The 72,089-nt window shown below is 29.7% G+C and overlaps 1 protein-coding gene across 1 annotated transcript; it reads left to right on the top strand.

The window, feature by feature from the left end:
- The first annotated feature begins 15,218 nt into the window (after nt 1–15,218).
- LOC122506384 lies at nt 15,219–21,152 on the top strand. The gene is made up of 3 exons (XM_043618521.1): nt 15,219–15,223; nt 15,307–16,871; nt 20,983–21,152. The coding sequence occupies exons 1-3, from the start codon at nt 15,219–15,221 to the stop codon at nt 21,150–21,152; spliced, it is 1,740 nt and encodes a 579-aa protein (XP_043474456.1).
- Nucleotides 21,153–72,089: the final 50,937 nt, after the last annotated feature.

Genomic DNA, 72,089 nt, shown 5'->3' with positions numbered 1-72,089 from the left:
TTTTCATTTCGACAATTACACAATTACACCTCCATTTTTAAAATAAGGATTTTTTTTGCAAATGACCGACAAAATGGGCCCTTTTCATTTTTTTAAAGAACCAATGAAATCTATCAGTTTAATTATCGATAAATTAATGAAAACCGCAAATTCCTGGTAATGAGAAAAGTATGAAAAACATGTTTCCCGACATGAATTTTTAGGGAAATAAGAATTTAATATAAGTGAAAAAAATTTTAATTTACTTAAAATAAAAAAACCTTTTCATTTTTACAACTCTTTTTAGTTCATTTATTTTATATTTTGACTGACTCGATTATAAGATTGCAAACTTTTTTTTATATAAAGATACTAGTGCACCAATAGAACCTTTTGCGACAACGTCATCGAATTACGAAAAAAGTAGCCATGGTTCCTCGAAACGTCCAGAAAAGAAGAAAGAAAACGTGCAAGAAAACTTGATATCTGCATTGCAAGTCTTAACTACCAAGACAGAAAATCTGGTATTTCAATAATTATAGAAAAAATTACTATTTACATGAAGAGAATAATTTAAGAAGGGAACCAGTCAAATTTTAACTTATTGAAATTATTACTGTTTGCCCCATACGCTCATTTTGAGTATAAATGTTAGTTTTAAAATAAGGTATACTACACATGGTTGTTTTGAAATTCTAAACAACAGTTTTGACAATCTCGCCATTTCGGAGATATTGACATCTGGACGGTTTGTCCCACTCTCCCCAAATATTATAATATTATTTTAATGATTAACCCATTAACGCCTAAAATAAGAAAATTCTTTGCGCAAATTCAACCTATACTTTTATGAATAAAACAGATTATATTTTATACCGCAAGTATGTTTCTTATAGGTATTGAGTGTGCTCTTTTCGATTCCGGGGTAAAAAAAAAGAATTTCGTTTAAAACAAAAATTAAATATAGCGGTTTTATCTTTAAAAACAGAAAAGAAATTTCATTTTTTCAAGTTTGGTTATTTTTTTACCCATTTACCCATCCAAATATTTGGATTCAGTAACCTCAAAAACATAAAATATAATGATATCTGGCATTAAAAGAAGTAAAAAAATTTAGCAAAGTTGTGACACGAAAACTTTATTTTGACTACTCTGCTAAGGAGTTAAACGTACGTGAATAATATTCAATTCTCATCCATAGAGGCACAAAAATTGTATACTTTTAAAAAAAGTAAATTAGAATGTAAAATTTAAAGATGACGGACCAAATATTGCCTAAAATATGAAGGGAACTTTGAAAGGGGTGGTGACTATTTTTCAAAATACTAAAATGTAATTAAATTCGCCTAAGTTTTCCTACTCGAAGGCTTTTGGGGTCGCTGATTACTAATTTAATGTTATTTTTAAGAAATTCAAGATAGCGGATTTAATTATTAGAACAAAATTTTTTAAAATTTATGCAATAAACCTTAATTTTGTCACTCGGGAATTTTTGTGGTTGCTGATTACGAATTCAATTTTAGTTTCCCATAAATCAAAATGGCGGATCTAATATGGAACAGAATGTTTACTTTATGCAATTAATCTTAATTTTGTCACTCGGTGGTTTTTAGGGTCGCTGATTACGAATGCGATGTTTGTTTTCAAAATTTCAAATGACTAATATAATATGGGAAAGAGAAATTAAAAAAAATTTTCTATACACGCTCGCTGGTCGTGAATCGACGCAAGTGCTAAAATAATTGTCAGTGAGCGCTCCTATGACATTTACAGCTAACTGACTGGTATTAGAACTCTCGAGTAACAAAATTAAGGTCAATTGCATAAATCTAAAAGAAAATTCTGACATATTGAATACACCATTTTAAATTTATGAAAACTTACATCAAATTCGTAATCAGCGTCCCTAAAAACCACCGAGTGACAAAATTAAGGTCCATTGCATAAAGTAAAAATTTGTGTTCCATATTGGATGGGGGGAGGGTCAAAAATTAATAAAAAATTGTCCTCGTGGTTTATGGACGGCTTATACCTCGACTTATATCATGACTATTAATAAATCTCGGTGTCAATGTTTTGACAAAGAAGGAAGAATACTTCAATAAAATAATTCTTCTGATGTATAATTAATATATATAAAGTTTTTCTATCGCTTGACTGAACTAATCAAAACATAAACCATTATTTTGTAATTTGACTTGCTTGGTACTTTGAAACGTCTGGCAACACAGCATTTCTTTAGTCGTGTTGCAAATGCTTGGTATGACTTGTTTACATTTAGTTTTGAGTAGAAAATTGTGTGCAATGTTTCCAGATGTTCAAACAGCTGTCCAATATACTGTATAAAACATGAAATTTTTTTACAAATTAATTTATTGCAACTCTCACAGGTACCTAATGACACTTTTTAAACAGATATTTAACCATTATATATCTGTCTCGTATTAAAAAATGTTTTAATAATTTCTTAATTTTAAGTACTTTGTGGTGAGTAAATATGTTTGAAAATGTACTCAATTCCCACAAAACTCAATGTTAAAAGTTAAAAACAAAGACGCTTATAACTTTTTTCACAAGTCCCCACAGGTCTAAAAAATTTAACTACATTTTTTAAAAACTTTTATCTAACAGTGGTACAAATTTCAACAAATTGGTAATGTTAATTCTATTTGCGAAAAAACCTTTCTATTATCTTGAAAAAATCTGTAATTACCTTAACGTTTTATAAACATTTTACAATATAGCTCAGTGTGTTAAATTTAATTTTTAATTTCGTGTTTTATGTTTTTTAGTTCTTCAAAAAAAATTGTAATCTTTTTCCAATATTTTAGAAAAAGAAGAAAACGGATCATAAGGTCTTACATTTTTATATACACACAATAAAATAAGGTCTTGAGTATTAAAAGACAGAAACAGAAATATCGCGCGCGCGTAGCTCTGCTAGTTATAGAATAAACTGTGTCGCTTTCCAATTTGCAAAATCGTTTAAATCGAATATTTTACGTTGGAACTCATCTGGAACATTTGTTAGGTTTTCGAGAAGTTTTGATGCCGGGAAAATTCCGTCGCCGGTGTAAAAACGGTATCAAGTAGTGGTACCGGCCCGGTGCTGGGCCGGTACTAATTTTGATGCCGGCAAAGCTACGTTTCCGGCGTAAAAACTGTATCGAATGCCGGAACCGGGCCGGTACTAATTTTGATTCCGGGAAAACTCCGTCGCCGGTGTAAAAAACGGAATCAAGTAGTGGTACCGGCCCGGTGCTGGGCCGATACTAATTTTGATGCCGGCATAACTACGTTTCCGGTGTAAAAACGGTATCTAATGCCGGAACCGGGCCGGTACTAATTTCGATGCCGGCATAACTACGTTTCCGGTGTAAAAACGGTATCTAATGCCGGAACCGGGCCGGTACTAATTTTGATGCCGGCAAAGCTACGTTTCCGGCGTAAAAACTGTATCGAATGCCGGAACCGGGCCGGTACTAATTTTGATGCCGGCATAACTACGTTTCCGGTGTAAAAACGGTATTAAAAAGTAGTACCGGGCCGGTGCCGGGCCGGTTGTCTTTTATTAACCGGCCCGGTACCACAGTGCCGGTACCGGTTATTGTTCGACGTTACTACCGGGCTGGTTGTCTTTTAGGAACCGGCCCGGTACCACAGTGCCGGTACCGGTTATTGTCCGACTTTACCACCGGGCCGGTGTCGAGCCGGTCGTAGGCATCGGCACACCACCGACTTTTCTGCCTGGGGTAGTGTATGGAAAAACTATCTAAGCAACCTACAGAAAACCCTTCCGGTGCATCCCTTGCACGATTTTTGCAGCCATTGGAGTAATAACATTTTTAATTCTTGCGGGAAGTGACTTGGAATTTAATCTTGTAATATAATTTGTAATATAATTTTAACAAATTTTTTTATTCATTTTTTAACTTTTGAAAAAAATCGATTTTTGTATTTTGTGTATTGAAACTCTATCTTATCAATTTGAAATAATAATTCTATGATAAAAAATTAGGCTCTGGTATATATAAAGTTTTAATTTCAATAATTATTATAATGAGGAACCTAAATGGTCATGGAATGAACAACTTGTAATTAAATATTATAAACTTAGTTTTTTAATAAATTGTCAAACACTTGTAAATTTCTTCAAACGTTATTGAAATAAATTTTATATTTTGGAGAATTTTATTTCAATTTTTTAAAAATCATTTTGCCTGAATTTTCTTCTTATTTTTCTTGTGATATTTCGTCTAAAATTATTGATTCATTCAAATTTATAAAAAATACAAATTTTTCAATTAATAAAAATAATTGAATTTTTCCGATGAATTTTATTATTTATGGAAATATGTAATTGAATTCTTGCGAAGAATTTTACTATTTACCTATTTATAAAAAAAACCGCTGCCAAGTTGTACATTTTTATAATTTTGGTGTTCATTTCATGAACACTTTGCTTCCTCATAGAAATAATAATAATTGAAATATAAGAATTACTTTTTATAAAAGGGTTAAAAATCATTAAATCTTGGTCTAAAAAATGTGTTTTTATATATTCTATAAGATGGTAATAATAGTTTAATAATTACACATAAATTCATAAACAAGAATGTTGAAAAAATGATATTTTCCACAATTTTTGATTTTTCAAATACCAATAATTTCATAATTTCTGCCCGAATCAGGTTTAAAAATAGGTCAATCGAAGCGTTTTTAATGCTCTTCAAGTTGGTAATAATTTTTTGAAGTTACTTTCACATAATTTAAAAAAATTTTTATAAAAGTCTTATTTTTCAAAATTTTACATTTTTAAAAGTTTAATAACTTCGGTTAGTATGGACGAAAAATGTTTAATTGGGGCTCAAAAGATGCATCTGAAAAATCTCTACAAAACTAAATACAAAACAAAACTAAACTTCTACATTTTTTAACAAAATTTTTAAAAAAGTCTTATTTTCCAAAATTTTTGATTTTTAAAAGTTTAATATCTCCGGTTAATATGGACGAAAAATGTTCAATTAGGGCTCAAAAGATGCGTGTGAAAAAACTCTACAAAACTAAAGAAAAAGATTTATAAGTGTCCTAACATTTTTTTAAGTTATGTCCAAAAAACGTTTTTTTACTAAATGAAAAATGCAAAAAAAAATAGTTAAACTTTATGAATCGGGCTGAAAATACTCTCATTTTATGTCCCCCGGGGAGACCTACAATTTAAAAAAAAATTGAGGCCTTTAGCTCTTTTTCGTTCTGAGATATTGAGGCAAATGTAATGTTACCCGTGTGGAAAAATTTTAGGGCGCTGACCAAGCGCTTAAGGATTGTCACAGCTGTGGTGAGGGGCAAAGGGATTGTTCCCATTACTCCCATGTAGAATCTTGCATGTTTGCAACCTCAAAAAAAAATTTCAGTTTCATAATTTTAATCAAAAATCCTATAAATTTATTTTATTTAAAGAAAAAAAAACATTCAAAAAAGATGTAAAAATTAATGATAAAATTTTTTCAAGACTAACATATTAAAAAATGTATTTAATTAATTTTTTGAAAAAGTGCTAAAAACCATTACACAACATAGTCGACATATGGTTGGTACGACTGGAATATAGTATATTGTCAGAGGTTAACCTCAAATTTTTTAGTGTTGAGAACACGAAAATTACAATAAACAAATGTAAAATATAATTATGATGCAAAAGAAACATGAAAGTTATTAACTTATGTTTAAGGAATATTATTAATTTCAAATGTACAGATCAAATTTGTATTTTTTTGAGGTTGTGTGTTGTTGCGATGTTGCCACATTTTCATGTGTTTTTGTGTTTGATACTTATACAATTATTACTGTTCTGAAAACTAAAACTTTAATAATTATTTATTCATTAAATCTGTGGTAAACTTTTTCTAAAATCTTCCAGTTTAAACTTTTTGACATTGTCTATCCATATACAAAACCACAGATTTTTCTCTCATTTCCTTCACACTTTTTTCTAAGATTTATCTGAGCTCCCATAAGAGCCTATGTTAAATTGCAAATTTATTTTATTTTTTTAAGAAAAAACTATGTGGTAAAAAATTATGAAAAAAATCATATGTTTCTAAAATAATATAAAGATTAAACTGTCAAATTTTTATAATTTTCTCTCATTTCCTTATATTGCCGGTGACAATCCTTAATAGACTGTCTAACGTCTTTCTAGACCCAGGGCAGACGGTCTTGTCGAGCGGCTGTTCAGAATTGAAACGAAACTTCCACGCTATCGTCTAGAATAGACCAGCGTTTCTGGTCTGATCAGCAGTGCTAGTAAATTCTAATCTACGTCTATTCAAAATTTCTCATTATATGTTATGACAACTATTCTTAGAATGATAAAACTTAATTATATTTGAAATAATTTTGATGACTTTTTTTTACATAAAAAGGATAAAAAAATATTTTAATTTTCTGTATTTTTCACTTCAACTTTCTTTAAGCGTAAGGCTTTGTGTCTCTCCCAATCTTTGGCATTGGAGATATAGTAGTCTTTTTGTAAAATAAAATTTACTGCAAATCAAAACAGCCGGATGAAACTAGCAGTCGTACTCAGCACCAATCTTTTAAATACTCGATGGTTTTTTAAATCATTAAGTATTACTAAATTTGAAGGAGAGGCATATTGGTAGATGACGCCTAAACATTTATGCTGAGTACGACTGATAGCTTCAGCCGACTAGTCAAAACACATAGAAACACATCAAAATCTATTTTTTTCAGTGCACATTTAAAATTAAATTATACAGAAAACAGCAACAACATAGCACATTATTATTCACATAAAACAGAAACCACAACGAATACTAAAATTCGCAAAGAAAATGCACCATACGCTGACTGATCTAACGACGCCAAACGACGCGACGCCATTAGGCGCCATGTTACTTAACAGCTGGGCATACATCGACGCATGCGCATATAACATCCTAGACCAAATCTAGACGGTCTTAATAACACCGTACTAGACGGACATATTTGACTTAGATTTTTTCTAATAAGCCCATCTGTTAAGTCACTGATTCGGGACTTGATGGACCGTCTAGAATTAGACGGACTTGATGATTGCTAATCGGGAAATCATTGGACTCTAGACTGCCACAATATTTTTCCACACGGGTAGTACACACACACACACACACACACACATCGGGACAAATTTTTAAAATCCGTTTTTGGGACTTCGGAGGTCAAAATACGTCGAAATTTTTTTTTATTTATTTAGAACATTTATACGGGGAGTTCCTGTGCATATATAAAGTACTAAAGTATTAGGCATAATAAAAAAAAATTTATGGGACATTTCACGTCAACCGGATCAGTAGAATGTCCAAAATTCTATGGGACCGATTTCAAAAGTTAAGGTCTTAAAATAATCGTGTGAATGTCCTCTATCAAAAGCAATCTGGTTTTTTGAATAAAACAATATGGCGGAACAAATATGGCGCCTAAAGTGATTAAAAATAAAATTTTCGTTTGAAAATCTTCTGATTTCATAAAACAAAACATTGAAAAAAGTAAGTAACACTGTGTGCCTTTGTTTTTGAGGTAGCTGATTACGAATCTGAAGTCAGATTTAAAAAATTCAAGATGGCGGATTCAATATGGCGGTCGAATTAAAAAAAATTAATTCGATTTACCTGATAATTGTTACTCGGGGGTTTTCAGGGTCGCTGATTACGAATCTGAAGTCAGATTTTAAAAATTCAAAATGGCGGATCCAATATGGCGGTCGAATTTAAAAAAATTAATTCGATTTACCTGATAATTGTTACTCGGGGGTTTTCAGGGTCGCTGATTACGAATCTGAAGTCAGATTTTAAAAATTCAAAATGTCGGATCCAATATGGCGGTCGAATTTAAAAAAATTAATTCGATTTACCTGATAATTGTTACTCGGGGGTTTTCAGGGTCGCTGATTACGAATCTGAAGTCAGATTTTAAAAATTCTAAATATCGGGAACAGCGGATCAAATAAATGACAATTGCTGATTAAAGACAATGCTATTATTGGAGCCCTGAAAAGGGCTGATTGCAAATCATTCTATTTAACTTGGGTTTGAAAATTCAATACTGAACTATAGAAAGATTATCTACTGCACCAGAGTATCGTTTTACTGCCAACTGATTATTACCAACAGGAATAAATGCATGCCCACTTTGGATTTTAGTGACGCTTGGTGCCTTTGAAAATCTTTTCGCAAGTTTCTTTTGAATCTTGCAGTGCATTTGCTTGCTGTAATAAAGAATTTTAATGTTAACAAATTTATTTTGTGCCCATTTGTATAAATCTGGCGAATTTACAATTGCTTTTGATGGTTCAGCTTGTAGGCTAGCACGTGTAGCTTCTCTTTTCAAAATAGAACCAACGCCATCACAAGCACCTTTGCCATGGGCAGTTGCATGACAAAACCATTCTGCTTCAAGGCTAAAGTCCTGTGCATGATGCATTAAATTCATCATTTGAAATTTATTTTTATAATGTTGCTTAGCACCATCAGTAGCATAAATAATTTTTTTTACTTTTGGGCACAATTTCTTTATTTCAGGCACTACCATTTCTTGCATGATGTACACAGCACTTGTATCGTGGGTTGTAGAGTCAGATAAAAGTACAAAACTAAAGTGCTTAATTTCATTCTCAGATCTATAGTAGACTACTACAGGATGTACTGTGCATTGGTCATTATTATAGTGGAATGCTTGAGCAGCATTTTGTACAATATATGCATAATTTTCAGAAAAATCGCACTGTACTAAAACCTCATCATCACTTAGATTCTCCTTTCGCTGGAATAAAAATTCTGATTGGTTCTTAGCAATAAAATGATGGGTTAATAATTTTTGCAACTGATCAGATAATTCATCAACGAAATCTTCAGCAGAAAGACATTCTTTATTAAGCGTACACCTGTCAGTAGACTGCCATTTGCTATAAATGACTTGAGATATTTGGTTTTCTTTTAGAACTTTCATTATGTAATCAGAAAAGATTTCAATTTTCGGACAGTTCTTGCATTCATTTAAGTAACAAAGTGGTGACGCGTTCTGACAAGTAATGAAGTTCAAGCAATCAGTATAATTTAGTAGGGGGCTCTCTTAATTATTTGTCAAACTTTTGAAATCAAGAGCGTCAAACATTAATTTAAAATTCTCGTGAATAACACATACACATACGCTATGTGTCCCACTTGCACCAGCAAGTACACACCATTTTGGTCTCAAATATGCAAATTTACTTAATCCAATATGGATTTCAGGATTCTCTTCTCTGAATTGACTATGGAGTACTTTTATATCAGAAAGTAACAATCGTTTCTGTACACACTGTTTTTGGCCATCAATTCTTACGCTTACGACATCTTTTTTATTCGCCATAATCCTGCTATTTACTTCACTCTCATAGAATTTCTTAACTGCTACTACAGTACTTTCAAGTAAACTTTTACCCTTTTTTGGAGGTGGTGTACCTAAAACTCCTGCAGCCTTTTTTAATTCCTTGGATTGTTGTGCCATTCTATAAGAAGTATTAAATTCTTCTCCAATTTTACGAATTGACCAACAATTAGGAGCAATTGTGAGAATAGATAATCTTAAAGGGTCATTTTCCGGTAAACTAGAAAATTTTTCTTTGAGTCCTGTCAAGAGTTCTTCTAACTCATTTTCTCTAGACAAACATTTTTTTTCTTCGGATTTCCTTCTTCCGGTGTGTCTAAATTGTTCGATTTTTCAGATAAAGTTACATCTTTCGCACTAGAGTGGATTTTTTCAGCGCACATAGTTCTACAAGTCTTACATATTTTTGCTTTATCTGGCAAATCAGGAAAATTTTCTAACAATATTTTCGAAATTTTTCTTAAAGATTTACCAACATGACCATCAACATTTAATGGATTCACGCATCTATCGGTATTTTGATTTTGAATTTTTAAAATCTGACTTCAGATTCGTAATCAGCGACCCTGAAAACCCCCGAGTAACAATTATCAGGTAAATCGAATTAATTTTTTTAAATTCGACCGCCATATTGAATCCGCCATTTTGAATTTTTAAAATCTGACTTCAGATTCGTAATCAGCGACCTCAAAAACAAAGGCACACAGTGTTACTTACTTTTTTCAATGTTTTGTTTTATGAAATCAGAAGATTTTCAAACGAAAATTTTATTTTTAATCACTTTAGGCGCCATATTTGTTCCGCCATATTTTATTATTCAAAAAACCAGATTGCTTTTGATAGAGGACATTCACACGATTATTTTAAGACCTTAACTTTTGAAATCGGTCCCATAGAATTTTGGACATTCTACTGATCCGGTTGACGTGGAATGTCCCTTATAAATATGTCAAAAAATGACAATACAAAATTTTGCTAATACAAAGCTTCCTTTATGAGGAAGCAATCAGGGACGTAACTATCACACAGCAAAACCCCGCATTGCAGGGGGGCCTCTGGTTACAGGGGGCCTCGGCAACAAAAATTTTTTGAAAATTTTAGACTGAATAATAAAATTATATAAATTTTGTAAAAAAAATATTATATTTAAAAATATTTTTTTAAGCAGTCTAACTTTTTATTATTAATATTTTTATCACATTTTATTCTATAGTTCTGAATTGCTGATTATTTTATTCTCCTTAAAAAATCACCAAATACGTTAAGAAACTTCAAAACTCTCGTAATTACTTTTATATTTTCAGTGCATTGAATTAAATATTATTGAAAATATTTCAAAAATTACGTTTAATTTTTTCATTAATAATTGTAAATTTGAAATGTTAGTCGCCTTAAGAGGGCCTCAAGAGGAATGTTGCGGGGGGGCCTATTCGTTCCTTGTTACTTTTTTTTTTTTTTTTTTTTTAATTTATTGTATTAAGATATTAAATCTATTACAAGAGTCCATCTGAAACAGCTATAATAAATATCAGTAATCATCCTCTAACAAAAGTGAACGTCGTTTTAGACTATTCGTAATAAAATGAACTAAATTTTTACAATGTAATACTGAATCAGTAAAAATAACCTTACAAAAAGGATCACAAATTAAATACTTTTCTCTCAAATCCGCGTACTTAGGACACTCCCACATAAAATGTTCTAATGATTCAGGTACATATTCATCACAAAGCGTACACATTGCTTCCGTTGAGAACCGATAAACTATTTTGTTTAATTTAAATCTTACTTCATTAAAATTTGAGAGTCTTAATTGAGACATAATTCGTGTAAAATGAATAGGGACTTGAAAGGTTAAATATTTTTCACATTTAAGCTCATTTAAATTAACAAGAAACTTATAAATTGGGCTATATCTAGAATCACTCACACGTTGAATGTCACTGTTAAAAGAAAGTTCTTTCATATTCTCACGTAATTGTTTCCAGTTGAGAGATGTAGGATCTTGATTTAGCCATATTTCTTCAATTCCGAGTCTGATGAACTGTTGTCTCATTAAGGATGCCCAGTTGTATTTTACAATGTTTCCTTTTTTATTGTCCTGAGCCAAAAGATTATTTAGGCATATTTTTGGAAATCTATAATCTTCCATGTTAAAAATTCTAGACCACAGTTTAATTGCCCTAATCATTGCACTGTCACTTAATCTTGATACTCCAACCTCAATTCTAAGCATATAGCCTGGCGTAGTTCTAGGAAGTTCTAACAAATTGCGGAAATAAGCAGCTTGCAGTGAATTGATATCATCAAAATGCCTGAGTCCCCAAACTCCAGCACTGTATAAAAGAGTAGAAACACCCACTGCATCAAACAAACGATTTCTCGAGTCCCACGACGATACCTTTGCAGCCATAAAAGTTGACCAAATGGTTCCCAATGCCACCCTAGCTCTTGCTACCATGCTCTTGGCAGCCAAATTAAATAATCCTGATGTGGTTATTGGTATTCCTAGGTAAACGTAGCTTTTAACTCTTTCCAATGGCTCTTCTCTATATTTGACAGCACGATATTTTTTTGGTTTTCCGCCCTTTGAACAGACTAGTAGTTTCGTCTTCGATGTATTTACTTCTAAAGAGTTAATCCTACAATACTCTGACAATGTATCCAACATCTCTTGCATTTCGATAATGGAAGTAGTATTGAATACTAAATCGTCTGCAAAAAGTATTAATTTAATTTTCTTTGCTATGTCTGTGTGTCCCCTGCTTTCGAAGAATTCTACCATATCATACAAAAAGATCCCAAATAGTAGAGGACTTAACGAGTCACCCTGGAGGATTCCCTCTGTAATATCAATTTCCTCTGTTTTTTCAGCACAACCAATCTTTACTCGCATTTTGGCCTTTGAATAAAAATCCTGCATGACACGAATAATTGTTGCACTAACACCCACCTCATACAGCTTCTTCCAGAGAATCCTGTGGACAACCGAGGGGAAGGCTCTGCGAAAGTCGACAAAGACAAGAAACAATTTACCCTTGGGTTTCTGCAATTCGAGTTGGATTTTTGACGAAAGAATAAATATATTATCTTCACAAGATCTTTTCTTCCTAAATCCGCTTTGAGCCTCTGGCAATATATGGCACTCCTCTGCCCAAGTATTCAATCTTCCAGCGAAAATAGAGGTGAAGATTTTTTCTATTGAATTCATTAATGAGATTCCTCTATAATTCAACGGGTCCTTCGCATCACCCTTCTTGTACAGTAACATTACATCCGATTGACTATGAGGGATTTCACCATCATTAAGAACTTTTTCGAACAAAGTAATCATCAATTTCAGCCACTTCACAGGTAGACACTTAAAGAAATTATTGTTTATTCCATCAGGGCCTGGCGACTTGTTAAGTTTTAGTTTACCAATTACTTTAATCACTTCTTCCATACTTATTTCCCTATTAAGAAAAGGATGTTTACAGTCGTAATAAATTTCATTGGGCGATACAGCAGTGTCGTAGATTTCCTTATAGAAGCTTGTCCATTCCTCTTTCGAAATTATATTATTTTGGTATTTTTTCTTTTTGAAAAATTTCACTGCTTTCCAGAATTCTTTTGGATTTTTTGTATTACATATTGCTTCTTTATGCTTTTTTATATAATCATTTTTGGTGGTTCTCAATAATATAATGTGATCCTTTCTTGCCCTTGTGTAATTGTCTCGATCAATTGTATTTTTTGACTTAAACCATAGTCTACGATACCGATTCAAAATCACTTTTGAAGCCTTACAAGCACTATTAAACCAGGGCTTATTACTGCTTTCCATTGATTGCATTTTTATCGTTTGTTGCATCCCCGATTCAATTGCTGCCTTTTTAATATTTTCAATCAATAGATCATTCATTGTATCAATATCGTGTGGAATTTCATTTGATAATTCGTTTCCAAGGTCTGTAAGCAAATTCAAATACTCTTCTTCCCTTTCATCCTTCCAAACAAATTTCGAAACAGTAGTGTTAATTGGGATTAATGCAGTAGTGAAATCCTCTGGAGTTTTTATTTGTAAAGCAGCACGAATCGGCAAATGGTCTGAGAGTCCGAAATCCCTAACCTCGAAATCTTGAATCACATACAGTCCATTCAGGTTAGTCCAAATATGGTCGATAGTACTAGCACCTTATGCACTCACGTATGTAAAATTTCCTTGACTATCCGATACAGATCTTCCATTTAGGACAACGAATCCAAGGTTCTCCAGTATCTCATGAAGAAGATAACCTTTTCTGTCAGTAACTTCATCTTTTGATCTTCTTATTTCAGAGAATGCACTATCTTCGAACAATTCCTTTTCAAACTGATTTAACGCACCAATTCTAGCATTCACGTCGCCTCCCAATATACACAAACAGTCGCTGGTCCCAACAAAATTAAACAAGGATGATTGGAGTACCTCTACGTTTTCCGAGTAACTCGAGCCTCTCAAATACACGTTGATAATTATATATTTTTTACACTCTATGTAACAACTAAAAATCAGCCAACTTTCCTTAGATTCCAGTACTTTAACTTCTTTCACGATTCTAGAGTCATAGATGGTAAGTAGGCCTCCGCTAGCCCTGCCTCGAGCCTTATCTTTAACTGCTGGTTCTATTAGTGTTTTGTAGTGTGTCCCAAGGAAGGTAGGTAAACTGATTGAATCACTGATAAGCCAAGTTTCACACAAACATATTATCGCGTCACTTTTTAAGTATTTCTCGAAGTCGTCATTATCTAAACTGAAAAAATTATTTATACCGTGAATATTCCAAAAGGTTATACCAACACAATTTTCCGATAAATCAGACAAAATGTCTCTCTGAGAGAAGGAAGAACAAAAAGGGTCCCTGTCAACGTTTTGTTTAGAAATTTGACTTGCCTGACAGCTATTCACAAGATCGTCGAAATGTCTGGGAAGCCGTTCTACTCTGTGTCGCTTGTTCTAGGCTATCACTGTTCCTCACTTCCACTAATCCTTGATTATCCCTCCAAATAAAATTCTTGTCCTCGATTGTCAATTTCCGATATCCAACTTTCACTTGATTGCCGGATTGCTTTTCCTTTACAGCTCTCATTCGTATGCTTCTCTGAATTTCACGCTCCTGCCATGTCAAGTCATCATTTATATACGTTTTCGTTCCCTCTAACTTCTTTTTGTTTTTCATAATCATAACTTTATCTTTCACGCTATCCAATTTCACTTTAATCATCTGTTGCTTACTATTTGAAATGTTACGCACTTCTGCAATATTTGCTTCAACATTCAGTGATTCTTTCAAGAATTCGGCGACTTCTATCTTCGCATTCAAGGAGGTTACGAATCCACTAATGACAACATTATTTTTCTTGTCCGCACGATCCCTGATTTCCTCTCTTCTTTCTAGAAAACTAATTCTTTCCAAAAGAGAGGTTTTCTCTTTATCCCACTCTAAAACATGTCTGTCAAAATCTTTACGCAGTGCGTTCAACTCGTCTACCACTCTCGCAATGTTCTGTATTTGCTTTCGCGTTTCTTGATTTTTCTTATCCATCTCTTCAAGCTTCGCCAAAATAACATTTTCACTTGATTCATTCTTTTTCGACGAAAAACTAGTAATCTGAGGTTGTTTAGTGGTATCTCTTCTGGGGGGAGCCATTTTCGTTTTTCTAACAATTACGTGTTTACACGAGGCACACCTAACCTCAAAAATAGGCTGTACACAATTATGTTCTGAAACGTCACTTTAAGACCAATTACACAAAAAACAATAGTCACAACAATGCGCTAACTGAGTATGATGTAATTTGCTTGGCAGAAACTTGGAGCGTATCAGAAAAGATCATTTTACCTAAACCTTTTAATGAATTTTTATTATTTGTGAGTCCTGCTACCAAAGATAAGAGTAAAGGTCGTGCGAGTGGTGGTCTGATCACATTGGTTAGACGGGATTTTTTCTCTGAAGTAACATTAGTCGATGCATGTAATTTGTGGATCTTTGTATCAATAAAATATGAAAATAAAGCATATAATATCGGAAATGTATATTGGCCTCCAAAAGTGGATGACAGTTATTGTGTGGGATCTTTGGATGATTTTCTTACAAGTTTGGAGGACTCAGAGTTTCGAAGTGCGGGAACAATTGTTATGGGCTATTTTAATGCGAGACTGGGATGTTTGAATAGTTTTGTTGACGAAATTTTCGATGAAACAGAGCTGATTGGATTAAGAAATTCAATGGATAATAAAGTGACAAAACGAGGTAAGCAACTCACTCTTGCTATGGAGTCGACCGGGTTTATTTTGTGCAATGGTCGCTCGCCTTCTGACAATCCTGCCAACTATACTTATGTTTCAAAAACGGGTTGCAGTGTAACAGATTTTGTTTGGCTTAATATAAGTTTGATTAAATTATTCTGCGATTTGACTGTATTAAATTTTTCTGATAGTTCAGATCATTTTGGGGTTTGTATAGAACTAGATGTCTCAACGCAGTCTAGATTGGTTCAGACGGCTGTAGGTTTTCCTGTGGAAAATATAAAATGGGATGAAACAAAAATTGATGATTACTTGTATAACCTGTCAGGTTCAACACTATTGTATTTTAATAGCGAAGACACTGATTGCCTCTTCAATAATTTTAAAATAGCAATCCTAGATAGTGCTAGAAAGACTGGAATGTTGACTGTGAAAAAATCATCTGAAAGAGTGAATAGCTTTATGGCAAAAAAACCCTGGTTTGATTGTAAGTGCAATGTGGCTAAACGCAAAGTAAATAAAGACTATAAAAAGTTTAAAAGTAATAAACAGAGTTTGGAACTATTAGAAAATTATATTTCTGCTCGAGACCAATATAAGAAAATCGTTGCGCAGGCCAAAACAGAATATAATGGTCAAATTCAGGTTAAATTAAGTAATTTAAGTAGCAGCAAAGAGTTTTGGAATACGGTTAAACTGTTTAATACTAAGGACTATCGATCCAACGGTGTGGAATTGGATGCATGGGTAGAATTTTATAAGGATGTTTATCCCGGAAGGTGTATAAATGATAGAATTTTTGTAACTGTTTTGCATCCTTATTTGGATTCTGAATTTAGTTTAGATGAACTAAATAAGGTTTTATCTAAATGTAGTAACAATAAGTCACCTGGTCCCGATAAAATTGTTAACGAATTTCTAAAAAATTTGCCGTCGGAATGGTCTCATTATTTTCTCAATATGATTAATAGAATTTTTGAAAGTGAAAACGTGCCGAGATCGTTTGCAGAGGTGAATATGTCTATGTTATATAAGAAGGGGGATCACACCGATCCAATGAATTATAGAGGCATTGCCTTGTTAAATTCTGTCACAAAGGTTTTTACCTCTCTCCTTGCAAAGAGGCTTGGGGGATGGGCGGAGTCTTGCCGTCTAATTCCTGAGGAACAAGCGGGCTTTCGAGCAAAGAGAAGTTGTGTCGAACAGTTATTCACTCTCTCCTGTTTAATTAATACAAATCTAGAAACTAAAAAAGATTATGTTTTTGCAGTATTCGTGGACTTTAAAAGGGCCTTCGACTCCGTCCAGCATAATAAATTATGGTCTAAGCTATTTGAATTGGGGATTTCAGGAAAATTTTTAAGAATTTTAAAAAATTTATATGATGGGGCAAATTTTAGAATTAAACTCGGTTATCGGAAATCTGCTACTATTGATGTAACTGAAGGGGTCTTACAGGGCGACTCTCTTAGCCCTCTGTTGTTTATTTTATTTCTCGCTGATATAATTCAATTCTTTAAGGAGAGGGGAGTACAGGGTTTAAAGTTAGATTCATACAAGGAGGTAGTGATGCTTTTGTTTGCAGATGATATTGTCCTATTGGGACGCTCATGGCATGATACACAGTTAAAGCTCAAAATACTTAAGGAATACTGTGATCTTAACGGCTTGATTTTAAATGTATCAAAAACTAAAATAGTACGTTTTAGAAAATCTGGAAGGTGTAAGAAGTTAAAGCCTCTATTTTGGGGAAGTGAAAAAATTGAGTATGTAAAATCTTATATTTATCTGGGGGTTCCTTTTTCTTCTTCTGGTAAATTTAAATTAGCAAAGGATTCTTTTTTGGCTAAGGGACTTACGGCGGCAGCTAATGTTCGCAGTATTCTATATAGAAGTAAAAACAAATCCTGGTATACTATTGTGAGTCTTTTAAGCAGTGTAATTAATGCCACAGCTTTCTACGGAGGTGAGGTGTGGTCCCTATCTTACTTGAATGATTTAGATTGCGTGCAAACTCGTTTTTTTAAAAATATTTTAGGTTTAGCAAAAAATACTCCCAATCATTTTGTGCGCCTGGAATCTGGTATTCCATTTCCTAATGTAATTTTATTTCGACGTATTCTGAATTGGTGGATAAAATTGCTTGAGATGCCGGATGATAGACTGGCAAAGTGTTGTTTTATAAGAATGTATGAGTTGGATCGTATTGATGGCTCTTTTCCAGTTGGTTCTAATTGGGCTTCGCGGCTTAGAATGCTGTTGGATTCGCTGGGGGCTGGATATTTGTGGGAACACCAATTTCAAAACGTAAATTTTATAAAAAATGAAAAGAAAAATATAATAGAAAAATGGTGTAACAATGAGATTAGTTTGGCAATAGATAGAGTGATAAATTCTAATTATAATCCTAATTATAGATTTTTTAGTCAATTAAACTCAACAGAAGAATATTTAAAATATAATATGTCCATAGGAAAAATTAGAATAGTAAGTCAGTTACGGTTAGCAAATTTAAACAGATTAAAATTAACATATAAACAAAATATATATACATGGAACGCAAATGTCACATGCTCCTTGTGTAATTCCAACGAATGGGAAAATGTTCAGCATTTTTTGCTGCGTTGCCCGATATACGAGCCTCTGCGAACAAGGCATCTTTCTTGTTATATATACACTGAAAAATCAGATAATGAAAACCTCAACAACTTGTTAGTTATTAAATGTCCAAAACAAGTTAACGATTTATTTTATTTTGTTGTAAACGCGCTTCTCTTGAGATCTTTTATTATAAATGAGTAATGTGTGTTCTGTATTGTTTTGTACGCCGAGTTTAATATCTTATGTTTAAGTTTGTTATTCTTTTTATACATTTGTAAACAATTTCAAAAAATTTTATTACAAATAAACTAAACTAAACCAATAGTCACAACAACTCCACCAACATCAATATCACCTCACAACAACAATTTTCAATTGATACGAGCCCAAAGAAAGAAATTATCAATATTTTTGTACTTAGCGAAAATGAACACGGTGCTCACACAATGCGCCACCTATCGGGACTCAAAAGTTCCTTGTTACGTCCCTGGAAGCAATAATTGAATTTTACAAAAAAAATTTATTAAAATTTTAGAATATAATTGAATTTTTCCGACGAACTTTGTTATTTGTGGAAATAATTGCATTCTTGTGAAGAGTTTTACTATTTATTTATAAAAATAACACAGGCCTACAAAATTTAGAATTTTGTCAGACCCAGAAACGGGATAAGTCATTTCCGATGTAATTTGTCACCCTGAATCCAAAACTGTCAGCGAAATTGCTCTATCACGTCAGGATTCTGAGATATTCTAACCTAAAAGAGTAAAAAAGGACATTTTTTGCAACATTTGACTCTCCATAAAATCTACAAAAAATTTTTTGTATCATTGGAACGAATTTTAAAAAAAGGACAATTATTCACCTTTCAAAATATTCTACACCCGATCCGATCCGACTTTTTTTTACTAAGATACAACAATTTAAAGTTTAGGTTACACGACCTAAAAACTGAAAAAAGAAAGAAAAGAATAATTGGAAAGTACTTTAACTTAAGCATCTGATTCTTAATATTTTGGGATCGTTGATTAGAAAACCGATGTCGGATTTTCAAAATTCAAAATGGCGGATCCAATATGGCGGCTGTCAAAATAAAAAATTGATCGGATTCGCTTGAAACTTTTTACTCGGGGGTTTTTGAGGTCGCTAATTACGAATCCGATGTCAGATTTTCGAAATTCAAAATGGCGGATGTAATGTGGCGACATATTTTTAAAAAATTTAACGGATTGGCTTGAAACTCCTTACTCGGGTGTTTTCGAGGTCGCTTATTAAGAATCTAGTGTCACATTTTTGAAATTTAAAATTATTGTGGATCTAATATGGTATTATATGTTAGTAAAATCGAAGAACGTAAAATTCGAACATTTAGGGTATTATTTATACACTCTTTTAGTAAATAAAATTTAAAGTTTTATTTTTCTTTATGAACCTTTACACATTTTTCTACAAAGGATCTTCGTATAGTTGGTTTCGTTTTTAGAGTATAATACAAAATCAGTCCTTTGATTATATCTGGACCTGTAAATACATCTTTTTTCAATTTAGATATCTATAGGTGTGGAAATCTTTTTTTCAAGTACTCAAAAGACTTCGAATTTTACGTTTTTCGATTTTACTAACATATAATACCATATTCGATCCACAATAATTGAGCCTCCCAATTCAAGAACTCGCCCGACGCGGCTCTTTTATCCCAGCGTCGGGCGAGTTCTTGAATTGGGAGGCTCAATTTTAAATTTCGAAAATGTGACACCAGATTCTTAATAAGCGACCTCAAAAACACCCGAGTGAAGAGTTTTAAGCGAATCCGTTAAATTTTTTAAAAATATGTCGCCATATTACATCCGCCATTTTGAATTTCGAAAATCTGACATCGGATTCGTAATTAGCGACCTCAAAAACCCCCGAGTAAAAAGTTTCAAGCGAATCTGACCAATTTTTTATTTTGACAGCCGCCATATTGGATCCGCCATTTTGAGTTTTGAAAATTCGACATCGGTTTTCTAATCAACGATCCCAAAATATTAAGAATCAGATGCTTAAGTTAAAGTACTTTCCAATTATTCTTTTCTTCCTTTTTTCAATTTTTAGGTCGTGTAACCTAAACTTTAAATTGTTGTATCTTAGTAAAAAAAAGTCGGATCGGATCGGGTGTAGAATATTTTGAAAGGTGAATAATTGTACTTTTTTTTAAATTCGTTCCAATAATACAAAAAATTTTTTGTAGATTTTATGGAGAGTCGAATGTTGCCAAAAATGGCCTTTTTTACTCTTTTAGGTTAGAATATCTCAGAATCCTGACGTGATAGAGCAATTTCGCTGCCAGTTTTGGATTCAGGGTGACAAATTACATCGGAAATGACTTATCCCGTTTGTGGGTCTGAAATTTGTAGGCCTGTGATAATTGTTTTGTTATTTATGAAAATAATTTAATTCTCCCGAAAAGTTTTATTACTTCTGAAAATAATTGAATTTTTGCAAAGATTTTATTAAAATTTTTGAAAATTATAATTAGTTTTGCACTGAATAAGTGAATTTTTAAATTTTGAATCTGAAAGTGTTAAAAAATTAAAATTAATATTTGAAAATAAAAAATGTTGTAAGTTTCATAATAAAAAATTGAATACCACGTTTTACGCGTAAAATTTGCAATAATAAGAATTGAAAAACAATGTTTTCTTTTTTCATATGAACCAAAGTGGGAAACATCAAGGGCGGAAAGAGTGTGCGTCTTGATACGATTATTTGGCCAGATGGTGGAATTGTGCCCGCTTATGTTGAGCAAGGTGGTGAGAAAATTGGAATGCCCTTGTATCAAATAGTAACTGCACTCGCACCACCATTCACGATGGTCATCAGGGTGAAATAACAAAATGCCAAAGAATTGGAAGGACGGACATTTTGGAAGAAAACTTGGACGCGATGGTACATGGAATGGCGTGATCGGCTCAATTAGCTTTTGCCCCATTGAGCGTTTCTAAGCGACGTGTCGAGGTGGTCGATTTTACAACTCCGTATTTTTACAGCGGAGTCAGTTTTTTATCCGTACCGAAACATAACTATGGATAGCCGTATTTACCTCGTTACATATTACAGCCTTCAGCGTTGGAATCTTCTAATGGTACAGTCCCTTTGGATTAAACCCATAGGGGCCTCCTTTGCAGTCACTTTGTGGCATTTAAAGCTCCGAAATCATGGCTTAATAAATTCTTGCTCGCTGGACTCTTTTTCATTCGTCCGTCACGACGCATCGAAAATTCTAAAATTCCTAGAATTTTATATTTTTATTAATAATCCAAAAAAACATAAAACAAAAATTCTAACTGTAAATTTGCAATGTTTCATTATTAAAAAACTAATTTCAGATCACAATTTTGATATAAATAATGAATTAATAATAGTATTTATATAAATAATAATAATAAAACATATTCCATTGAAATTTTCAAAAAATATTTCTCGAAAATGTTTTTCTAAAAACTATTCTTGAAACAAAAAATAAAACAAATAAATTTATTTTTGGCTTGAATCTACATTTTCCTTTTTTGGAAATTATTTTTGAATTCAAATGGAATTTTACGAATAAAAAAATGATATTTCTAATTGAAAAAACACTCATATGTGTATAAAAATGCATTTTTGGCTAATTTATAATAATTATTTAACGCCAGAAAAAGTTGGTCAATAAATCTACCGTTGTATCCCTTTAAAACGTCGTTTGCACGCGTTTCCTTGTAAAATTCATCCATTTTCGCGTGCTTTGTCATTTAAAATCTCTGCGAAATTATGTTATCATATACACACCAGATAACTAAGTACTCAAAAACAAAAAAAAATAATAAAAAAATGGTTGAAACCACAAATTTCGTAGTTGATAAATTTTGTTAATTACAAAGTCCGAATTTCTAAAAAAGTTTTTTTAAAAAAAAGAAATTTAAATTTACTAAATTTAAAATTTAATACAAGAAATAAAAAAAAATGAATTCAAAATTAATTACGTAAGTAAAAAATTACTTTTTTCCTTCCGTATTACAACTTCTGAAAATTTACCTTTGTCTATACAATTTCTTTTTGACTTTGAAAAACAAGTTGTAAATCCAGATGTTCATTACATGAACATTTTGCTTCCTCTTTACGATCAGCAAAAAAATTTGATTTCTCGTAGAGGAAGCATTAACGACAAGTATATTTAATTTTTAAATCATTTTTAATATAATTTAACATTAATAAAGTTCAATAAAGTTCATTCGTCTTAATAGAAAGAATAAAATTTTCTTATACAGTAATATGAATCTAAATAAACAAAAAAATTTTTAGTAAAAAAGTGAATTTTTCAATTTTAATTGTAATTAATTCTATAATTTTTAATATAATATATACTTTATATATGTCGTAGCCACATTGTGAAAAACCGCACTTCATGAAATGCCTAGACGTTTCATGAAGTGCAGGCACATTGTGAAAAAAATATTTACTTCACCATGTGTCCAATATTTTTGGACATTTCATGAAGTGCAACAGCCAATTATGCATTTTGTGAAACTAAATAAAATTTCACAATATGTCCAAATATAAAATGCATTTCATGAAATGCCCAAGTCGTATTTCTACGGTAAGTATAATCTCAAATTAAAATCTGATTCCCCACCTTAACCGATTAATTAGTCTTTCATTTACAAATCAATGTCATTATCTGTCTATTAATGTAGTGTTGTTAGTACATTTGAAAAAGAAAGACTGATTATCTAATTTATATTTTTAAAAAAATGGAAAACGAATCTGTGACGCGCGTGGTAGTGAAATAGTCTCGACAAAGAATAAACTGTAAGTAATCTGTAAAACCATAATTTAAATATAAATAAAAGAAATTTAATTTTTTATAATTAAGAAAATTGAAATAAATTAAAAAAAATTTATATTAGATAATCAGTCTTTCTTTTTCAAATGTACTAACAACACTACATTAATAGACAGATAATGACATTGATTTGTAAATGAATGACTAATTAATCGGTTAAGGTGGGGAATCAGATTTTAATTTGAGATTATACTTACCGTAGAAATAATACTAAGAAAGTTCATACAATTTCTTCATTATCGGCATTCAACGACTTGGGCATTTCATGAAATGCATTTTATATTTGGACGTATTGTGAAATTTTATTTAGTTTCACAAAATGCATAATTGGCTGTTGCACTTCATGAAATGTCCAAAAATATTGGACACGTGGTGAAGTAAATATTTTTTTCACAATGTGCCTGCACTTCATGAAACGTCTAGGCATTTCATGAAGTGCGGTTTTTCACAATGTGGCTACGACATATACATAAATCGATTCGTCTTGATACAAAGAATAAGATTTTTGATTTATTTTTTAATAAATAATATTTTATTGTACAGCAACATGATTTTTAAGAAAAAATGAATTTTTATTAAAAGTGCACATTTTTTGTCTATAATTGGTTTTAATTCTATATTAACAAATTACTTCTAAGTAATGTATTAAATTTGAAAAGTACGAAATTAAATTTCAAAGACAAAGTTTTAATATCGCATTATTCATAAAGAAGAATATTCCATTTGTGAAAACCGACTAATTAATCAAAGCCGTTCATTTATAATCCTTTCTCTGTAATTTAAATATGTTCATTGTTCAGAATTGTAATTATTTCTTCCTATTATTTACATATTGTATAATTTTACATCCATATAATATAATAAAATAATGCCTTATGAAACGAATACTAATATTTATAACAAAATATAAAATTATAAATAAAGTAAAAATTATTCCCTTTGCATTGCAAGAAATTGAATTTAATATGAAAAAAATATTTAACAAAAATATGCAAATAAATATTAAATATATATTAATTAACTTTACAATAATTCACAAAAAACAAAAAAAAATTTTCAAAATTTAATTTCAGATTTAAATATTAAAAAAAACAATAGAACCTGTTACACCTGTTAATTTATTCTTTGCATATTTATAAAGAAACCTATTTTTAAAAAAAGATGAAAAAAACAAGAAATAAATCAACTCGTCAAAATTATTTCAAATTAAAAAAAAAATTATCCTTTTATCCTTCTCTTCACGGGATCGCTCAGTAAATTTTTGAATAAATAAATAAATCTTTTTTAAAATCGAAATAAAATGAACAGTGACTTTTGATGCAAAAGAAAAAAATTCTAAGGTCAATGAAAATTCATTTCAACTCGCAGTTTTTTTTCACAAGACGCGTTAAATTTTTCGCAGAAAAGCCTTGGATTCATTTCAGAATTCATATGCGGTCTTGAGGGACTTAGAATTTAAGATGGATCTATAAGGATTTTCAACAGGTCTTGAAAAGTGTCTCATTTTTCACGCGGGCAGCTTTTCTCGGCTTATATTCTGACCTTTCTCTCTCTCTCACTTTTCGTTTTAATTGCAAAAAAAAAAAATTATTTCAAATTCAAAAAGATTTGAAAAAAATATGTATACACAACAATTATAATAATTAGCGCTAGTAATTAACAGATCAATTCAAAGCGCATATAAGTTAATTGGATATTTCGTTAAATTATAAATCAAAACTGATAATAACAGTTAACAATTTATGTATCAATTGCAATTATAATTTACTTTGTGCGAAACGTAATATTAATAGTAATAATAATAATCAAAATAATAATAATTGGCTCTGCCCGTAAATTTTTTTTTTGAATAAATAAATATATACAGTGCCGCTCAATAACTTTTGCCCACCCTACAGCGATTGAGAGCTGTACAAAAAGTTTTGTATTTTGTTTATTATTAAAGATAAAAAGCTCAAAAAGGTCTCTTTTTAAAGCTCTTTTCCTGAGCTTTAACACTGTATAAAATAAAAATTAAAAAAATTAATTTGTTAATGTTTAAAAAATATTATTGCAACATAAAATTTTTCGTTTTTCTTTGTTTTTTTTAAAGTGATACAGTTTGTTAGGAAATGGTCGCATTTTAATCCCATATATATTTTCTGAAAGCTAGTTTTATCACCTTTAAAATGCATTTTTTAAAAATTTTATACGATAATTTTTAAGAAAAATATGATTTTTTGTTTAAAAAATAGCCATTTTTTTCAATTGTTGATAACTCAAAAACGGTTACTTTAGGAAAAAATTTTTAAGAACATAAATTATTCCTTTTTATGTGCAGAATTAGAAAAAAAATATTAAAAATTTTTTTTTCAAAAAAATTGTCGATAACTCAAAAACGGTTACTTTAGGAAAAAAATTTTTAAGAACATAAATTGTTCCTTTTTATGTGCAGAATTAGAAAAAAAACATTAAAAATTTTTTTTTCAAAAAAATTTTTTTGACTTTTTTTGAAAAATATTTTTTTTTTATTTTTTATATTTTTTAGTTTTAATTGTAGAAACTCGCTTTTTACACTCATTACAACAAGCAAGAAAATTTTTCATCGTATTTATTTAATTTTTTTCAATAATTTTAACTCACCAATCATTTAAATAACTTTTGATATAATACTTATTTATTATATTGTTTGTAAACGGATTAAAGGTTCTTAATTACTTCGACGATTGTCATCATAATGTCAGTCTTGTGACAATTGTCATAAATATCGGAAGTCTTTCTCTATATATTTGAAAATACGCGAAATTGGATAAAATATTTATTATTTAAATTTATTATTAACATTATATGTTCTGATTAATCAGCAAAATGAAATCTCGAAATTTAACTATACTGATGAGCGCATAGCAATAATAACGCATCACAAAGATGGAAAAAGTAATCGACAGATTTCGAAATTAATTAACATTTCAAGACGTACTGTCGATTACAATGTTAATAAATTTTTAAAATTTGCTAGTATTAAAAATAGATGTGAATATTCGAAAGGTAGATTAACTACTCCATTTGAAGATAAATACATAGTGAGAAAAAGTGTTTTAAATAGACGTCTTACAGCTCCTGAATGAGTGTAAAAAGCGAGTTTCTACAATTAAAACTAAAAAATATAAAAAATAAAAAAAAAATTTTTTTCAAAAAAAGTCAAAAGAATTTTTTTAAACAAAATTTTTTAATATTTTTTTTCTAATTCTGCACATTAAAAGGAACAATTTATGTTTTTAAAAATTCTTTTCCTAAAGTAACCGTTTTTGAGTTATCGACAATTGAAAAAAAAATTTTTTTTCAAAAAAAGTCAAAAAAATTTTTTTAAAAAAAAAATTTTTAATATTTTTTTTCTAATTCTGCACATAAAAAGGAATAATTTATGTTCTTAAAAATTTTTTCCTAAAGTAACCGTTTTTGAGTTATCAACAATTGAAAAAAATGGCTAATTTTTTAAACAAAAAATCATATTTTTCTTAAAAATTATCGTATAAAAATTTTAAAACATGCATTTTAAATGTGATAAAACTAGCTTTTAGAAAATATGTGTTTTAATTAATATGCGACAATTTCCTATGAAACTGTATCACTTTAAAAAAACGAAAAAAAACGAAAAATTTTATGTTGCAATAACATTTTTTAAACATTAACAAATTAATTTTTTTAATTTTCGTTTTATACAGTGTTAAAGCTTAGGAAAAAAGCTTTAAAAAGAGACCTTTTTGAGCTTTTTATCTTTAATAATAAACAAAATACAAAACTTTTTGTACAGCTCTCAATCGCTGTAGGGTGGGCAAAAGTTATTGAGCGGCACTGTATATTATTATTATTATTACATAATAATAATTTGCTATTCCGTGAACAGAAAGTGTCGTCTTTTGTTTTTCTATAGTAATTAATGTTTTGATAGAAATTTTGGTTATGAGTATTCCCATATGTGTGATAACCACTTGATGCAAAGAAATTTTTTTACAAATAAAAGAAAAATGATCAAGACATGCCTCTATTCAACTGATGTTAAAAATGGTAAATACATGTAATTTTTTCAAGAATTCTCTATTATTTTGTTAATTCTTATAAATTTAATGAAATTCTCAAACTTGGTATTGATAAAAAGTTTAAATTCTAACATCGAACAATTTTTTTTACAATATTATTCAATTAGTGGACTGAATTTTATTTGCCACTTTTGTTTGACAAAAATAAATTGATTAAAGACACTTAAATAATTTTGAAGTTTAAATATTTAGTATGTTTTTTAGATTAAAATAGTGTTTTTCAATTAAATCTTTAGAATTTTTATTTCTTTTGGTAAATTCAGTCTCCTATAAAAAGATAATTCAATAAACTTCAAAAAAAATTCCGCATTTTTTTACATTTTTTGATACTCTTGCCATTGCGTTTACGCAGAATCGGGTACTTTATTTATTTCAGAAAAAATAATACTTATAAATTCTATTAAACATTTCTTTCCTTCAATTATCAACATTTCAATGTATTCAATATATATTTTTCGGATGAATACTAACAATTATTAGGGTAGGCGAACACTATTTTAAAAAAAGTATTTTCTACACCTTTTTGTCTAAAAAGGCGATTTCTAATTAAATCTTTTTTCTGAAAAAAGTTTTTATAAAAAGTTATAATTTCTAACGTTTATTTTTCTAAAATTTCTAAAATTCCATAATTTTGATAAAAATTAGAAAATTGTTTAAAAATAAAGATTAAATTTTCTGTTTCTCAATTACAATTCTGTTTACAAAATTATAAGTTTCTTTTTGAAAATGAAAAAAAATTTTTATAAAATTACTATTTCTCATCACAATTTGTTAACAAAATTCTATTGTTCTTTGAAAAAAATAATTTGCATCATTTTTACATATAAATTTCCAAAGTTAATATATTTATAAAAAATTTTTTTAGAAAATTTTAAATATCTTTAGGGAAAAATCCCTATAATTTGTTAATTACGATTTTTAACTAGATTATTTAAAAATTTTGTTAAGTAATTTGCATAATTTCTATTTTTTATTATAATTTTTTAACGAAATATCAAGTATTTTTTTAAAGAATTAACAAATTTTCGTAAATTTTATTTTTTAATCATATGTACTTATTGATCGTGATTACAAAAATAGAATATTGTTAGAAAAAAGAAAAATTTTGAAAATTACCTTTATTAGAAAAATTAATTTTTAGAAAATTAGCTTTATTAGAAGATAGAAAATTTCAAAATCACCTTTATTAGAAAAAAGTTTTTTTAGAAATTCACCTTTATTAGAAAAAAAAAATTTAGAAAATACGATTTAGAAAAACTGTACCCCAACCATTATTAGAAACATAAGAATGAAAATTAAAATATTTGCAGAAATTATAATTTAAATCTTTTGAGTTTGAATTTTATTACATTTATATGAGCTTAAAAAATGTTTGAGGGATTTCATGAGAAAATTACATGTATAAAAATTACATTTGAAACTTGAGTTGAGTAGAGGCATGTTTTTTCACTTGGTAATTATATTTATTTTAATAACAGAAGCCATTAAAAAATCGCAAAAGGATCCAAGGCAAGAAAAGTAGTAATTTTGATTTTTCGAGGATTTTCTAAAAATCTCGGTATTTAAACTAAATTATAATTTCCACCCCTTGGAAGCAATTTTTTTCGTTTGCTAATTATTTATTTTAATGTTAGAAGTCATTAACAAATTTTTCAAGAAGATCGAAGGCGGGGAAAGCAGTGATTTTGATTTATTTTATATTTTAGGATTTCTGAAAAATCTGTGACAAAAAATAAAAATCACTGCTTTCCCCGCCTTCGATCTTCTTGCAATTTTTTTAAATGGCTTCTGAGGCGTGGAAATGATAATATAGTTGAAATGCCGAGATTTTTTAAAAAATCATAACTATTGTAAACATGCAAGAATATAAATTGAAATCCGCGACAAATCCAAGAACAAGAATATTTTTTCAATTATAAACTGTTTTTAAAAACAATAATTACAAAAAATCGCTCCAACAAAAAAAAGGAAACGTCAAAAAATTAACTAATGCGTAAAAAAGAAAATCAGAGAGTTAATAAAATTTCCTTTTAACAAGATTTCTCTATTGTTCCCTCGTTCCAAAGAATGGAAATGTTAATTAGTGACAATGACTGAATTAAATGGACAAGAGGTGTGAGAGAAAGGTAAATGAAAATAAACAACAAACTACATAAAACTTGAAAAGATTTTCACAAGAGGGGTGGATTTTCAAAGGAGAAAACATTGAGAATAGTTGGGAAATGATTGGGCAAGTTTTGCGAATGCGCATTACTGAAAGGGTTTTCGAGAGAGTTTGGACGCCTTCAGTCGGTTCAGCACACTTTTCTAGAAAGGATGTTATTCGCGTATTTAACAATTTTTACACGCAAAAAGAAAATTTGTAATCAAAATTAAAAAATATAAATAAAATAACTAAGTTTTACTTAATTTTTCTCTCTCTCGATAAAAAAAATCGATCAAAAATGACTCTTAAAGAAAAATTAAAGCCGGTTTTTTATTTCGGAAAATTCGCATGACCGGTGTTTTTAAATTGTAAACAAGAGATTTTTATCGTAACGCAGACAAGATTGCAAAACAAAATAATAAGAAAAAAAGGACCATGATAATCTTTGTAACGTGCCTTCTTCTTCTCCTTCTCGATCAATCACTTTCCGGTGAGTTTTTTTTTCTTTTCCTCTTATGTAGTTAACATAATTTATGAGAAAAACGCTCAATGGCATAAAAATTGAAATAAAAGAGTAAAAAGAAAAAAATTATCAGAAAAAGATTAAGAAGACAATTTTGAATAATTTGTCAAGTGAAAAATTACTTTCATCTCAGCAATAATGGTAATTTATAATTATTATAATTTCAATTTATAAATTAACTTTGCAAACTCTTATATAGTTAATATTAAACGCAGATAATTAGATATTTGTAAGACAATAAGTTTTCAAATTAATATAATTGATTTTTTTCCAAACAAACAGAAAAAACTTTCTTCGAATAGTTTAAATTCATTAAATTTCTTTTAAAAGAAATAATTGAGACTTTGTAATAAACTTTTTATAAACATTCCATCAAGTTTGTGAAGAAAAAATTAAGTTTAAAAGCCAATTTATAAAAAGCGGAAAAATCAAAATATTTAAAAAGTAACTTTTCAAAACTTTCAACAAAATAACATGTATATTTTTTTCAAGATCATTATTTTTTCACATCTACTTGCAAAATGTAAATTTTCACTCAAACTTTGAATATAATAAACTTGAATATAAAGTTTTCAACAAAGTAAAATAAAGAAAAAATGAAATTAAGGTCAATGAAAAATTTTACTTTATAATATTATCAAATTTCTATATCACATGCGCGAAAGACTTATATACAAAGAAACATAACGTTCAAGTCAATTTTTACAATCAATGAAGAAAAAACATTTAATATACTTTTAAATAGATTTTATAGACTTTTTTATTCTGTATCCTTTTTCATTTAAAACTTTCCTTCTTTTTTAATTTCAAAAAAAGGCCAATTACTATATCGAGCAATAAAAATTTAATTCAGTATTTTGTTGGAGAAAAACCACAAAATTCACTTCGCTCTCAACTTCCTCGCCAGTTTACTCAATAACGATAGAATTTTACTTGCAATTAGTAGAACCAGTGCCAATTAAGAATAATACTTCCTGACAAATACACAATGCTGAATTAAGTGAGCGCAAGCAGAATGAGAGGAGGGATGAAAAAAGCCCAATTTGCTTTTCGAGAGGATTTTCCGTTTATAGAAGCAGAAAATGAGCATTCATCCGCCTGATATTATGAATGTCAATAGAGCGATGATAAAGTACAGGAGCAATTATTAAATCTTGTCATAAAATCAGCCGTTAACAGAATTCTTAAAGCGAAAACGTTTTGTTTACATTTTCCTTTATCATTTTACAAAGAATATTAGAGTTTCCTATATCAAACAGAAAAATCAGAATTCTCATCCCCCTCGTCATGAAAGAAAGTGTTATAAAAAAATATTTCATTTCACATTAGAATAAAAATATTTTTTTAGATAATTTTACGACGAAAATTGTAGAGAAATATATAATTTAATTTTCTTTTTTGGAATTTTATTGCAATATTGCAAAGAATTTTTTCTGTATTATTCCATTATTATTCTATAAAAGTATTCCTAAAATAATCTACTGAAATTTTCAATAGAGACATTCCTGAAATATTCTATATTTATAACTATTCTTTGAATATTCCTAAAATGTTCCTAAAATATTTTATAGAAATATTACTGAAATATTTCTGAAATATTCTATAAAAATTCTGTAAACTATTTCTGTAATATTCTACAAAACATTCTATAAAATATTCTTTTTATAGTAAAATTTATTTAAAAATTTCAATTTTCTGTAGAATATTAAACAAGTATTATGTAAAAAATTACAAGAATATTGTGTAAAATACTCCTGTAATATTTTACAGAATATTCCTATAAAATTTTATAAAATATTCTTGTAATTTTTCACAGAATACTTCTTTTAATCTACAAAATATTTCAGTAAAATTCTACGGAATATTTCTTTATAATATTTTACAGAATATTTCTATACACTACAGAAAATTTCTTTAGAATTCTTCAGAACATTGTTATAATAGCGACCATATTTGTATAAACTTACATAATTTGTAGAAGTTGCTTGAAGACGCTCTCAGTATACTCTTATCAAGAATGACGCTCGACTCTGAAAAATTAAAAGAAAATAGAGTAAAATTTGCCAATTCATTACAATTTTTTTAAAATAAGAATTATTTCATTTAACAAAATTATTTTTATATGTACTTGTATAACTTCTAGAAATTGCTTGAAGGCACTTTCGCTGCTCTTATCAAAATTGTCACACAAATCTGAAAAACTAAAAGATAATAAAGTCAAATTTGTCAGTTCATAAATTTTTTTGTAAATTTGAAATTAATTATATTTTTTTTCCTTTTTTTTAATATTAAATTAAATTCTTTGCTAAAACAATGTTATCATTGCAAATAATAATAATAATAATAATATAATAATAATAATAATAATAATAATAATAATAATAATAATAATAATAATAATAATAATAATAATAATAATAATAATAATAATAATAATAATAATAATAATAATAATAATAATAATAATAATAATAATAATAATAATAATAATAATAATAATAATAATAATAATAATAATAATAATAATAATAATAATAATATAATAATAATAATAATAATAATAATAATAATAATAATAATAATAATAATAATAATAATAATAATAATAATAATAATAATATAATAATAATAATAATAATAATAATAATAATAATAATAATAATAATAATAATAATAATAATAATAATAATAATAATAATAATAATAATAATAATAATAATAATAATAATAATAATAATAATAATAATAATAATAATAATAATAATAATAATAATAATAATAATAATAATAATAATAATAATAATAATAATAATAATAATAATAATAATAATAATAATAATAATAATAATAATAATAATAATAATAATAATAATAATAATAATAATAATAATAATAATAATAATAATAATAATAATAATAATAATAATAATAATAATAATAATAATAATAATAATAATAATAATAATAATAATAATAATAATAATAATGTCCTGGCAAGTCGTATGCTGAGACCGTCTTGAAGGACGGAGCGGACAATGGAGACGGTTTCAAGGTTGTTAAAAACAAGGAGAAACGGACTCCAAAAGAGAAACCCTCAGGTGAGAAAAAGGAGCTTCCGAAGCCCCCTTTGAAGCTAAGGAGCACGGAAGCTGTTAAAATTACGGCAAGCGACCCAAAGTTTTATGAGGGTATCTTGCCGCTAATAAAAGCAAAGGTAAACCCAGAAGATACGGGTACCGTGATCCGGAAAATCAGGAGAACTTTTAAACAGGAGGTTCTCGTGATAGTGAAAAAGGGCGGAGAGACCTTAAAATTTGCAGATGCACTGTCTTCGGCCCTGCATGGTAAAGCTGAGGTCACACCTCTAGTGAATAAAAGGTCTCTAGAGATTAAGGATTTGGACGAAGCCACCTCAGAGGATGAGGTAAATGCAGCACTCAGAGAAAAGCTGGGTAAACCTGACCTGAAGATGGAGTGTCGACTTTTGCCGCGCTACAGAGGAACTAAGGTTGCTCTAGTACGTCTGACAGAGGCAGAAAGTAATACTCTGCTAAAGCTTGGTAAAATAAAAATCGGATGGATAAATGCTCCAATTCGCAAGCATGTTGAAGTAGCTAGGTGCCAAAAGTGCCTAGCATACGGACACTCAACCCGAACCTGCAAAGGCCCCGACAGAAGTAAAAACTGTCGGAGATGCGGCGGAGAGGGACACCTCGCGAAGAGCTGTAAAGTTAAGCCGAAGTGCCTTACGTGCTTGGACCTGGGGAAGCCAGAGACGGATCACGATTCCGGAAAGAGAGCCTGCCCGGTTTACAGAGAAGAACTGCAAAAGATTAAAAGGGCAAATCCTTAAAATTTTTGCAGGTCAACCTGCATACAAGTAAGGATGCACAGTTGCTCCTAATGCAAACAGCAAGGGAAAATGAGGTCGATATCCTGTTCTGCAGTGAGCAGTATCAAGGAAGCGATCTCGCCCCTTGGTATCAGGATAAGGCGAAGAGAGCCGCCATAAAGCTGTGCAACCCAGAATTGCGGGTTGACAAGTTTCTGGAGACGAGCAGTGGGTTCGTGTGGATAGAGGTAGCTAATATACGTATGTATAGCTGCTACTTCTCACCCAACGACCCACTGACAAACTTCGAAGCCAATATCGAAGACCTAGAAGCGAGCCTCACAGAATCCAGGCTGGATGTCATCATCACTGGCGATTTTAACGCAAAGTCGCCAGAGTGGGGTGAGACGAGACTCGACAAGAGAGGAATTCGTATTGGAGAAATGATCTCCAGAAACGACTTATTGGCTGTAAACCGAGGAAATACATGGACTTTTAGAAGAGGTGCGATCGGATCAATTATAGATCTAACGATCGCATCGTCTAAACTATTTAGCCGCATAACCGACTGGCGGGTCTCTGAGGAATATACCGCAAGTGACCACCAGTACATTGAGTTCTCAGTCTCGATGGGAGACACACGAGGAGGAAAAAGACAGGATGTTCCTAGTCGCAAAACCTCCTCGTGGAATATGAAGAGACTCGACAAGGAAAAGTTCGGCCAGTCCCTAAGAGAAGCCCTTTTAATTGAGGACTTGGGCTGGGTGAAGAGGCCGAGCAGTCTGGATGGGGAGGTGCGAGCGGTGAGGAACATGATAGTCACCGCTTGCAATGCGTCAATGCCACGCAAAGGCGCCACTCCCGTAAGAAAATCCTTGCACTGGTGGTCAGAGGAGCTAGCCTCCTTGAGAAAGGAATGCCTCAAAGCAAGAAGGACATATACCCGATCTAAGGGAGATCCCTTGTTGAAAGAGGCTTTCAAGGAGGCAAAAAAGAACCTCAAGAAAGAGATCCGGAAGTCGCGACGCCATAGCTGGAAGGACCTAATCGAGGAAGTCGATAAGGACCCATGGGGTCTGGCTTTTAAAATCGTAACTAAGAAATTAGTGACGAGGCAAAAGACCCCCGGCCTGGACAATCCCGATTGGGTCAGAAAGATAATAAGTTCTTTGTTTCCTCCTGCGGAGCCATACCTTAGAAGGGACTGGAGTTTTTGCAAAGTCGAAGAGGAAGAACTCTTCACACTTAGTGAACTGCAAAAAGCAGGCAAAAGATTGAAAACAGGCAAGGCGCCGGGAATCGATGGGATAAGTAACGAGATCCTAAAGTTGGTAATCGACACTTCACCCCAGATTCTGCTTCGATGCTTCAATCTTTGCCTTGAGAGAGGAGAGTTCTTCCGCGACTGGAAGCGACAGAGGTTAGTCCTCCTAAGGAAAGGTGAAAAACCTCTAGATAAGGTTTCATCGTACAGGCCTATATGCCTGCTAGATACGATGGGTAAACTTCTAGAGGATATGGTTCTGCAGAGAATGCAAAGCCACTTGACCGAAGAGAATCGTCTATCCGATCACCAATTTGGTTTCCGTAAAGGCAAGTCCACGGTTGATGCCATCCAGGCAGTTGTGGACATAGCCAAAGCAGGAAAAAACAAATTGGGACCTGGGAAAAAGAAGAGCTTCTGCGCGTTGGTAGCAATTGACATACGCAACGCGTTTAATTCCGCAAGATGGAAAGATCTCATCGAGTCGATGGAAAAGAAAAACATGCCGCCCTACTTGTTGCGGATAATGGATAATTATCTTAGCGACAGGTGGGTTATATATGAGGGAGACACCTGCACTCTCAGGGAAGAGATGCAGCGTGGGGCTCCTCAAGGCTCGAGGGTGGGTCCATTTGTATGGAATGTATCTTACGATGATTTTCTGCGAATGGATCTGCCCGAAGGTGCGGTGATCATCGGCTTTGCGGACGACGCGTTATTCGTGTGCACTGCCGAAAGTGAGGAGGCTCTTGGGACATTGGTGAACGAATGTCTGCGACTAGCTAAAAGCTGGCTGGATACCAGAGGTCTTGAAATGGCCCTGGAAAAGACCGAGGCACTGCTGGTCACAGACAGACGTGGTTATGAGCTCCCACGAATCGTGATAGACGGATTCGAGGTCAAGTGGAGTAAGCAAATTAAATATCTTGGTGTGGAGTTGGATGGAAGTTTAAACTTCCACCACCACATGGCTACGGCGTCAAATAAGGCGATCGAGTGTGTGGCTAATCTTTCACGGCTAATGCCACATGTTGGCGGACCCCGTGAACAAAAAAGAAGATTGGTGGCGAGTGTCACCCACGCTAAAATGCTCTCTGTAGCACCAGCGTAAGCCCCATCCCTAAGGAGTAAAAGATGTGTGACCATCTGTGAAAAGATTCTGTCGGCGCAGAGATCGATAACAACGCGTATCATCTCTGCATATAAGACGGTATCTACGAGTGCTGTGCAGGTCCTTGCAAGTGTCCCGCCAGCATCTGCTCCAAAAGATCTCGCCAAAAGATCTCTTTTGGCGAGGGAAAGGGAAGAAATGCTTCTCTTTTCTAAAGAAAGTAGTTCCTTGGATGAGGAAATAAGACCAAGCAAGGGCCTGATCCGCAAAGAAGTGAGGCACAGGCTCATAGAAAGATGGCAAGAAAGATGGGATGGTGAGGAAAAAGGTCGATGGACTTATCGCCTTATCCCGGCACTCGCCACCTGGATAAATAGGAAACTCGGTCAGGTTTCCTATTATATGACTCAGGCGCTCACAGGTCACGGGTGTTTTAACTCGTACCTGTGTCGCTTTAAATTACGCGAGGACGAGGTGTGTGCATATTGCCAGTTCCCTGAGGACAACGCGGAGCACACCCTCTTCTCATGCAAGAAATGGGACTTGGAGAGGCGGGCCATGTTTGAAGGTGTAAACAGTCAAGTTACACCGGAGAACATGGTATCGCTGATGACCTAGTCAGAAGAGAATTGGCGGCAAGTCGAGAACTTCATAATCTCGGTTATGTCGAGGAAGGATCTCGACGGCCGCCAAAAAACGTAATTTAAACAGCTTTTAATTTGTTTGTTTGTTTTTTTATTAATTTATTTTGTGATTTATTTGTCCTTATACATTTTTTAATTTGTTTTGTGTTTTTTATTTATTTTTGTACAGTTTTATCTTCTCAAAATTATATACGTGTTTACTTTTTTTTCTTTTTTTATATCCGTTTGCGATTTTATCTTTTGACTTTTAACATTTCTTAAACAATTTTTTTTTTATTATTGTTGTGCTGTAAATTCCGCTTAGACTATGAAATAGTTTTAATCATTTTTTTAAACTACGGACGCAGGAAAACCGCAGAGAGAAGAAGGTCGCATTAGCGACAGAGTTGGAGCGCCACCCTCGAAGGCTAAAGTCTTACGACAGTTCCGAGGGAGGGTAAAGGGCTCCAGAAGAAGGGTTACGGGTTTTAGTGGGTCGGGCTGGTAGTAGGTCGCCAGTTTATTATAACATTTATTTATTTATCTTTTTTTTAATATTTCCTTTTGTTTCATTTTACCAACCCCACATAACCTTGGAGTGCGGAATCCAAGGTATCTGTACGCAGATTTCCCAAAAGTCCCTAAGCAAAAAAAAAAATTAAAAAATAATAATAATAATAATATTAGTAATAATTGTGTGCACTAAAGCAAAATGTTTATTTATTAAACAGAAACAGAACCAAACAAACCGCAATGTTGAAGATTACAAACAGAACAAAAAAAGGGAAAAGAAAAAACAAGAAGAATGCAAAGAATTAAAATGCTTCGTCAACTTTTTTTTGTTGCCCACGAGAATAGAGAATCTTGGTGGAGTTTCATTTGAATTTCCTCTTAGTAATAAGGTCACATGTCAAGTTTTACTTTAAGGGAACTTTATTTGAGAATCAAGATTAAAGCCTTTAGTTGATAAGAATTAAAAATTTCATTCGAATTTAAACATTTCTCCCAGTAAAATTTCAAAATAAAATAAAATTCCAAAGTAGGTAGAATAAAATTTCAAAATGGAATAAAATTATTAAGTAAAATAAAATTTTAAAAGTAAAAAAAATAATAAAAGAAAATTGCTCCACTTTTATTAAAAAAAACAATTTTCAAACAAAAAAAATAAAAACAAAAGTTAATTTTTTAAACTAACGAAACATGCACTCCATTCAAAATATTGATTTTAAACGGTGTGTCAACATTTGGACATTCGTACTTTATGTATAGACGTTGAGTTTAATTGAAATTTCGAGATCGTATGTATATTAGAACAATCTGTTATTTCTCATTATTGTGTAATTAAATCTGCGTTTCATTTATTAAAATAATAAAGATAATGTCATCAGCAACAAGGGGGAGAAATTGCACTAAAATTGAATTCAAAAAAAGTAAATAAAGAATTTCTTTAATTAAGCGAATTAATCCTCTCAAATATCTACTGTTGAATGTTAAAAAAATTTAGAACAAAGATTTCCCCTAAATAAAGAAAAATTAAAACGAAAATCATATAATTATACTTAAAACCAAGTTTCCGTGACTTTGCCCTCTAAGGAAACAAAATACATATTTTAAATTTTGATAAATCGTAATAATATAGAAAGAAAAGAAAAATAATTATTATCGAGAGTAAAAATTTTAAATTATAATATATTCTAAAATACAAATAATAATAATTATTTAATATAAAAATAATTCAAAATAATTATTAAAAAGAACGTATTATACTTTTTATTCGTACGTGACAAAAAAATTGAAATAAAAATACGTTATTCACAGGAGAAATCAACGACTTCCTACTGTTAAGGGAGATACAATTTTGCGACTCTCTTTTGCCAAGAAAACTAAAAGATTTCTTTCTCGACATTGCGTGTGCAGCGGAAAGACGACTTATACCCTCTTACTATTTTTTTCCTTTCTTTTTTGCTAAATAAAACCAAGGAAATACCTCGAATTTTCCTTTCAATTTTACGTCTCTATTCCTGTTCATTTCTGTATATTCCTACTTCATTTTTCGCCCCCCCCCCCAATGTTCATAGCGATTTTCCCAAGCTACACAGTGTAAAATATATTCTACACTCATCAAAGAGCAGAGCTTTCTTTCTCAACTACTATTATTCGTCATGCAACTGCCTTTAATTTTTTAATTTATCGTTTTATGCTCCACTGTCAGTGAAAGAGAAAGAAAGTAAAAAAGAAAAAAATACAGATGGAAACTTTTGACTCGAAATAAAAATTAAAATAACATATTTTTTTATATGATGAAACTCAAGTTTACCATGTTTTAAAAGCGAAACAAAAATTAAATTTACGTAATTAACTTCAATTTTCTTTATACAGAAAGTAACATTTAATGACAGAGAGAAAGAGGGAGAGAGAGTGAGTGAGTGAGTGAGTGAGTGAGTGAGTGAGTGAGTGAGTGAGTAAACCACAGAGCTACACGCACGCTACAAATAACTACCCTCGTTTCTCGATCATTAAAAAAATGTTTTTTTATTCCAGTCCTCTAAATTGTTTGCAAACAATAAAAACCACGCCAGTATAGATAACAGAATATTTATATAGATTACAACTTCGGAATTTTTTCTAAATTATTACTTCTACTTATAAAAAATGTTTTTAAATAAATATTGAAATGAGTACTAAAAGAAGTACTGAAATTATTACTAAACTAAGTAATTAAATTAATATTTTATTGGATTAAAATTTACTGAAGGTATACTGTATAGTAAAAAATACAGTCCAGTATTTTTCTTTTAACTTAATGAACAGAAATATATTAACATAATTATTGTAGCGTAAAGTGAATGTAATTGTAATTTGGATATTTAGAACTAAAACATCCAATAATTAATTTACAATTAATTTCACTTCTAGTTCCAGTACTAATTTCAGTACTTAGTCTAGCGTTAATAATTTTTTCACACTTCTTCATATTTCCGCAAGAATTTAAATTTTCTTATTTTAATCTCAAACATTCTGAAAATTAATTATTTCTAAAAGTTGCAACTGTAATTTTCCTAAGATTGAATTATTTTCTAGAATTTTTAACTAAAATGATTCAAAAGTTTAATAATTTTTTGAAAGAAATATTTAAATATTGTTTTTGAAAATCTTTATCAATTGAAAAATTTCAATTTTTGAAAAGTTGTAGTTTGAAACCATTTGAAATTTAATTATTTCTGAAAATTGTTACTGCAATTTTTCCAAAATTCAATTATTTTCTTGAATTTTTAACTCAAGTTTTTCTCTCAATCAATTATTTTAAATAATTTTCAGAAAGTTCTTTAAGAATTCAATTATTTAAAAATAAAATATAGTTTATTTAAAATACGTCCTAATTGTCTTTAGAATGTTTTTAAAACAATTTTAAGAAATTTGTTTTAATTTAAATTTAATAATTTTCAGAAACTTCAACGAGAATTCAATTGAATAATTCTCGTTGAATTTAAGGGAGTGTAAAAGTCAACTCGATTTTTCCACAAAAACTTTGTGTAAAAATCGCATCGACTTTGAAATCCCTGTAAATACGAAAATTCAATTCTTTCTATTAAGAATGCAACTGTAACTTTTCATGATTTTTCAAAAAAATAAAAGTTTTTAAGGTAAAATAGAAAATTCAAGGACAATTTAAGTTTTTCAATTTTTTTTTATAGCCCGTGTAGAAATTGCCATTATAGTCCCTGATAATAATAGGGCTCTTTTGTGGCCCGTAACAGTTTTCCCCAACAAAAAATTATATCGTTTTCCCTATCAGGGCCTAATACGGCCCGATTGATGAGACCGAATTCCACATTTTCGAATATAATATGGCACGCGAAGTAATTCCCTTATAAGGGTCTTAAACAGAACAAATACGGTCCCTAATATTAAAAGTTTAATTAATTATTTTTTATTATTTTGCGTCTAGTATTATACAATCAAATTGTTAGTCTCAGTTTATTCAACTACTATATTATTATATTATAGTATATTATAATTATTAATTAGTTATTCATTGTTATGAATTTATATTTTTAAAAAATTAAAAAATAGCTCTTTGCAACATTTTAGTTTATTTAAACAATTTGTTTATTAATGTGGCACGCGAAGTAAATCTCTTTCAACGGTCCCAGTCAGAGGAATAAGGCTCGCTGATTACAAATCTGAAGTCATTTTTAAACATTTCAAAATGGCGGATCCAATATGGCGGTCAAAATTAAAAATTTGATCAGATTCGAATAATATTTGTAAGCCGGGGGTTTTTAGAGTCGCTGATTACGAAGCTGATTTTACTTTTTAAAAATTCAAAATGTCGGATCCAAAATAGATTGTCAAAAAACTTGTTACTCACGGGTTTTTGGAGTCGCTGATTACGAATCTAATATCACTTTTTAAAAATTCAAAATGTCGGATCCAAAATAGATAATAAAATATTTAAATATGATCCAATTCGCTTAAAACTTGTAAAAATAATAAATTATTTACATTATAGATTAGTGAAAGCAAGAATTTCTTAAAAGTGACTTCAAATTTGTAAATAGCGATCTCAAAAAACCCCAAATAACAAGTTTTATGTGAATCTGATCAAATTTGAATTTTTTCCGCCATATTGGAACAGCCATTTTTAATTCGTAAAAAGTGACTTCTGATTCGTAGTCAGCGACCCTAAAAACCCCCGAGTCACAATTTTTAAGAAAACTGCGTCAAATTCAAAATTTTTCCGCCATATTGGAACCGCCATTTTGAATTTTTAAAAGTGACATCAGATTCTTATTCAGCGACCCCAAAAACCCCCGAGTAACAAGTTTCATGCGAATCTGATCAAATTTGAATTTTAACCGCCATACTGGATCCGCCATTTTGAATTTTGAAAAAGTAACATCAGATTCTTAATCAGCGACGACAAAAACCCCCGAGTAACAAGTGTCATGCGAATCTGATCAAATTTGAATTTTGACCGCCATACTGGATCCGCCATTTTGAATTTTGAAAAAGTAACATCAGATTCTTAATCAGCGACGACAAAAACCCTCGAGTAACAAGTTTCATGCGAATCTGATCAAATTTGAATTTTGACCGCCATATTGGATCCGCCATTTTGAATGTCTAAAAAATGACTTCAGATTCGTAATCAGCGACTCCAAAAACCCCTGAGTAACAAGTTTTAATTACTGATAGAGGCATTATTTTTTGTAAATTAATAATTAATGTGAACATAAATGTCCTCAAGTATTAAGGAAGTCATTGTAGCGTGCGAGCGTGGTTAGGTGGTTAGATTATCGGTTTGCGAATATTAGGGTCGTGGGTTCAATTCCCCGCGTTTAGGAATTTTTTCTCTGTTAGATGTATTTGTATTAAATATATGAGGTAAAATAAACAAAAGTACGTAGGAAAAAAGGTTAGAAAACGAAATTAAACAATTATTAAACATAAATAAATAAATAAATAATTTCAGTTTACTACCTACTTTATATAATTAATTTAATTGTTTTTTATAGTTGTTTCAACTACGTTTTTATTGGGGCCTCTAGGAGCTATGATAATTAATGTTAGAATTATGATATTAATTTATGATAATTATTTACTCATCTTCCTAATTATTTACGCCTCCTGGAACTACAAGAAATAGTCAAAAATGAATAAAAACCAGGGTTTTTTAAGTAGGCGGTCATTTGGAATTAGTAGGGCTTTGATAGGGGTCCTGTTAGGCCCTTGTTTGGGGCCACATTAATTTTCCACTGTCGGGCCCTATTACCTTTTGCGTAACGAAACTGGTGAGGTCCCCAGCAATTTGCCTTATTCGGCCCCTAATATTAAAAGGGAAAACTTATACGGCCCCTACCAGTGCCACATTGCAATTTCTACACGGGAGGACATAAAAAGTCCAGAATTTTTGTGGATTTTCTCAACTCCTAGAAATTTGATATTTTTTCACTACTTCAGATGAAACTCCCTGACCTTTCTGATTTTCCTTACCTATGTCAAGTGTGTTATTGTTGAAATTCACGAAAATATAAAAAAAATTCTAACTCAAAAATAATTTATAGAAGAATATTCGACCACAGCTTTTTACACTATGAAAATCGAGATAACAATAAAAACTTACAAATTTAATTTTTCCAAAGGATATCCTCTTCAACGAAAATGACAAATCACAGGCGAAAGACAATTTGAAGACATATTCGCAAATAAATAGGTAGTAGTCACCAAGGAAGGGATCTGAAACATAAATTATAGAATCAGTTTACAAGAAAATTCACAAAAATTATTAAAAATTATAACTGAAAATTTGGTATTTTTCATTATTAAAAAACAATATTTATCAAGGAGGAATTGATTTTTGACAATTTTAAACTAACGTATACCATTTTGTTTAGCTGTTTTACCTTCGATAAAATAACTAAATAAAATTTTGACAGAAAATTTAAATTCTTACTATTGTACAATTTAATTAAAATAATTGAGTAAATCACCAACTTAAAAAATTCATACAAAATATTTTACAAATTAATTAAGGGGAGGATTCATCGATATTTTTAACTATGTCAAGAAAATAATTAAAATATTCCACAAAATTGTTTTTATAGTAATTTTTAAGAGGAATTCAAAGGCCATAAAATTAAATCGGTCCGAAAATATTTTGAGACTTTTTGAATTTTTATTTTTCACAAAACTTGGTAGATTTTGAAAGTCATAAGGTAATTTTTTAGAAAATATGTTTTTGTAATTACAAAAAAATTGACGAACGAAAAATGATTTTTGCTATGTATTTTCGAAGCATTGTTTTGGAGGAAAACTGTTTTTAGGCTGAAAATTCTAAAAAATTAGCATTATTATCCAATTCTTTTATTTGGAAATTAATTTCTTCATTTTTCTAACTAATTAGTTACACATCATAATTTTTTGTATAAAAATACTAAAAAATTGATTTGAAGTTAGTTAGGAAAATAAACAAATGAATTTTGAAATCAAAAAATTGAATAACAATGGTATTTTTTAGCATTTTCAATCTAAAAACAATATTTTTTTATAAAAAAAAATGTTCTAATCTTGACTTCACAATTTACACTTGTCGTCACTGTGAATTGTTGAAAAAAGTTTTGTTTTTTATTGTTTTGTTATTGTTTATTTATTTATTATTTTTTGTGTCGTTTTTATTATTTATAAATTGTTTTTGACCATGGATTAAGTTTCCGGGTTGTTACTAACTCCAAATGACACATTCCAATTTTTGGCAAAAAAATTTTAATTTCTTCGACATGTAATGTAAAACATTCTATTTATTGACTCCCTGAAGAGGAAATCGTTTTGATTTTGAAACGTTGGAGTGAATTTTATATTAAATAACCATTTGTCCGAATGTATTCGTGTAAAAAAATTTATTATTTTTACCTACTAATTGAATATTTTTTTCTAAAATAATGCTTAAAAAATAATAAAAATCAGTTTTTTTATTAGGCAATTTCTTTGTGGATACAAGAACAAATTTTCTGAAAAATTACGCATGGATTTCAAAATCTATGAATTTTTAAGATAAATAAAAGTTCAAAAAGGGTCAAAATATTTTCTGAAAGCTTAACATTCAGTATTTAATTCAAGTTTAAATATTTTTTTTCTCCAAAAATTGAATTTTCACCTAACAATGCTCTCTAAATCTGAATTAATGAAAAGACGTCCACTAATTTAAATCAGTAAAAATTTCTACTAATTCTTATAATAATTTTCCTCTAAAATTTGACCCAAAATAATAAAAATACTAAAAATGAGTACATATGTAGAAGATTTGATTAAATTCAATTATTGAACGACTTTTCACTAATTCGAATTTAGAGACTACTCGACATATTGCAGCATAAAACTGCAAGTCACAAAAATAAGAATTACGTTACACGCTAAAAATTCCACTATTTTCCCAAATTGACATTTCACCGTCTGACTTCACGTTTGACTAAACCTCCATTCTATTTTCTCGTCTTTGAAAAAAGTGGTTTGATATGAAATCTGAGAAGAAATCAAAAATCGTTCAAGCATCGTCGGATATGAAACACACATACACACATGTAAATGGAAGAAATAAGCAGTCAAAACAATACTTTAAAGAAAAAGTATTTTGTATTGACGATAAATGAAATAAAAAGAGACTTATACTATTTCTCTTTTCTTGTATTCGTTTTTTCGATATATTTTATTTTATACAGTTACAAGTGCAGGAAGCGAAACTATTCGTTCCATTGAATTTAACCTGGGGTTCACCCTCTAGCACTACTGGGCAATACTAGCAATACTACTACTACTATAGAAGAAGGTGACTAAGAAAAGAGGCAAGGAGAATGATTTCAGATAGGTAAGTTAAACCTGTTCACGAAGCGCAGTAAACTCTCACCTCGGGATTTCAAGGAATAAATGGTGCAGTGTATAAAGGTAATTTAATGGACAAAAAGGCAATGGAGCGAGAGTAATTCATCTTTCAAGAAATAACATTTTCCTCAACTCAACAACAATAGGGACAAAGAAAAACAAAAACTTTTCTCTTAATATCAGTTGTATCGTGTCTGACAGAAAAGTCATTTTGTCACTATTCCAATATAAATTTGCAACTACATTATTTCACAATAGAAAAAAGATTCATTTACATTTTTCTGCTAGTCAAAAATATTTTTACAATCTTTTTATTTTATCTTTTTCCCAAAAATTATTCTTTCTCTTTTTTATAATAACACAGCCACACAAAAAAAAAAGTTCTGATCTGGGGGTCTCACTATGTAGACTTTATGTTTTTTGGGTCGCTGAATCCGAATCCGAGGTCAATTTAACCCCATCAGATCAGGATTTTGACATAACCTCAAAAACCCAATATGGCGGACACATTTTTGAAAAGTTCATTGGATTCGCTTGAAATTCGTTACTCGGGGGTTTTTGGGGTCGCTGATTACGAATTTGAAGTCTGATTTCAAAAATTCAAAATGGCGGATCCACTATGGCGGACACGTTTTTGAAAAATTCATCGGATTCGCTTGAAATTCGTTACTCTGGGGTTTTTGGGGTCGCTGATTACGAATCTGATGTCGGTTTTTCAAAATTCAAAATAGCGGATCCAGTATGGCTGACACAGACATATTGGATCCGCCATTTTGAATTTTTAAAATCAGACTTCAAATTCGTAATCAGCGACCCCAAAAACCCCCGAGTAACGAATTTCAAGCGAATCCAATGAACTTTTCAAAAATGTGTCCGCCATATTGGGTTTTTGAGGTTATGTCAAAATCCTGATCTGATGGGGTTAAATTGACCTCGGATTCGGATTCAGCGACCCAAAAAACATAAAGTCTACATAGTGAGACCCCCAGATCAGAACTTTTTTTTTGTGTGGCTGTGTAATTGAGGGGTTGCGACAAAAATTTCATTTTCTGTATCCCTTTGCCGAAAGTACTGTCTTCCCGGTCTGATTTGGCTCCGGGAATAGCGACTTTTGTGGCCGGCTCGACAGACCCAACGAGCGCTCTGATTGGTTACAAGAATTTCAACACACGTACATGTTAGCATAGCAACCACACAGACACGTTACTTACAGAGCTCACGTTTTGAAAACAACTGACAGTCATTAAAATAATGCATGAAATTTCTTATTTTCTTTTATTATTTTTTAAATATTAAATATTTGTTTGTAAAAGAAAATTTCTTGTTTACTATTTTTTAAATTTTACTTACAATTATTTTTTACTTATAATTTTTTTTCATGCCCGCCCGACCAGCTAAGTCTCGGCTTCGCCTCGACTTTGCAAAAGTCGGGCGGGCAACTTATTGAGCTATTTTATTATTCAAACAATAATTATTTAACGTACTTTCGGCTGGGGATACAGAAAAATTGTATACGACACACGGCCAGAAATTTGGATACCCCCAATGGGAAATTTACAACTGGCGTAGTACTGCGCCAGCACTGGCAGCACTGGCGGCAAGGCTGAGAGCCAGCACTGTCATGGCACTGGGATGATAACGTCGTCTGGCGCTGCCGAAGTACTGTCTGTCAGTGCTGCCAGGCAGCGCTGGCGCAGCATTGGACAAGTGCTGGCTGAGAATATTGCTGCAATAAATGCCGTATTGTTATTAATTAGTCGTAAATTCATAATTAATTTATAAATAATTTAACAACAAAATGGTAAATAATATTAATAAATAGTTATTATTCATAAAATATTTCTCTTCTTAAAGAAATTGTATTAAAGATGGAGACTAACAATGGATATAGTAAATGAAGTAGAAAAAAATTGTTTATAACATTTAAAAATTAAATAATAAACAATTACAGTAAGTGTCCATTAGATTTTCATATTTTAGTACCTAACGATTGGAATCTAGAAATATCGCAAACCTATGAAAATAAACAAAATTGCTGACGAGGGGAATCGAACCTACGACCTACGGACTAACAGACTAACGCTCTAACCACTATGCTAACGACACATGTGTACAGTAAAGTATTGATATCTCAGTATCATTCAGACATACAATTATTGAGTCAAAGATGAGAAAAAATAGGGATACGTTAGAAATAATAAATTAAACTAAATTTTTAAAAATTAAATTACTTTACTTATTGCATTTAACATTTTACGTAATTCTTAAATTACGTGGTAATTTTTTAATAATTTTTTATTCATAGCAAGAAGTATAATAGTATTTTAATAGGAACCAAATTATTATTGAGATTAAAGTTTAAATTTTGTTTATAATTTTAATTTGTTTAAATAATTTATTATTTACAAAATTAGACAATTGTGTTAAACTGTTATTATTAAATTTAATAAGAATAAAAAATGAACAACTGAAAAGTAAAATATTAATTTTTTTCAATAAATTTATATTTATAAACATTCATAAACTTTTTTTATAATTTTTTTCAAGTTTATGTCAAAAGAGCAATGTTGGCAAAGAGCGTTGTGAACAATTTTTCTATACTCAGCCAGCACTTGCCGCCGTGGCTTGTCCAAGCTTTGGCGAAACAAAAATTCTGTACTGCGCCAGCACTAAGTGTCGAGGCTCGGCTAGACTACACCGAACAATCGTCTGAGTACTAAGCCAGTGGTGAACATCGGCACTACACTGGCATTTCCCATTGGGCCCTAGCGAGCGTGATATATAAAGCCTCGGCTTCGCCTCGGCCTTATATATCACGCCGGCCAGGAAATCCAACTTTCTGGCCTAGTATCGTAATATACTATTTGTTTTTCCCAAGACTTGTCCCTGATTTCCAGACAGAATTTTCACCTTTTCCTTGATTCCTATAAAAAAGTAAAGAGAAGATCAATTATAAACAACATAATTTTTAGAAGCAACAATCTGATTTAAAACTTTAAGTTTGTCCATCTATTTTTAAAAATAAAATATTAGTTGCTGTGGTGAATTTCCTTGCATTGATTTCAAAATTTTCAAAAAATTATTTTAAAAATTCTATTAATTTTTAATAGAATTTCGGGAAAGTTTAATTATTTAAAAAAATTTCTACTACTAGTTTATAAAAATTCAATTATCTTTAAAAGATGGAACACTGAAATATTTTAGAAATCTATATTAGGTAGTCCAAGTTGGGTGGGAGAAATTCAATATGGCTGACATCAGCTGATTTACCGGAGGACAAACAATGCATTGAATTCAATGGGACAAATCAGTTTTTTAACCATAACTTTTTAAATATTCATTTTTGAACCATAGTGTAATGGAAAATTATTCTTTATTTATCGAAATCTATTTTTTAAAACAATAAAATTAAATTTTTTGGTTTTATTGTTTTAAAAAATAGATTTCGATAAATAAAGAATAATTTTCCATTACACTATGGTTCAAAAATGAATATTTAAAAAGTTATGGTTAAAAAACTGATTTGTCCCATTGAATTCAATGCATTGTTTGTCCTCCGGTAAATCAGCTGATGTCAGCCATATTGAATTTCCCCCATCCAACTTGGACTACCTAATTTCAGAATTATTATTTAATTAATTATTTTTAGTACCTATAGAATTTTAGGAAATTTCAATTATTGTCATTAAATAAATTAATTAAATTTTGTAATTACTTTTTTATAAAAATTCTTTAAAAAATAGAATTGAAATATTTTAAAAACATATTTTTCAGAATTATTGTTGAATTAATTATTATTTTTAATAGAATTTTAGGAAATTTTAATTATTTTAAAAATTTTCAAAGAATTATTTTTAAAAATTCAATTATCTTTAAAAAATATAACTGAAATATTTTTAAAAACCAATTTTTCAGAGGTTTTAATAAAAATTTCAAAACTTCAATTTTAAAAAAAAATTTAAATTTAAATCCTGATTAAAATTTGATTTTTTTAAAACTGCTAATGAAATTCTTTAACAAATTTAATTATATATGTTATCAACTAAATTTCACAAAATTTCTATTAATTAGTTAATTAATTAAACACTTTAATAAAACTTTTTTGAAAAATTGAAGTATCTTTAAACAATTGAACTAAAATTTCATAGAAATCTAATTTTCTCTTAACTTTAAATAGAATTATATATAGTATAATGATGCTATCACTCGGTCGATAGAATATTAAGATGATGAAAAAAAAATCGATCACTCCGAGTCAGGATACTATACAGTACGAAAACCTATCACGTCAGTCATGTCCCATGAGTGGGAGTGAGACAGACTTATGCGATTCCCATACTTTCCTATGACTGACGGATAGCTTTTCTTACTGTATATCCTGACTCGGAGTGATCGATTTTTTTTCATCATCTTAATATTTTAAATAGAATTATTTAAATTTAAATCATTTTTTCGAATAAATATTCCCTGATTTTTTCAGTTTTTCCTGAATTCTCAGATTTACCTCACTTTCGACAACCCTGTAACAATTTGACTTCACGGTAAATCGTTAGGTGTTAAAATAACACCAAAATGGATTAAAATAACACTAAATTGGATTATTTTAATCCTTTTTGGTGTTATTTTAATACCTAACGATTTACCGTGTTAAAGATAACACAAAATTAGAAGAAATTCTTACTAATTTAAATAAATTTATTTCTGCAAGAGAGGAAAATTTTAAAAAACCGATTTTATCAAAGAATAATAATAGCCAGAGTACAATCTTATTCAATCTATTTTTTTTCTAAAAAGCCTCGATCCTTCAATTTTCAAGTACTGAATATTAAATTATTTTGATTTTAAAAAATTTCTAAAGCACTTATTTTCATTATTCCTCACGCATCTAAAATATTGGACACTCCACACTTGACATTTTGATTTTGACAGAGTAATTAGCATACATGCAAATTATTTTGGAGAGAGAGATTATGATCTAATCGGTTGCATATTCATGTTTAATTTTGTGAATGGACTTATAATGCGGTTTGAATAATAATTGTTTTAACAGAATAATTAATTATTCACTTAAAAAAACAAAAATTATTGTTTCATATCATTTATATATTCTTTCTTCTGATCTCTACCAAACATTTGTTGCATTTACTAAATCTATTCAAATTCTTATAAATTGTTAATTTTTATAATTTTATTTAGGGTAAACTAGACAGTAGTCGGCCACTTAAGAAAATCTTTTTAAATATACTGTTTAAAAATTACAATTAAAATTTCTTCTAAATTTCTTCCTTATGGTCCTACAAAACTATTATACCAATCATGTTTACAAAAAAAAATTTCTTATTCGTTAAAAAAGTTTATAACTAAACAAGTTTAGAATACGACAGTAGTCGGCCACCTAAAGCAATCTTTCTAATAATTAACACTGTTTAAAAGGTGCAATTCATATTTTTTTCAAATTCTTTTCGGTGATATTGTTTCTTACGATCACACAAAACTATTAAACAAATCATGCTTATGAAAAAAAATTTTATTCGTTAAAAAAATTAGTAAATAAACAAGTAAGAATACGACAGTAGTCGGCCACATTCAGTCACCTTCAAAAACCGTAGAAAAAAATTTTGTTTTCAATTACAAAAGCTTAGGTTTGTTTATGATAATCTTAGAAATGATTAGCAACAAAAAAATTATTTTGATCTCATACGGTTTTACCCAGTGAGAAATTGCCAATAGACTTTAATCGGTCCAATATCGGTCCAATATTGGTTGCCGTGCTGGGCGCCGATTGACTCCCAATATTGGACCAATATGGGCTGATGCTTGGGATGTAACGGCATCGCCAATCATCGGTTGTCAATATTGGTCCAATATTGGCCGAATATTGGCAACCAAGAGAAAAAAAATTTTTTAAATAAATTTTTTTTAATTAAATAATAATAATAAAAAATTAATGTTTATAATTTTTGTTTAATATATTTATTTGTTTAATTATTTATTTTTAATAATTCATGTAAATAATAAATAATTTATTATTTATAAATTATAATTATTTAAAAATGCAGCAGCTATTAGAAAATAGCATTCTGCAAAAAAATTCTATCATTGAAAAATCAATGATAGGCGAGAGAAATCCGCGTCTTTAAATAGATTCGCAGATGATAGACAAGAGATATCCGCGTCATTAAACGGATTCGCAGATATACTCTGGTCTCGCGACGAATCTCTCGATACTTATATACACTGGAGTCGCCGTGTCAGTTGCGAGAACGGTTACAGCGTCCCTCTTTCGGCGGAGATAAGAATTGTCACGTAAACTGCGGGTATAATAAGGCGGTCGGTAAAGCGATTTAGCAGTTTACGTGACAATTCTTATCTCTGCCGAAAGAGGGACGCTGTAACCGTTCTCGCAACTGACACGGCGACTCCAGTGTATATAAGTATCGAGAGATTCGTCGCGAGACCAGAGTATATCTGCGAATCCGTTTAATGACGCGGATATCTCTTGTCTATCATCTGCGAATCTATTTAAAGACGCGGATTTCTCTCGCCTATCATTGATTTTTCAATGATAGAATTTTTTTGCAGAATGCTATTTTCTAATAGCTGCTGCATTTTTAAATAATTATAATTTATAAATAATAAATTATTTATTATTTACATGAATTATTAAAAATAAATAATTAAACAAATAAATATATTAAACAAAAATTATAAACATTAATTTTTTATTATTATTATTTAATTAAAAAAAATTTATTAAAAAAAATTTTTTTCTCTTGGTTGCCAATATTCGGCCAATATTGGACCAATATTGACAACCGATGATTGGCGATGCCGTTACATCCCAAGCATCAGCCCATATTGGTCCAATATTGGGAGCCTTTATTGGACCGATGATCGGTCTCTTGGCTCCCAATATTGGACCGATATTGGACCGGTGAGAAATTTCTCACTGGGTATAGCTATTCAAAATTGAAAAGTTGTCGACTATACTGTCTGGTTAACCCTATATTTTTCTTTTATTTATTTAGAATTTTTTAGAACTAACAATACTATTATTATTCCAACGAAAAAAATTAAATTAAAAAAATACTCCACCAACAAAAAATGTTTTGGTTGCAGAAATAAATTTGTTCTTGTCAAAGCAAAAAAAATCTCTATTCAAATAAAATACGATTTTAGGGGAGTTATAAATCTATATTCAACCGGGTTAATAAATTTATTATACATATACCCCTAAAATCATAAATATTTTTCACAGAAACGAATATTTTACGCCGTGCGAATTGTACTGCAATAATTATGCATTATTTCGACTCCAAATGACAAAAATTAAATTAAATTTTTTTGCTGAATTTCGAAAATAAACAAAGAAATTTGAGTGTAAAAAACAAACAAATAAAGAAAATTGAAAGTAAAAAAAATTAACAGTCCTAAAATTCTATTTTTTGAAAAAGAAGAACGGAACTAATTAAAATCAAAATACAAATGAACAAAAACGATTAAAAAGAAAAAATTCCTACTTTGAGAAAAAAGAATTTCTCGCTCATATTCGCGGAGAAAAAAATTATAAAAATACAGGAGAGCGTGTAATCGATAACAAACTGAGACACTTGAATATTTCTCTCTTTTACACATATTTTTTTCTTTGTTTCTCGTATTTCATTTTGTATTCATGCACTTACTTTTCTAATGAAAGTGTAAATTATAAAAAGAACACTCAACTATTGAGTGACACGAAAATAAGAATTGCTTCACTTGCGCGCAAAAATGTTCCTTTTCTTATTTTATCACACAATTTTCATAAGTATATTTTTTTCTTATTTTTTCCCTCATTTTCAACTCTTAATATTTCTTATTCATTTCTACTCCTCTTCAAGTTTTCAATTTAATTCTAAAATTTAACACATTCACATCTTTCTTATTTATTTCTCAATTACTTATTCTTCTTTTTTTCTACACACACAGTTTGTTGAATTACTTGACATGATCGATTTTGCTTCTATCTGCTGTTGTAAATTCTATCTCCTAAAATCCCCCTTTTGTCTTCCTTTCCTTTTCCTTATCCTCTGTACATACAACACCTTCAAAGTCTCTCCCTTTTTCACGTTCAACTTCATTCTCCATCTCTCAGTTTAGAATTTACCACGTGTAGTCTACAGTTGACAGGTGTTGTATTGATATCTCCAATGTTCTTGGGAATTTAAAACCTTTCAAGGGAATACGATTGCAATTTTCAAAACGAAAAAAAAATTGAATTGAAAATTTTCTTCTACTAAAAGAGAAATAAATTCCGCAATTCCGCACATTGACCTTGTATCTCTCATTTTAATGTAAACATTAAGAGAAATTGTAAAATATTTTCTTTCTCGATAAATACGGTTTTTTAATCTGCGTCATGTGACTCACTTTTCAGCTAAAGAGATGAAAAGTGAGACGATCATAGAGAAAAAAAACCTTTTAGTGTTTCGAGGTAAAAGAAAGAATACTTCAAGTTCTTTAAAATGTTTCACGAACGTCAATATACAACCGCTGCATTTAGAAAATATTCTCTACCCTAGAAAACGACACGAAAGATCCAAAAGTTATGTACCATAGTACGGTCGCGCTATTCCGACAACGATCAAAAGATGACCGTTTTCCCCCTACCTAAGATAAGTAATATATTGAAATAATTACACTTGCTAGTATTTATCGATTCTTAGATTTTGTCGGTCTGTTTTGATTTTATACGAAAATTTTAGTGAGTGTAAATAATAAATATTTGAATTGTGAAATATTTAAATATTTAACTGTTAAGAAATTATATATATTAATATTTTATTATATAAAACAATTCAATTGTTATTTACACATTTTATATAAATATGTAGTGCTCCAATAAACAAATTGAAATAAAGAATGATTATAAAGATTATAACTGGATACACAAGTCTAAATGTCGGATTACAGAGTATAAGAGGTATATGTGGACGTCCACATGAAAAGGGCCCATTTTAGCACTATTGGAGTTATCTATATGGGCGTATTCCTGGCAAAATTTGGAAAATTTTGAGTGGACTTAGAACTTTTTTGGTTAAAAATTCGCTGAGTTACGAAATTTCAAAGTTTAAACGCCACAAACCTCATTTCGAGAAAAACGGAATTAAAGATTGCGATATCAACTAATTGTTGTATCTCTGGTTCTTCTTGGAAGTTATTCAGATAAAATTGTTTCTAGTTCAGGGCACCTTGAAGATATAAAACCAACAGGTTTTAAATTTTTAAAACCATCCCCCCTCTTAATTTTCAAAAATTTCGTACTTAAGTACTAATAATCGACAATGTGGGCCCTTTTCTAAAAAAGAGAATTTTTCTATTAAAAAACCATTTTTTTACAAGATTAACGATTAGGTACAATTTTATTGTGTCATTTGAAAAAAAAGAATAGATATTACACTTATTAAAAATTTTTTGACAGTCTTTATTATGAAAAAATTGACGCAATATCCAAATTTCCATTTCGAAAATTACAAAAAAAAGATTTTAACTTCAATATCTCTGGTTTTTCTCGGAAGTTATTCAGATAAGAATTGTTTACAGTCCAGGACACCTTAGAGATAAAAAATCAAGAGGTTTTAAATTTTTCTACACCTCCATTTTTCAAATTCGGATTACTTTTGCAAATGACCGACAAAATGGGCCCTTTTTATTTTTCTAAAGAACCAATGAAATCAAACAGTTAAATTATCGATAAATTAATGAAAACCGCATGATTCGACTTGTCAAAACATGTAGATTGATAATAAAAAATAAAAAAAATTAAGATTTTGCTCCAAAATTACTAAATTGCGATTATCTCGAAAACTGGAACCGACAATATGGGCCCTTTTCATGTGATTATCATGAATTTCATGTGATTTTCATGTGATTTAAACAGTCCACATATGTTGAAAAATTTGTCCGAACTACAGAGGTTTGTTTAAGTACTCGGTAATCCGGACAAATCGCTAATTCGACATTTTCGTGCAAAGCAAATGTCGGATTCCTTTATACTACTTTTAATAAAATTCCAAACAAATAAATTTCTAATAATAATTTAGCCTCGTCATCATTCAGTGGAAAAATGCAATATCAAAAATTAATTTCTATAATAATCAATGCGTTGGAATTTTTCTTATTAAACGTGAAATATTCACGGAATGTAAAGAGCATAAAAAAATAAAATAAAAAAAGGGAATAGAGAACTAATTATACGTAATTAGGCTACGACGCATTAATTTTAGCTAACAATTTCAATTAAAATGCCTATTGAAAACTCTCTTGATTGACTATTAACAATGAACTTAGTTAAACAGTTATTGTCATCAAGTTTCAAACACTCTTCCATTTCATTCGTTCCCTTAAATTTTATACACAATAAATGAAATAATCATAATTCACAATTTCAAAAAGTACAAAAATTATACCAAAACTTTTCAATTTCATTTTCTTTTTTCAATGAACAAACAAGAAACATTGATAAAATTGAAATACCAGTTTATTAAAATTTCAGAAATTGAACAATATTCCTCTGAAATATGTAATTAAAAAGTTTAAAAATCGACAGTGAAAATGAAAACTAAAATTGAAATGAGATTTAAAATTGAAAACAGAATCACTATTATTTTTTGATATTAAATTATTCAGAAATATTCAATTATCGATCAAAGAGAAAAATACATTTAACAATAAAAATTTGTGTATTTATTATTGACATACTTTTGAATTATAACTCTCATATTTCGTTTTATTGTGAAATTTATATTTTCCTTCTCCTATATAATAGAGAAGTTCAATATGTTTATAATTATGTATATACATATGTGAAGCCGACAGCTATTTGATTTTTCAGTGCCAGACACTGAATATTGCATTTAACCAACCCTATTGAATCGTCCCAACTGGCCACACAATTTATTTCCGTTTATACATATCTATATAAATATTATACATATTGTATATTTATACATATATGTAGAAACGTAGAAAATTATTATATTTTTGAGTGTGAAAAAAAATTCTTCAATTTATACACGTGATGTTTACAAACAGAATGGAAGATTAAAGAAAAAAATGCTCAAAAAAAAAATTTTTTTTCATATAAAAACATTTAACAAAAACTGCTATTGTATTTCAATACATTTTTTATAAAATTTTTCAAAAGAGTTCAATTATCTATTTTCAAAAATTTTTATAAAATTCTTCGAAGCAATTCCATTATTATTTTTAAAAATTTCGATAAAAATGTTTATAAGAATTCAATGATTTCCAACAATGTTAATACAATTCTTCGAGAAAATTACATTGTTTTCCAAATTCTTTGCAAGAATCAAACTATTTCCATAAATAATAAAATTCTTCGTAAGAATTCATTATTATTTTCAATAAGGGGAGAGTGGGGCAAACCGGCCAGGTGTCAATATCTCCGAAATGGCGAAATTGTCAAAAGTGCTATTTAGAAATTTGAAACAACCATATGTGTAGTATATTTTACTTTTGTTTGTGCAACGCTGGGAGCAAAAGTTTTTTTTTAAGTTTTTTTTCTACTTTTCGGTGGGGCAAACCGGATATAGGGTATTTTCATTGTGTCAGAGTTTCAAGAAAATAATTATTAATTAGAATGTTTTTTTCATTAAAATATTTACTTTTAATGAAAAATAATTGTCTTCCAATGAGAATTTGAAATGATCTTTCTCAAATAAGCCATCGAAAAATGAAATCGGTTGATTCGTTTAGTCACAAAAGTAAAAAATCGGACAACTGCGAGTCACACTCGCACTAAAATCGAGGGTTCCGTACACCAAAATTAAACTCCTTTTTTATAAAAAAATATATGGGGTAGAAATATGATTGATTAAAAGAAATAAATACAAATTAGGAAAGAAAGAAATCGATTAAATAACAATATCCTTCATTTTATAAATACTACATATATAAACCTATTGAGATGAAAATCATATACATATTTTACAATAAGATTACAAGAAAAATATAGTATTATTTTATAATGTAAGTAATATGAATATTCTGCACTCTAAACGTAAAACAACATATATGTGTACCGAAATTCAGCCCAATAGGTCCCGACATGTAGAAGTTATAGGGGGACAGGGCGATTTTTGGCAATTTTCTTTTTAAAATAAGTTTCTTTCATTTCTCGTTCGATACCATGACCTCCAATCAGATCCGCTATATTTTTTCTGTATTCTACAGGTAAAACTACAAATGTTTACTAAATTTTAGCTCACCATGTCCCAAATTGTAGAAGTTAAGGGAATGAAATATTCATTTATTAAATGTTTTTAGAAAAAAATTGATTTCATTCCTTTCTACTTTGCAAATATGACATCCAATCAGATTCGCTATATTTTTCCCATAATCTATGCTTAAGGGAGTATTCTGGTCTATAGGCCTCAATTTCAGGCGTTTTTCCGAGTAGTACAATTCCACGCCACTTCGACAACGTTTTGGAGTAAGCAAATGGATTTTAATGAAACTCAGGGATTGTAATCTATATGTAAAAAGAAATATTTTCACCAAAAATGAAGTCAAAATATTCGCTACTTTTTGAGATAGCAAAATTTTGAAAAAATTTTGAAATCGTTATATCTCCCATAAAACTTTATAAAAACTAAAATTTTTTTTTTTTAAATTCAGGATGAAAAAACGAAAAAAAAATGTTAATAATGTTTATATAAAATTTTGTTAATTAAAAAAGTTATTTAAATAATTTTACTTAACTTTTAAGCGGCCAGTTCAAATTCTATTGTTTAAAGCGAAAAATTAACTTGATTGTTTAATATTTAATATTCCGAAAGAAAATTTATATACGACCAAGAAATTTGCAAGTTATTAAACATTTTATTTTGCTCTCAAACAATCCTATATAAGAAATCTCTAAACGAAAATCTCTCAAAATATCTCGAAGTATAGTAACGCCTATCCCATTGGTTGCTTTCACTCGTGAGCTATACTCAATTGGCTGAATTCATATTTTCTATCTTTGTCTTTTAAACACTTGAAATAGAGAGGTTCATTCACTATACGAACATATACTTACACATTAAAATAAAAGTAGTGTGCGTAAGAGGGCTATGTTCCCTTTATCCAAATCTTTTTCATCATTTTCGTCTTTCAAGTACTTAAAAAAATAGTCTCAATCTTTTTTGGAAATACGTTCGTGAAAATCGTTATCTTAATTAACGCGATTCCTTTAGATATATTATTGACGTAATAAAGTGATTTAATCCAATTAAATAAATTATAAATTAATAAATATGTGCTTTTTAAGGAAACTTATTTATATTTCATTGATTATTATTGATAAGAAATTATTTAGATAAATATAATTGTTAAATAAATTTAATTGAATTAATTTTTAAATGATTAAGTTTTATATATTTAATTTATTTATTCTGATTAATATTATGGAATAACAGAGCTCGTAGGTTAAGTTACGAACAAATTACAAAATAGTGGCATTTGGGGCAAGATGATCCCTCAATGGGTATACAAGATGATCCCCCCTGATTCCCATGTATTTCGTCTCACCTTAAAGTAAATTTTCTAGTATTCATAAAAAATTCAATTTTTCTCGCTTTTTATATGTTTTTATTATCAAAACTAACTTATTTAAAACAAAAAGTTGCAATCTACATCTATTTTATTAATTTTCTTTTTGTAGACAATGCCTCGTAATTATAAAATAGAAAAATGACTCTTGGTGAGTGTTCAAAGGCATTTATAACCTAAATAAAGCATATTTAATATTAATATACGTTATTTCTTCAATTTAGTCTCCTTTTCCAATAATTGGGGTAAGATAAACCTACGGATCATCTTGGACACCCCGGTGTCCAAGATGATCTTTTTGTAAGGTTTTAGAAAAATTAAATTTACTTGTAAAATATTAATTAGCTGCATACATTTTTAATCAGAAAAGTTAGATGGACTAATTATCTACTAGTTCGTACAAAACAAACTCAAAAATGTTGATTTTTCTTTGAATTATGGTCATTCTCCCTTAGGGGGATCATCTCGTACACCTTTCCCCTAACTCGGTAGAATGTTAGGTATTGACCCAAGAAAGGTTTATAAATTTACAGATTTAAAAAATATTAATTAGAACAAGAGTTATTCAATTTTTTCAAAAAATTCAAAAAATCGAAAATTTTCAATTAGTAGAAACTAAAACGTACGACAGCTAGTAATTATATAATTTTATAAAAATTATTCATTTACATAAATTATTAAATTCAATTAATAATCCTTATTAATAAAATCAGACGTCTGTCTGTACATTGCTTAAAACTTCAAAATGTTAGCATGTATTCATGCTAACATTGTTATGGACATCGGAGATTCCAGAAATATTCGTAAAAAATGTAATGTATGTATGTCTGACTGTCACACAAACTTTGTACCCTAATCACACAAAAACTCGATAGTGTGTTAGGTATTGATCCAAAAAAGGTTTATAAATTTACAGATTTAAAAAATATTATTTAGAACGGAAGATATTCAATTTCTTCAAAAAATTCAAAAAAACGAAAATTTTCCATTTTTTTATGGATTCCCGAGACAAAATTTTCAGCCTACTTTCAACATGTTTTGAATCTACAATTCTTTACCCCCTAAAAATCTTATAATATTCATTTGAAACCGACTTATAATAGATATTTGCTCCTAACGAAGCTACAATCAGGCTAAATTTTGTCACTTTCGTCCAGTTTTTCCTATTTTCTGGTTGATTATAGTGTTGTAAGGTTTATTTTGCAGCCTCAAAAGTTTGATAGAAGGTTCGACAGTGCGATTTATACCTGCTAATAAAGCACGTACGGGTTAAGATTCCTTAAAGTAGCGTCTGGAGTGTTTCCATATTTATGGCCTATTTTATTGCCAAGCAGAATTAAATGAAAGAAAATGACGTTTTTCAGATTTATGAATTTTTTATTTGTTACTTTTACAATTAAAGTTTTTACATTTTAAATTAAAGTAAACTTTAAACGTTACAACAAACATTATTATTAAGTTTCTCACTTAATTCGAATTTTTTTATATTATTGCTCTTTTTTCTTTTTGTATTTTATATATATTTTGCTGGAATCTTTTTTATTCATGATGTTGATATAATCGGCCCTTGTCAGCTTTACATCATCCAGTTAACAATCTTCTTGTCCATTCTAAACAATAAATAAAATAGATTAATATTGCATAGAAATATTGCCAATATTTTTGCAAATGTTATATTCGACTTAAAGCAATAAAGCATGGCGACATTGTAGTGTCGATGCTCGAAAATATTCAGGTAATATTGTCATTCAATACAGCGGTAATTTTTATTGTGATAATCTGGTATAATATCGTTTCAATATTGCCTCAGTAATGTAACATTTGATTCAAATAATTTTTTTAATGTAGGGTTAACAATGGATATTGTGATTTTACGCCTAATACCTGTGATATTTGAAGTTATTTAATATTATTACACAAAATAAATATCACTTACCTCCAAACATTACAATTCTTGCTAATTAACCTTTTGATTTTGGTTCATTAGGGTCAACCTACTCCTTGATAGTTTTTATCTTACTTGTCACCCACAACACAAGCACAAAATTGTTTTTTTTTATTTTTATTACATAAATTTTGTTTAAATCAAATTTTATTGTACACTTTCAAAAAATGAGTGCAAACTTTGTCGTAGTTGACGAAAAACTAACTGCAATATGAGTTTTAGGCCATGTGATAGTTGTGTTTTTACTATAGTAAATTTTTGGGTGGGAAATTTGGAAATCCCAAAACTATATTTTGTGTATATTTATTCATATATACCTCTTCATATCCACTAAGCTCCACTAAGCTAAACATCTTTAAACACTTACTTTAGGATTGCTAGTAATTTTTTGTTCCATTTTTATGATTGCCTACACTTTTATGGTCTGTTTCCGGAAACGAAAAAGGATATTTTTGGGACAAAGGAGATTCGAAAATCAATTTTTTAGGTTCAAACGAAGTCGGTGAGGAAGAAAGTAGTGTATGTTAGGGTTAAAGGAAGGTTAGTAAGGTTGACTATTTCAGAATCATAAAATTAAGAAGTTCTTTTGAGGTTCATAAGGTTCCTTTTAGGGTTGGAAATGTACAATCGAAGGTTGATTAAAGGTTAAAGTAATGCCATAAGGGTCAAACAATCGTTAAAAGGTTTGAATCAGTTTTAAACTAGGTTTTTATGGGCCAATGTAAGTTGAAAATTTCATCTCGGGTTGCTTTTAAACTTTCTATACTTGAGTATTAGATGTTATTTAGTCACATTTTAGCATAATTATGCAAAAAATACTATTCGATAACTAAGATGTAAATATAAAAATATTTCCGAAACATTCAAAAAATCGAAAATTTCTGAATTTTACATTTTTAATGGATAGCTTTTAAACTTTTTATAATTCTATAACCTGTGATACGATACAAGCATTATATGCTACTGGGTAAAAACTTAGATGTAAAAAGGTTTTGATGTTATTTTAATTCTAGATTTAAGGGGTTATGCCACTCTAGGATTTAAAAAAAATCGATTTTTTTTGCATTAAATAGTCCCTTAGGGTATCAGAAATAACATATCGTAGTCAGTTAGGCATAGCCAAGCATGTGAATGTTTTTTACAACTTTAAACTTTAAACGCGATTATCAGAAAACTACATTTTTCGAGTTGGCCGCACTAACAACTCGTACAATTTTCAACCGATTAAGTTCAACCTTCACAAACATCTTTAAAAATATATTTTTTAAGGCATCACGTAAGAGAAAAATAGAGTTTGAAAAACTGGGAGTCAATATTGAAAAAACTGGACTCAGTCCAGTAAAAGTACATTAATTCATTTCCATCAAGCATCTTAGGGTGTTGCGTATAGTGGATAGAGGGTCTTAGTTTCAAATGTCACTGTAAAGAGCATTGAAACACAGGCGAAGATTATAAGGCGCGCTGCAGTGTGCATAGTAGAGAAACTGGACTCAGTCCCCTACTTCGAAATTTTCACAATAAGGGAACGCAGGCGCGGAACCTGTCAAAATAAATGGCCGACGCGACGCGAAACGAGTGTTTCCTTTTATTCACTTCGTCAATTTTATATAAAAAAAACAGTAACCAATCATTAAAAAAAAAGAAAAATATGTTAAATGCACTCTTTATATATTCATCTTCATTAATTCACAAGTTTTATTCTTCCCACATCTTCATACTTACAATTAACAACTAAATGCATCGGAAAATCTTACAATCATACGGGATTGAACACCTACCTAACCATACAACTAAATATACGCATAATTATAAATCGCACGCTTTTACATTAAGCCTCTCGGCTACGCAATCGATGGGGGAAATTTCCTATTTAAGAAACATCCCTTACCAATGAAATAAATTAGATGATGCGTGGATTTTACTTTGTAATTAATGTAAGTATGGATGTCAACAATATTCATAATATTGAATAAATAATATTGTCAACTAGTTTAAATTTGATACGCGGTTATTAGAATTTAATAATAAATAAATAAAAAACATTAATTTTTTCCTAACCTTTTTCAAGTTTGACACTCCTCATGGTAAATTTGATTATTCTTTTTTTCTGTGTACAAAATAGTAAATTGACGTTGAATGAAATGTATAATTAATTATTCTCACAGCAATATTTAATAATTTAATGAACTTAACTGCACTGCATAATAGTTGAGAGTAGTAATAGTAAGTGAAACGGTAAGATAAGTGAACGACCATTAGTGTGAGATAGAGAGAGAATAACTTGTGGTTTTCGAGTAGGTATCTACTTTATGTGCACGGCGTTCATTTTTCGAAAGAACTGGACTGAGTACTAGTTGTTCAATATTCGCTTCTATTATTGACTTGTGTTTTGTACACTGCCGCCTTCTTTTAACAATTACATGAGAAACCAATTTATCTCATTCTAATTTTTTATACTCTTATTCCCTCTTAGACTATATAAACAGTCTTGTTTAAGCTGATGAATGGGATAACTTGTGTTGAGTCCCAAACTGTTCAGCTATGAAACTTCTAATACTATAGTGTGTACCTGTCACATATTATTCTATAAAGGAGTACTACACTGACTGCATAAATCATTTTTCCATTTTTCTCCTTAAATATATATCGAAAAAATCCTACGCGTTGCTTTAGCTATTGTAATGTACAATAAATAAATAATTATATACTCAAGATATTTAAAAATTTACAGAAACCGTTGGTGCGGCCACGGAACATATGCGCCACAGAGATGTCGACGGAAAACCCCAACATCGTCGCCATTTTTCATTAAATTATTATGAAAATTTATATTTTTAAACTTTAAAAGATGTACAATAAACTCCTCATATTCCAATTTTAATTGACTTTATAAATTCTCTGAAAAAAATTCACAAAAAATGCCTATTTTTTCGGTTTCTAGAGTGGCATAACCCATTAACTTTTAGAGCTGTTTTGAGCAATGTAAAGACAAGAGTTAAACACACGTCTATTTTTATTTAACGAAATTGCCGGCTTTGTCCAAATTTTTCCCGGTTTATCTTTTCTCACCAAATTTAAATTTACTTGATTTTAACTATAAATAAATCTACAAATGGCTACGAATGTTTACTTATTTTATGAAAATACTCTATTTTAAGTTCATATAAATGTAGATTATATTACTAGCTGTGGTACTCTTATTCGACGGGTTTTTGTTTCTACTAAAATATTTAACAGGGTGTCTACCAACCGGGAAAAACTGGAAATAAGCCGGGAATATGCCAAACCTGGAATTTTCTTATCAAATTAAAAAAAGTTTTATTGCAATATAATAATATATTAATTCGTTTTTCAAAAATTGCGTTTTACTTTAAATTTTATTGATGTAATATTTATGAAAACAGACCCGAGTTCAAGTTTAAGCTCTACTATCAGCCTACAATATAGGTCTTATTTTAGATTTTAGCAGTCGAAACATAGGGTCTACTTGCGATACAATTATTTCGAATTAGACTCTACTATAACTTCAAAAACTGTCGGAAATTTTGGATTACTTTTTAATGCATTAATTAAAGTACTACTAATTGACAAACATTGTTCTCTGCATTTGAATATATGACATAAAATGTCAGTCACTAATTCAAATAGTAATATTTTCCTACTGAAATAGTTAATGGTAACTAATTATTATTTCCCGGCTTTCCAGATTGGTAGACACTCTGTTAAATGTCCCGAATAAAAATTAGGCTCCGCTCGATGTAGACCCTATGTCATCTTGCCTACAATGCGACATAGGCCTGCGAGTTAAAACTAACATACAGTCTATGACGGAAATGTAACGCTCGGCTACATAGACTTATACATAGGCTTAACAATGTAGGAGCTATATAAAAGTTCTACATAGGCTCTATGTAGGTAAATATACATACGATCTACGTAGGGTTGAAGTGTAATATTTATATAGGCCAAATAATATAGAATCGACATAAGAGTGTGAATGTCATCTCTACGTAGACAAACTGATGTCAAATCTATTTGTATGTAGTATTTATCTAGGTCAAATAATATACAGTCTATATAGAGTGTAATTTGTTCTCTACAAACAGAAGGGATTGATATTTAGTTTAGTTTGGTGTTAAAATTAATTGTAAATATTTTATTATTCTAGTTCTAATAAGCAAACAGAAATTACAATTAAATAAAAGAATAAAATTAAAACAATTTCATTATATTTATATACATTTATTCAGTTCCAGTTTTTCATAAGATAAAACAAATTAAACTCGTATTTATCATACCCAATTTATTTATAATTATTTTATATACATTTCTTTAAATTTATTGAATAAATCAATTTAATAATTTCTATAAAATATAATTAAAATGTATCAGTCCTTTAAAATTCGATATCACACAATAACACTTAAACAATTCACTTTACAACAAATTGTTCACTTAAAAATATCCATTTTAATGCAACAATTGACAAAAAAACTCACTTCACAACAAAATATTAACTTCAAAATAATTTTATCCCATGCGATTGTAGACTCTTTCTGACAAATGCTAAAGAGCAACTGACGCTCGAAAGACCTTCGAAAAAAGATTTTACAGAAAATATTTGAAGTCTCTGAACATTTGCTCTGTATATTTCAATCTGAAAAACTTCTAAGTTTTTGTCTAAGTAAATCTATAAGAAAAAAAGAGAACTGGAAAAGCTATAAAATAGTCCCCCTCTTACAATGAGGAACCCTTAAGATGGTCAACTACGACTAACCAGATGTGACAAACTCTTGAAAACAAGAAAATTCTTTTAACATTTTATATTTTTACCTTCATATGAAAAATGTTTTACAGTTTTAATAATATTAATAAATTAAAAAGTTGCTTTTAATTGTTTGTAAAATAATTATATTTTTAAATATATTTTAAATACTTCTAAAAATATTTCTAACTCTTTGGCAGTCAACATTTTTAAATAAGATTTTGGATAAAAATGATTTTCTATTAACAGAAAAATAGCTTGTTTTATTTGATTTTTGATTGCTCATATGTAATCAGGGTTTTTTCTAAATTATATTAATGAATATCATATTGTGTTCGTATATCTTATACAGATATTACATCTCTAGGCCTATATAGTAAGACTTACTCATACCTTATCTCGATATTACGTTGGGTGGCCTGTGTCTTTTCTACATACGAATGTAGATGTAGATCCTACATAGATTTTACGAATTAAAGGCCTACATAGAAAAGCCTATACAAAACTTACCTCAACATTACGTAGGGTGACCTATATCTTTCCTATGTACGAATACTAATGTAGATCCTAAATAAATTTAATATATATGGGGCTACATAGAAAGACCTACCCAAATATTACCTCAATACTATGTTGGATGACCTATATCTGTCAGACATAGGAATGTTGATGTAGATCCTACATAGATTCAGAAATTGCAGGCCTACATAGATATGTCTACACAAAACATATGTAGACACTACATTGTAAGGCCTACAGCAATTGACTATAGAAAGGCCTACGTATATCCTACATAGATACTACATCTTATAGGCCTTCATAGGAAAATCTACGTACACTCTACATAGAATGTACATAACTTGGCCTACATAGAAGGCCGATTTTAAGGCTACATAAATACTACGTAGTATTTACATAGTCCGTGTTATATTTTTATTCGTGTATTGGTAGAAACTAAAACGACAGCTAGTTGTGCATAATTTGTATATTGCATTCTCTATTTAAGAGAAAATTACAGTAGACTCAATCTAATTAAACACTATATTAATTTTTGAATGAAAGGTGTAATTTGAAAATGTAACATAAGACTGTTTCTCTCTTTTGTCAATAGATTCAAGAATTTCAATAAATTTTAATTCCCGAGAAGATACAATGCTCTCTTTGGGAGAAGTTTGAGAACATCGAAATTCTCAGCAAGCTCGTTTGATCAGTGAATCGTTCATTAATTTTACTTCAAATACCTATTCTAATACTGCGTGTAAACATACTTCTGCGAGTTTCTACTATTGCCTTTAATAGTTTAATCGCATATACATAGTGTTTCTGTAGTTTGCATTCATTTTTACTAGCAACTTTCTTTGTTTGTTTGCTTTTTATCAAAAAAAGCTAATAAATTGCCTATTTATTTTCGAAAGATAAGTAGAAATATAATAAATAATAGAAATATTTGTTTGAAATATTCCATTATTTAAATATTCTTGTTACCCTAGTGGTTAATTATGGGACGCATGACGATTCCCGACAAAAATCCTGCATAATATTCAATACACCTTATTTATTTGTCAAAACTTCTTTTTCTTGGAGTTTTCTTTTATAAAAATTATAATCTATTTAAAACAGTATACAGACAAAATGTTTTTTCAATGAATGTCAATGAATGAAAATAGTAATTAATATGAAGATGGAAATAATATAATATTTCTATATAAGTTTTTAACAAAGTACAAATTTCCATTAAACGTAAATTATTTTTATGAAAAATTTGGATTTGTTAAATTTTTGTTAAATAGAATTGCAGCTTTATAAAAATTTTATATTAGAAATATTTCATAGTTATAATTTTCCGTTTATTTAAACTTGCATATTTCAAAACCTTAATTAAAACAATATGTCATTATTCAAAATTAATGTTCCAATAACCTTTAATGTTTGAAATTTATTATTTGGAGGAATTTATATTTGATTAAATGTTTATTGAAATTAACTTTTAAATGACAAAATTAAAATTATAGAAAATTTAAATTCAGTTAATATTTATAAAACAGATACTTAATCAAATTGATTTTTTATTTAGACAAATTTTCAAATTATATGATTAATATACACTCAAATCTCGCTATAACGACCTTCTCTATAACGAGCGCTCTCTATAACGAGGGCTCTGTCTCTAGGTATAGCGAGAAAAATTTTCTCCCGATTACCCCCACTATTTATAAACAAATGCACATTCAGTTGGTTTAAATTTGGTTAAAATCAATTTTATTTACATGAAATAAAAATAAAAAGTCACTTCTTATTTGAAATTATATCAATGAGTCGAACATCTTCAAAATTTAAGCTTATATAAATTTTCTGTATGTTAAAGTTCAAAGTAAACTAGGTTACGTTTGTAATTTTGACATTATTTAATTTGTAAACACTAAAAAAAATGAATAAAGAATCTTAAAAGTGGGGATTTCTCATTTCTCCTCTTGCGCTCGTAATAGAGGGAGACTTGACTCCCGAACTTCTCGTTATAGCGAGATTCGAGTGTAAATCCAAATTTTAAATTGTATGAAATTCATCTTGGTGTATAATATAATTAAACAAATTGGTATTTATACGTAGTTTCAAATCCTAATATTTTTATTTATTCTTATTTGTCAAAATTTTTGTTTAATAGAATTTTTAAATTAATAAATTTTATGAAATACAATGTTTATTAAATATAAATTTATTTAAAAAGAAAAAATATTTGTATGGAATTTTGTCTAACAGAATTATAATTTAATGGAAATGTGACGCAGCAGATATTTTATAAGCAAAATTTTTAACTAAACCAAATTGTACATATTAGTAATTTTAATATTAAGAAAATTTATTTTAATGGATTTTATATTTAAGTAATCTTTTATTTATATGAATTATTATTTAAAGAAATTGATATTTAACAAACATTTTCTTTAGACAAATTTACATATTACATAATTATTTCAATGAAATAAAATTTCATTTTTCTGACGACTTTTGACAAATATTGACGAGACTAAACAAGAAAGTTTGGCTATTGTAAAATATAATACTTCACGGTTTAATAGTTTCCAAATTCCGAAAATGTATTTGAAAATCAACATTTCTTAGAATTGTCATAAATCAAGTGGAATAGCGAAAGAAAATGTAATCTCTAGTTTCTTTAGAGTCATAAAACCGAGAAATTCTTGAAAGAATATAAAAAATATCTCAAGTGTCCTTTTCCATAGGACAATGCAACATGTGTTTACCATACTTGTGACCACAGAAATGGCTTCGAAAAGTCACGTACACATAGACTTTCATTATGCGACGAAACTTAATTATCAATTGTATAATATGAACGTTATGAACAATTAACAACAATATTATATTGTTGCTAATAGTGCAGCATGAATGTATTATTTGAAAATGATATTATTAGTAAACTTTATCTGATTGATTGTTGTAATATTATGGTATAGGATATATACAAATATATATATATATTTATGCATATATTTGTAACGTATTAATATAATAATAATATTATAATTTGTAACGTAATAATATAATAATAATATTATATTATGATACATTATCAAATTGGTTATCGTTATAATTGTTGTTTATATTTAAATATGATGAGTGCAGTATAAGAGATTTATTGTTACTAGATATGATGTAAATAATTAATAATTGTGTAATTAGTGTGAATGCAAAAGGGTTATGTTCACTTGTTGTGATACATGTTTTCAATACATAGAGTATGTTTATACGTGTATTAGTGCAGTGCAGTGTTAGTGTTGTGATTCTAAAAACTTCATAGACTTTACAAACTCTATAACATGGCATGCGCAAAGATTCTGTCATGGACCAAGGGATAAATGCTCTCTCACGAATTCAGTTCTACTTTGGAGTTCTTTCGTAATGTACTTCAGAGTAGTCCCAAAAATAGTTATAAGAATAACATCGACTTGTGTAATGTTTTGACTTTAATAAATGTATTGGGTTTACTCGCGAATTTAGTTGGATTAATGATTAATTAATATTATTAACTAGCTGCGATACCCGTCTTCGACGGGTTATTAGTTATTGTTATTCCTACCTATATATTAATAGTTACGATACCCGTCTTCGACGTGTTTCTTAGTATTTTTAAAGTTTTCCATATTAAGTATTGATTAGTATTTAACCAACTACATTTAAACTAATTTTCTTGATGATTATTAATATTAATTAATGAAGAAGAAAACGAAATTTTAAGGAAAGTAAAAAGATAATGTTTAGAATTTTTAAAATCGCTCTAAGTGTGAAAACCATCATGGCTTAATAACGGCCCAGTACTGGCAAAGTTGTCACCTAGTCTTGGGCGATATTATTGGGACGACTCTTGTGGTGTTAATTACGGTTGGACGTCGCGTCGGCAGACGTTAATGGCCCAATATTGACTGACATTACTTACCCAGAATTGGCAAAATACAAAAACTAATATAAATTATTACATTTTTTATTAATTAACTAATTAATTTATCATATTTATACGTCTTTTATTTCACTTTGCTACTCTGACGTGAAGTCAAGAAAGCTTAATGGTTTTATAAGCTACACTATTTATCGATATTGTGATATTATTATGGCGAGGTACGTCCCAATATTGGCAATTGTATTTTGACATCATAGCAGATACAAAATTTTTGCTATTAATGTGCCATTACTGAGCCGAGCAACGTCCCAATATTCTGAAACTGAAATTACCAACGTTTATTCGACGAAAATTTTTACTTTAGCTAATTGCTTATTTTAATATTAACAGCCCTTTAAAAAAATTACGAAAGGATCACGGATTTCCCGAAATTCCTGGAAATTCAACTAAATTATTGTTTCCTCGCCTCGCAAGCATTTTTTTCTCTTAATAATCAGAAGCCATTTAAAAAAATTGCAAAAGGATTCAAGGCGAGGAAAGTAGTGATTTTTATTTTTTTGTCACGGATTTCCCAAAAATCCCAGAATTCAGTTTTATCCAATACTTTCAATTACAACTTGCCATCATAGATAGAAAAGTTTATCCTAATAATCTGACAATAATGTACCACTATTGGTCCGTGCTAAGTCCCGTTACCAGCAATGAGATGTTTTGTATGCTAGTATATAGGCCCAATTAATTTTTGCCAGTTTTCTGCAGACCTTCACTGAAAAAATTACATTCTAAGTTTAAGAAAATCTTCTTAAATATGCGCCAAGAATATTCCCCCACTTAGATTATGTGGGAAATATTCTTACAATAAGAAGAAAATTAGTATTGTAAGAATGTTTCCCACTTAATTTAAGTGGGAAATATTCTTGGCGCATATTTAAGAAGTTTTTCTTAAAATTAGAATGTAATTTTTTCAGTGTTGACGGGCCCGTTTTGCAGTCTTGGAATTTCACACTTGGAGCTTATAAAAAATCATTTATTAGCTTTTTTTCCGAGAAGCACCACGTGGAGGTAACAACTATTAGTATTGTTTTTGGCAAGTTTTTAAATCCCGTGCAGAAATTGCCCTAACAGCACTGCAAAAACAGCACTCACTCGTGTCTTAAAATGAGTTGCTTTAAGTGTTTAAACCATTGAGATACAAAATCTGTTTTATATTGAGACATTTAATTTCATCTCGTGTCTCATTTTAAGACATTAAAGGTAACTCAATGCGTATAAGACACGTAAAACGTCTTCTTAGTGTGAGACGGATACTCGAAACACATTTCGTGTCTCAAAATGCATTGCTAAATGTGTAATACACTTTGAAACGTCTTAAAATGAGACACATATCTGTTTCAAATATGTGGACTAAGATATCTTATGTGTTTCAAATATGGGACAAAACGTCTCAAAATGAGACACTTGTTTTTGCAGTGAGGGCCCTGACCCCGCATGAAACCAGGACCCGACCTGGCAGCTCGTCAAATCAGGCTTTGCGCCATGGCGCCGGCCGGGTTCCTTGTTTCACCCAGGTCTGGACCCGGCCAGGCCCCTGTCAAAATTTCTACTCGGGATTATTTTCCAGGAGCTTAGTAAAACTAAAAAAATTCTTGTTAATTAAATTTGATAAAAGATATAAAACATTTTCATTTCAGTATTACTAAATTATCTTGGATCATAATTTGTAAAAACAAAAAACATCTTATTTAAAAGTAATAAGTAGGTAAAATCAAAAAAATTAGATATTAATATTTTCAATTTTTATGGGTAAAAATATTTAAACTTTTAAATTTTAGATTTAAAATTCCTATTTTTTCTATTTTTATGATAAAATTGAAATTAAAATTACCAAGAAAACAAATTAATTAATTAATTAGAAAATATCAATACCAACTTAATGCAAGAATTAATTAATATTTAACCCTTTGAGTAGCAGTGATACATTTAATTCATATGAACATTTTTTTGTTAACTTCTGCATAACTTTCTTGATTTTAAAAACTGAATATTGAAACAATTTTTTTGGTCCAATGAGGCAAGTTTCTTGCTTTAAATACTGGTCTTTAAATAAAAAAAGTTTAATAACTTTCCATAAAAAGCTTGTTTAAAAATCAAGAATCATCATTTTTGTAGAAAAAATTTGATCAGAAAAAACGAAAAAATTTCAAAATACGTCTTTTTTTGAAATTTTAGTATAGAAATGGGTTGTATTTATCTAAAAAAGTTAGCTAAGGATAGTTT

The sequence above is a fragment of the Leptopilina heterotoma genome, unplaced genomic scaffold (genome assembly GCF_015476425.1).
Source record: "Leptopilina heterotoma isolate Lh14 unplaced genomic scaffold, ASM1547642v1 Lhet_414, whole genome shotgun sequence".
NCBI classification, from domain to species: domain Eukaryota; kingdom Metazoa; phylum Arthropoda; class Insecta; order Hymenoptera; family Figitidae; genus Leptopilina; species Leptopilina heterotoma.
The sequence above is the reverse complement of the archived record's forward strand: the minus strand, read 5'-3'. Positions and strand labels throughout refer to the sequence as shown.

Excerpts from the sequence above, each read along its gene's own strand:
- LOC122506384 (XM_043618521.1), top strand. Across the intron at positions 16,872-20,982 it reads GGGCTTTCGAGCAAAGAGAA|TGGGAAACATCAAGGGCGGA; the intron begins GTTGTGTCGAAC and ends TATGAACCAAAG.